The sequence below is a fragment of the Neltuma alba genome, unplaced genomic scaffold, assembly GCF_004799145.2.
Source record: "Neltuma alba isolate B1F8T4 unplaced genomic scaffold, ASM479914v2 tig00010934_pilon, whole genome shotgun sequence".
In the NCBI taxonomy this organism is placed as follows: Eukaryota; Viridiplantae; Streptophyta; class Magnoliopsida; order Fabales; family Fabaceae; genus Neltuma; species Neltuma alba.
The window spans coordinates 10,690-81,190 of NW_021635709.1; the positions used below are offsets into that span (position 1 = coordinate 10,690).

At 33.3% G+C, this 70,501-nt stretch overlaps 9 protein-coding genes across 19 annotated transcripts; 2 read left to right on the forward strand and 7 right to left on the reverse strand.

Moving 5' to 3' along the window:
- Positions 1-26,702: 26,702 nt before the first annotated feature.
- Positions 26,703-35,674, reverse strand: LOC114760127 (putative protein FAR1-RELATED SEQUENCE 10). Of its 5 annotated transcripts, XM_028949387.1 has the most exons (6): positions 35,636-35,674; positions 35,478-35,522; positions 29,817-29,868; positions 28,116-29,147; positions 27,584-28,027; positions 26,703-27,492 (listed from the first exon to the last, which is right to left on the reverse strand). In XM_028949387.1, exons 3-6 carry the CDS (start codon positions 29,856-29,858, stop codon positions 26,890-26,892), a joined length of 2,121 nt encoding a protein of 706 aa, XP_028805220.1. In that variant the 5' UTR covers positions 29,859-29,868; positions 35,478-35,522; positions 35,636-35,674; the 3' UTR covers positions 26,703-26,889. The 5 variants fall into 5 exon arrangements, with proteins under 5 accessions (XP_028805220.1, XP_028805222.1, XP_028805221.1 ...); XM_028949389.1 differs by lacking the exons at positions 35,478-35,522; positions 35,636-35,674 and adding an exon at positions 30,995-31,076; XM_028949388.1 differs by lacking the exons at positions 35,478-35,522; positions 35,636-35,674 and adding an exon at positions 30,972-31,054.
- On the reverse strand, positions 29,645-35,672 carry LOC114760126 (putative pentatricopeptide repeat-containing protein At5g09950). Of its 3 annotated transcripts, none has more exons than XR_003742021.1 (4): positions 35,636-35,672; positions 35,478-35,522; positions 30,995-34,464; positions 29,645-29,868 (listed from the first exon to the last, which is right to left on the reverse strand). XR_003742021.1 is itself a non-coding variant. In XM_028949386.1 (3 exons), exon 3 carries the CDS (start codon positions 34,365-34,367, stop codon positions 31,155-31,157), a length of 3,213 nt encoding a protein of 1,070 aa, XP_028805219.1. In that variant the 5' UTR covers positions 34,368-34,464; positions 35,478-35,522; positions 35,636-35,672; the 3' UTR covers positions 30,643-31,154. The 3 variants fall into 3 exon arrangements, 1 of the variants encoding a protein (XP_028805219.1); XR_003742020.1 differs by having other exon boundaries at positions 30,972-34,464; XM_028949386.1 differs by lacking the exon at positions 29,645-29,868 and having other exon boundaries at positions 30,643-34,464.
- Positions 35,675-37,187: 1,513 nt separating the features above from the next.
- On the forward strand, positions 37,188-38,246 carry LOC114760130 (uncharacterized). The gene is made up of 3 exons (XM_028949396.1): positions 37,188-37,407; positions 37,529-37,598; positions 37,695-38,246. Exons 1-3 carry the CDS (start codon positions 37,257-37,259, stop codon positions 37,837-37,839), a joined length of 366 nt encoding a protein of 121 aa, XP_028805229.1. The 5' UTR covers positions 37,188-37,256; the 3' UTR covers positions 37,840-38,246.
- An 823-nt stretch (positions 38,247-39,069) lies between these two features.
- Positions 39,070-42,079, reverse strand: LOC114760129 (SNF1-related protein kinase regulatory subunit beta-2). Of its 3 annotated transcripts, none has more exons than XM_028949394.1 (5): positions 41,766-42,079; positions 41,350-41,664; positions 40,622-40,686; positions 40,266-40,428; positions 39,070-39,534 (listed from the first exon to the last, which is right to left on the reverse strand). In XM_028949394.1, exons 2-5 carry the CDS (start codon positions 41,524-41,526, stop codon positions 39,205-39,207), a joined length of 735 nt encoding a protein of 244 aa, XP_028805227.1. In that variant the 5' UTR covers positions 41,527-41,664; positions 41,766-42,079; the 3' UTR covers positions 39,070-39,204. The 3 variants fall into 3 exon arrangements, with proteins under 3 accessions (XP_028805227.1, XP_028805226.1, XP_028805228.1); XM_028949393.1 differs by having other exon boundaries at positions 40,514-40,686; positions 41,766-42,077; XM_028949395.1 differs by lacking the exon at positions 41,350-41,664 and having other exon boundaries at positions 40,514-40,686; positions 41,766-42,076.
- Positions 42,080-51,017: 8,938 nt separating this feature from the next.
- LOC114760125 (nuclear transcription factor Y subunit B-3-like) lies at positions 51,018-52,520 on the reverse strand. The gene is given in 2 exon segments (XM_028949385.1): positions 51,018-51,589; positions 51,592-52,520. Coding segments are annotated over 2 exon segments (537 nt in total). The 5' UTR covers positions 51,962-52,520; the 3' UTR covers positions 51,018-51,422.
- Positions 52,521-54,685: 2,165 nt separating this feature from the next.
- On the reverse strand, positions 54,686-56,993 carry LOC114760136 (F-box protein CPR1-like). Its single transcript, XM_028949403.1, has 2 exons — positions 56,837-56,993; positions 54,686-56,231 (listed from the first exon to the last, which is right to left on the reverse strand). The coding sequence occupies exon 2, from the start codon at positions 56,065-56,067 to the stop codon at positions 54,871-54,873; it is 1,197 nt and encodes a 398-aa protein (XP_028805236.1). The 5' UTR covers positions 56,068-56,231; positions 56,837-56,993; the 3' UTR covers positions 54,686-54,870.
- A 2,007-nt stretch (positions 56,994-59,000) lies between these two features.
- Positions 59,001-61,685, reverse strand: LOC114760135 (F-box protein CPR1-like). 3 transcript variants are annotated; one of them, XR_003742022.1, is made up of 2 exons: positions 59,257-61,684; positions 59,001-59,224 (listed from the first exon to the last, which is right to left on the reverse strand). XR_003742022.1 is itself a non-coding variant. In XM_028949402.1 (2 exons), exon 2 carries the CDS (start codon positions 60,541-60,543, stop codon positions 59,347-59,349), a length of 1,197 nt encoding a protein of 398 aa, XP_028805235.1. In that variant the 5' UTR covers positions 60,544-60,714; positions 61,435-61,685; the 3' UTR covers positions 59,001-59,346. The 3 variants fall into 3 exon arrangements, 2 of the variants coding, with proteins under 2 accessions (XP_028805235.1, XP_028805234.1); XM_028949402.1 differs by having other exon boundaries at positions 59,001-60,714; positions 61,435-61,685; XM_028949401.1 differs by having other exon boundaries at positions 59,001-60,717; positions 61,435-61,685.
- On the forward strand, positions 60,705-67,494 carry LOC114760131 (fasciclin-like arabinogalactan protein 2). Its single transcript, XM_028949397.1, has 4 exons — positions 60,705-60,726; positions 61,328-61,374; positions 61,459-61,559; positions 66,007-67,494. Exons 1-4 carry the CDS (start codon positions 60,705-60,707, stop codon positions 67,211-67,213), a joined length of 1,377 nt encoding a protein of 458 aa, XP_028805230.1. The 3' UTR covers positions 67,214-67,494.
- An 847-nt stretch (positions 67,495-68,341) lies between these two features.
- LOC114760138 (nitrile-specifier protein 5-like) lies at positions 68,342-70,152 on the reverse strand. Its single transcript, XM_028949405.1, has 2 exons — positions 70,082-70,152; positions 68,342-69,482 (listed from the first exon to the last, which is right to left on the reverse strand). The coding sequence occupies exons 1-2, from the start codon at positions 70,109-70,111 to the stop codon at positions 68,541-68,543; spliced, it is 972 nt and encodes a 323-aa protein (XP_028805238.1). The 5' UTR covers positions 70,112-70,152; the 3' UTR covers positions 68,342-68,540.
- Positions 70,153-70,501: the final 349 nt, after the last annotated feature.

Below are 70,501 nucleotides of genomic sequence, written 5' to 3' on the forward strand. Positions count from 1 at the left end.
TTTGTGGACTCTTGAGAATTTTGGAGTAATCTTTGTGTGAATATTTGTAAGCTAAAGAGTATCACGTAACTCTGAAAATTCTTTCTTGTACATGTGAATTGTGTATGATTATATTGTGGATTTACTAATTATTATATTACTGAAATATAATATTATGATTTTTTGTAAAATGAATGTTTTGGTATGTTACCTGATTTTATTAAGATTTGTTGCTAGTAATTATGATCAATATTGACATATATTAATAGCTATGAAATTATCATGACTTACTGTTAAATGGTATATGAATTTTATTGTTATCTTATTTTTAATAATATATTTGAGTATATTTATGATGTACCAATATTTGCATATGACATGCATTGTTGGGTTAATGATAGAAGGAGATTGCATGGATATAAATTACCACGTGGTATGCTATCACTCGGTGCACAGTGGATGGCACTTGTCAAGGCCCCTTCTTCCATGTTTTTCTTCGGCCAGGAATTCATTGGAGCTGTGGGTGTGACACCTCCCTATTCACAAAGGAGGGGAGCCATAGTCCGAGCTTGAGCTCTATATCTTTAGCCGGATATATCTCTAGTATCGATGAACTTGAAATAATTCAGTAAAATGGATTAGCTCCTATCAGACTATGTGTTAGCCTATGGCTCCAATAAGCGGTATAAGAGTGGACGGTAATATAAGGAAGGTAGCATATTGCATTATTTTTGGATATATTAAAAAAAATGAAATTGAATTGAATGTATCAAATCCGTGATTTTTAATATATACATGTATACATATATATATAAACAGATTTTTGGGTTATCATATATGGTTTGCTTGTATAGGTTAGAATTTCAGTAGTTACTGAGACGTTTGATCTCACCCCCTATATTAATAATTTTCAGGCGAAGGATCTAGTAGGAATCAAGAGAAGGCACCAATAGAGTGAGTCGTGAAGGCTTTTGTGCTCCTCAAGCACATGCTATGTGATATTTTATTTGTCATGACTATAAGACTTTAAGAGTTTATTTTGTTGTTATGTTAAAAACATTTTGAAATTATAACTTTTTTGGAGTATTAGTAACGTATGGATTTTTATATGAAATATTTTATCAAGTATATGATATAATTATGAGAGGTGTTACATAAACACAAGCCAATACACTCTTGAGTGATGAGTGACATATACATTAACTTTGGTGAGGGATTTCTGATCCAGATTCCCTTTTATCAAGTAAATTGCTATGATCTTTGTTTTCTTGATTCATGATAAGAGTACTTGGATAAGAAAGATATTGAATCATTTGGTTTGCTTTTTGCTTGTGATTGGAACATTTACTTTTGTTTGATTTTCTTTTGCTCTTACTGCTCTTTAGTCTTCATTTGCTTTGCCTAGAAATGCAAAGACTAAGTGTAGGGGATTAATAAAGCCTAATTTTTATATATTTTATCCCACATTAATTCAGGATTTAAATGATAATTTTAAATTTAAATGGATTTTTATGCATTATTGAATTAATTGGTTGATTTTTGGATTTTTTGTAAAAAATGAGATTTTGGATTGAAAATATAAATATTTTGTGATTTCCTATTTTTGACTTGGAATTAATTTTTCTGATTTCTTTACAAACAAGTCTCATATTTTTAGAAAGATTATTTTTAGAAATTTTTCCAATTTTTTGCCTAATTTTTGTGCATATCTAATATTTAATTTTGATATAGATTATATTATTATTTGGATATAATCTACATTAATGGATGCACTTAATTTCTTGCAGGTCAAGAAAGAGCATATAAAAAATCTAATAATGTAAGATTATTTTTTAGAATTTAAATACAATCTAATAACTAATAGTAAGTGGATTAATTAATTACTAATAGATTTTAATTTTGGATCCACAAAAACTTTCTTTTCTCCTTTTAAAATATCCCCTCATTCCATATTGAAGGCACGCCCAATATCCGAAGTTACTGATCACGTTGGGGCTCGCGGTCAAATTTGCTATTCAACTTCTTCATTCGTGGGCAGTGCCACGCACTTGCTCCCTTCACATGTCACGCGACCCATCAGCTATTCAATAACTATTCCCTCTCACATTCTTTTTCTTTTTGTTTTTTTTTTTTGTTGAGGCGATTCAATTCCCATATTCACATTATCATCACCTTCTATCAATTTATAGCCGCGGCATTTAACAACTTTGGGAGAGAGACATTTTGATGGCAGCTTGAGCTTTTTTGAGAGGCAACTCGGGGGAGCATAAAAAAAACTTGAACCTTGAACTAGTACTTGAAGACTATAAGAGAGTGAAATTTTATTTATCTTTTTAATTCAAAGACCTGAGATTATTTAGTTTAAAATAATTTTGAATTGTATTTTTGTGAGACAATTTAGTTTTGGATTGTAATTTTTATTCTTGGATTGGATTGATATTTGGATCTTATTTGTGTTGAGGCACTTGCTAGAATTTATGTTTATGAACATTTGCATTGTTAATTGAATTTATAATTGAGTTTTCATTATGAATTTAATTATCAATGTGGTTTGAATTACAAAATTTGGGTTCTTTTGCCTCTTAATTGTTTAATTAAGTTGGTTAATTGTCTAATTGTTTAATTGGATAATTTCAAACATAATTTTTAGAATTAATTTGAGTTATTTTCATTGTTTTAATAAGCTTAATTAACCAGCCTTATACTATTATGAGTTCTCTAATAGTTTAAGGGTTTTTGAAATTGAGGGTTCTCTTTGTTTCAAATAGGTGATTAAATTTATTAATTCCACTCTCTTATCACTTTCCTTTGATCTAATTAACTGATTTAGGTTATGAAGATTAAATTTATGAGGATCCTAAGTTATCCCCTCTACCGTATCTGAAGAGAAACTTCTCAATTTTATTTGCTTTCTAGTTAATCTTCTTTATTCATCATTTTTATTTTCTCTCTAAAAAAATCCCCCAAAAAATTACATTTGCATTCATTTTGTTTAATTTAATTTTCATATTAATTTTAGCATATTTGCATCTTGTATTTAAAATTAAAATTTTATATTTTAGTTTAAATCTAATTTATTATATTTTTCATCACCCAATTACAATTTTGTTTGTTTTTTCGGCCAACGTACTAGAACGGTGCCAAATCTAGAATCCACAACAGAGATCATCCCTCTGTACAGCGGGGTTATGAGGAACCCCGGTGATTTGCACATTACGGCCCATGCTTTTGATCTTTTGGTCCCCGCGAGGCTTTTGCTTTCCCTTGTGTGGAGAAGGGCCCAATAACATGAAAGCTTCCTGCAAGTGCCAAGCCACAAGTTTAATAATGTATTGACACTACTAACAAGAGTTGATCCAGTTAGTAAGATGTTGACTTATAACTAATAAGGTTGTGAGTTTGAATCTTGCTACTGATGTGAGGACCTTGTTGGTGGGTAATCTGTAATTATTTCTGTAAGCGTTTTCTGAGCCTGAAAGCATACTCTGACTCTAGTGAACTCTCGGGATCCAACTCACAAAAAAAAAAATGTATTGACACTTATGTTTATTTTGTGAAGGACGAGAGATTCAATATCATATGAATTTAAATTGTAGACTTAGAAAGTTCAAATTATTAAAGAAGTTGCAGCTGGTGGTTGCCTTGTGTCGGAAATACCGCTAAGGATGAGGTAAGATTAATGACGTTAAGAAAAACATTAATCAATTGCCCCCCTTTTTTTTCCCTCCTTTTTGTTTGGGGTCAACGCAGAGACACATGAAACGCACTCGAACTCTCACAGTGAACGTTATTTTAAAAAAAAAAGAGTACAAATTAAAACAAAAATACTGACATCGAACGCTTGCTGGAGATATTGATCACATGGCTCTTCCTTGTTTTAATATTCGAGGTCAGCGATCTGAACGTTAATGTCAACTTCTTAATTAGGACTTACAGATCTGAGGAGTGTGTATATTTATACACATATATAACCGATTAATGTCAACCCTCACGTTCCAAACTGAATAACGTTATTTGTATTCGCATTCATACATATAATATTCCATACTAATTAATTAATTGGTGTGGTAGAACCAGAGAGATCAAATAAATATGAAGAACAGACACAAAACAGAAGAAAACGATCCTTGTGTTGTTATGAACACATAATTATATTGCACGATTTTGCGGGATGCTTGAATACGTGAATATAATTACGCGGTTGTAGCTTCCATTAAATAAGCAGACCATACGCTCTACAGTCAATGCCTCGCAGTTAAGTTGACCATTGATTTGTACATAAGGTTTATGCGGGTTGGATCTTGGCTGTTCACCAGAATTATTTGGACATATCTCATACAGTAACTTAGAGAACACTTACAAAATTACAGACAAATTTGAGGTGTTAATATTAAAATAGGCTATGAGAATGAGATGACGGCATGCAGAACTCTGATGCCCAGGTCTGTATTAATAGATTGGCCGAGGGATGAACGTTACAAAGCGGAGAGAATAATCAGCTAACTATAATCTGTTAGCATGATAAACGGAGCGAGATATACGGCAATCACAACTGCACAAGATATACAAAGATATACAATATAATAATAAACCGTAATTTCTAATTATTCTCTAACATTCCCCCTCAAACGAGAGGGTGTAATAACTAGCCCGAGTTTGCGTCTGAAGTGCTGGAACTGAGAACACGACAGTGGTTTTGTTAAGCTGTCTGCAACTTGTAGTGTAGAAGGAATGTAGCGAACACTGATGAGACCAGAAAGTACCATATCCCGAATGAAGTGAACGTCGATCTCAATGTGCTTGCTTCGTGCATGCTGAACTGGGTTAGCTGCTAATGCCTTTGCACTGAGGTTGTCGCACCACATAACCGACGGCTGTTTGAGAAATAGACCAAGCTCAGACAGAAGCGAGTTAAGCCATCTTGCTTTAGCTGCACCATCGGCCAGAGCTCGATATTCAGACTCCGTGCTCGACCTTGCCACAACTCGTTGCTTCCGAGATGACCAAGAAACCAAAGTGCCGCCCAAATACGTACATAGACCAGCCGTGGATTTCTGATCGTCAATGTCCGTGGCCCAGTCAGCATCTGTATAAGTGTGCACCTGAAGTGACTTGACTGGCCGTAGGTGAAGACTGAGTCGATAAGTTCCCTTGAGATATTGCAATATCCGTTTAACGGCTTGAAGATGAGTAGTGCGAGGTTGGGACAGAAACTGACTAAGTTTGTTAACAGCATATGCGATGTCGGGGCGAGTAGTCGTGAGGTACTGTAGAGATCCGATGGCCTGTCTATACACTGTGGGGTTGTGCAAAGGTTCTCCATCATTCTGAGAGAAGTGTTTGCCCGTGACCATGGGAGTGGGAACTGGTGCACAGTCCAGCATGTCGAACCTCTTCAAGATATCAAGGATATACTTCGCTTGACCCAGATAAACACCAGTGCTATCTCTGTAAATTTCGAGGCCGAGGAAATAGTACACTGGACCTAAATCCTTGAGAGAGAACAGAGAGTTCAATCTCCGAATGAATTTTTTCAAGTACAGAGGGTCATTACCAGTGACTAGAATGTCGTCTACATATATTAGGACGAAGGCAACAAGTCCACGAGTCTGGAGCATGAAGAGGGAAACGTCGCTTTTGGAATTTTTGAAACCCCATTGGAGAAGGGTCATTTTTAACCGATCAAACCAGGCCCTCGGAGCCTGCTTCAGCCCATACAGAGCTTTGACCAACTTGCAGACATGAGTGGGTTTCTTTTGATCAACAAAACCTTCTGGCTGACGCATATACACGTTCTCTCGTAGGATACCATTTAGAAAGGCGTTGTTGACATCAAGTTGCCGTATTTCCTAATTTAACGATGCTGCAATGGTGAGTACGACACGGATTGTTGTTGGTTTGATGACTGGACTGAATGTCTCGCCGAAGTCGACACCGGGGGTCTGTTGAAAACCCTTAGCTACCAGTCGAGCCTTTGGTTTGAGAATTGAGCCATCTGGTTTGAACTTGTTTTTAAACACCCAACGACAATCAACAAGCTTTTGTTTAGCATAGGGCACTAGAACCCAGGTGTGGTTGCGGCAAAGAGCTTGAAATTCTTCGTTCATGGCATTTTTCCAATATGGCGAGGCTAGGGCTGCTTGAGTGCTAGTAGGTTCAGCGATAACGGACAATGATTGTGGGTCCTCTGAGTGTAGGAGCCCAATGAATGGATACCGAGGCTTGTGGATCCCATCTTTAGCTCTCGTAATCATGGGGTGTGTGTTCATGTGCACAGGCGCAATGTTAGAAGCCTCAGTGGGCTGCCCTTGTGGATCGGACTCATGTGGGCCGGTGTAACTTGGACTTGCACTGACAGCGATACTGGTGGACTCATTGATTGTAGACCCTACACGTGTTTCTGGACTTAGAGGAGCTGATGTACCTGGGTCACTGTGATGTGCCTCTTCTAAGCGTGTGGTGGACTCACTTGAGGATTGAAACCCAGGCGATATCAGAATTGGAACTGTACTAGTAGCATTATGAGTCCCAGTCCGTCGATTTAAGAAACCTGTAGCAAAGGGAAACACAGATGGGTCAAAAACCACATGCCGAGAGACAAAAATTTTCCAGACGCACTCAGGCATTTGTGTCCTTTTTGGTTGGAGGCTGGACCAATATACACGCATTTTTGACTGTGATACTGGAACTTGTGTTCATTATAGGGCTTGAGACAAGGATAACAGGCACACCCAAATGGCTGTAGCAGTTTGTAATCAGGCTCAGTGTTATACAACCTGAACAAAGGTGTTTGTCCATCAAGCACTGGTGTTGGCAGGCGATTAATCAAATAAACGGCCATGTGAAACGCATCAACCCAGTAGCTAAGGGGCATGTGTGCTTGTGCAAGCAGTGTCAGACCTGTTTCAACAATATGACGGTGCTTCCTTTCAGCTCTCCCATTTTGAGGAGACGTATATGGACAGGTGAAACGAAGTTGTATTCCTTCTTTATACGCCACAGGAATAAACGGTTTGTATTCAGTTCCATTGTCACATTGCACAATCTTGACTTTAGTATTAAACTGGTTCTCAGCAAAGGCGCGAAAATGATTGAACGCAGTGATTGCTTCACCCTTATGTTTTAAAGGATACATCCATGTATAACGACTAAAATCATCAATAAAATGAATGTAATAACGGAACCCATGTGAAGATTGAACCGGGGCTGGGCCCCACAAATATGTATGAACTAGTGCAAGAGGAGAAGAAGCATGGGAAGTTGAATTAGGAAATGGCAATAATTTTGATTTACCATACTGGCAAGCCTCACACACGTGTTTATCATTTATATGAACACTCACACTACACTTATTCAAGATGTCTTTCAAGACTTTATTGCTGGGGTCTCCTAAGGAGTGATGCCACCGAATGAAGTCATCCTCTGCACTAGATGTGTAGTTCGCCATTTGTGCTTGAGGTGTGCGGCCTTTATTTGCCATTGGATAAAGGCCTTGCCTGGGAGCTCCTCGCATCAGTAACTGATCTGTCTTCTTGTCCTTCACAATGCAACCCGAATCAGAAAAATGAACATTAACACCATTGTCTTCAATTAATCTGTTTACACTCATGAGGTTCTTAGTAGCAGAGGGTACAAGCAAAACATTTTTGAGCAAGAGTTTTGACTGAGAACAGGGAACCAAGGCATTACCAATACCAACAACAGGATTTTTCTCACCTGAGCAGGTGACGAGATGTGACGTACCTACTGGAGTGATGTGTTCGAGTTGCTCAGAGTGAGGAGTGACATGATAGTTTGCACCGCTGTCCATATACCAGGAGGGATCCGTTACAGTGTCAGGGGAAGCATAGAAGGTTTGAGGTGGGTACCCAGCAAAACTACGTGCATGACTCGGAGGTTGGAAGGAGCGATCAAAGCGGCGATAGCAATCAGCCACTTTGTGACCATTACGTTTGCATAAGTCACAAAAGGGACGACTACTGTTGCTGTCCCAAGCACGACCTCCTCGGCGACCTCCACGTCCTCGACTACCACGGGAACTTCGACCACCATGAGTGTGGCCACGAGAGTCAGCATTATGGTCAGTATTTTGGTGAGCTGCAACGTTGGCAGATGGTTGAATTGAAAGTGAAGCGAGATGATTGAGCTGATCGAGACGGCCTTCAAAAGCAAGGAGGGACGACTGAGCTTCGACCCATCAGAGGTCATATTGGTCAGACAGCTTAACCACGATCGGGTTGTATTCACCATCTAAGCCATTTAAGGTGTGAAGTATCAAGTCATCTGCAGCAATTGGTGCTCCAGCTAGAGCAAGTTGGTCGGCAATATTCTTCATTTTAGCAAGATAGTCTGCCATTTTCATGTCATTTTTGCGAGTATTATGTAACTCTGTTTTGAATATCATGATGCGTGCCTTGGTCGAGGCACTGGTGAGTTTGCAAGCTCCAGCCCACAGCTCTTCTGCAGTGCGGCAGTGAAGGAGTTGAGCACCAATATCTTGGGCCATTGTGTTTCGTAACCAGCCGACAAGAAGCCGATCGATTGAGTACCAGTCATCATATGCTGGATTTGGCCGAGTTCCTGCTTCATCAGAAACCAGTCGAGGTGGCGGGGTCTGTAAGCCATTGATGTGGGACTCCAACCGATTGCCTTCTATAAGAGGGAGGACCACCGACTCCCATACAAGATAATTATTGCGATCCAACTTGATCGCAGTTGTTTGGGCAGAGGAGCTGAAGAGAGTATAAGTTTTGGTGGGCTGTGACGAGGAACCTGCATCGTGAGTGGAAGAAACAGCCGACATCCTGCCTGGCTCTGATACCAAGACAAATTTGAGGTGTTAATATTAAAATAGGCTATGAGAATGAGATGACGGCATGCAGAACTCTGATGCCCAGGTCTGTATTAATAGATTGGCCGAGGGATGAACGTTACAAAGCGGAGAGAATAATCAGCTAACTATAATCTGTTAGCATGATAAACGGAGCGAGATATACGGCAATCACAACTGCACAAGATATACAAAGATATACAATATAATAATAAACCGTAATTTCTAATTATTCTCTAACAATTACCCATCGGTAAAATCTTCAGATCCGCAATGAAATTAAATTAAAATCCACATTCTTGTGTGATATGGCGGGCATATTCTTTAATAACTATTCTACTACCTCTTGTTCTTAGTATAAGAGGTAATTTGATATTTAATTTGATTTTAAATATAAGACTCTAATTCATTTTATCTTTCAGATTTATTCATGTTTTCCTAAAGTAATCTTTATAAGAGTTGCACATGCTAAAGATTTCATCAAATGATAGTTTTAGCTTATGCATATGATTAGTAAGGGTATTACAAATAATTAATTAAACTAATTTTTTAAAATCTACTTAAATTAGTCAACTAGCTCTTATATTAACAGTTGAAAGTAGTATAAAACAGTTTTTATGACTAATTAGGTTAATATTTGATCAATATATATGATGTCAAGATTATAGACGCATCCAAAATATATAGCTTTAAGTTTCATATGTATTACTTTTGGTCTTAATAAATTATTTATTTGTAAAAAATATGTGTTGGTTTTCCTAAAATACTCTAAAAGATATTTGGATTGAAACTATTCTTTGATACAATCTTTCTCAACACATACAATCAATAGGATTAGTTTGGAAAAATAAGAAAAGAAAATGGATTGATGTTTTATATTTATGACTAAACCTACTAGCTCTTATATTAAGAACAAGAAGTAATATATATTTATAATGAAAATTGAAGATTGTAAAATGATCAATATATTAATCCTTAGGTAATTAATTTACAAAAATTAAAGAAATGAAGGGCGTAATATGTCATATGAAATTTATAAAATGCATTGTACTATATCTCCGATTTTTAATATAAGAACTAAATAACTAATTAAAGAAAAAAATTAATATGTATCTAGTATTCTAAAGTATTTTTTCAGGTGCGCCTAGTGTCATAAAGTATTTTGTAGTGTGTTCACCACCCTAAAGTATTTTGTTCAAGTTCGTATAGCATCCTAAAATATTTTGTGGTGTAATTTTGCTCTTAAAGTATTAATTTATTTAGAAGAAGTCATACTTTTAAAGTATTATTTCATGAACAGTTTTAATTTCGTCATTATCTCCTCAAAATGTCTATTAGATGAACATATATGAAGCAACATAAAGTATTTTTAAATATTTTTTAGGATACTGGATAGAATTAACATTACTTTATGATGCTAGATGCACCACAAAATATTTTAGGGTGCTAGATGCGCACGCATCTGAAAAAATATTTTAGGGTGCTAGGGATACGACAAAATACTTTAGGGTGTTGAACACATTTTAATCCTAAAAAATTAAAAAAATTAGTTAAATTAATTATTTACAATAAATGCGTGTTGATTTTTCTAAACCACCCTATTTATTAACCATGTGTATTGGAAGTTGGAATCATACCTTGGCGAGAATCTCTTATAATCAATAGGGATATTTTGAAAAAGAATGTGAAATAAAATATATCGATGTCTTAATTAGATTTAAAATCAAATTTAATCTCCCAATTAGCTCTTATATGCATTGTTGTCAAACTCACGAGTTGATTCTCCGAGTTTAATATTTTTACGTTTTCAGCTAACAAAATCGTGTCGATTTGCTCTTAAACTCGTGATAACTATAAACTCGATTAAACTTACGAATTTATTTACCGAGTTTACTGTTTTTACATTTTTATTTTATAAAATCATATCAATTCGTTCTTAAACTCGTTCTAAATTTTTGAATTTGATTATATTTAGTGACTCTATATATGAATTTTATAGAAATTTCTTTATTGAATGTGATAAATTATGAACATTGATGGATATAATTTCAATTATTTAAATTTAAAATATATTTAAATGAAATTATTCTATTTTTTATATATTAATTATTTGATTATGTACTTTTAATACCAGTTTATTAACAAAAATAAACCTTTACGTGTTTACGATTTGAGTTTATAATCCGAGTTTATACCATTATCACGAGTTTGTTTAAACTCGCGAGTTTGACAACCTTACTTATATGAAGCATTTATTTATAAGTAACGGATAATATTATAATAGTTCAGTTGATGACCTTCGACTTTGCAATACATGCTAAACCCATGTCTAACTTGTGTAGCTATAATATAAGAAAATATGTATTAAAAAAATTAACTTTCACGATCTTGAAGTAGTAATACTGAATTATTTTTGGCCGAAAACTACGATTCAATCATTTAAGCATTAGCTGGCAGAGAAGAAGTTCACCGTTTTTTGTTTTTTGGTCTGGGATAAAATAAGAGTAGAAGTTTACTAGCTGGTAAACGTAGAAGGTAGCTAATTTTTAGAAGTGGCTACTTGCTAGTTTAAGGCCCAACAAGCTTTTATGCAAATGAAAATGCTTATTCTTCTTCTGATTCAAAATATAAACTAAACTTTATTTATTACGTTTGTTAAGAAACTAATTAAAATCAATTTATAATAATAAATATGTAAAGTATGTATTTGTTTTTTCTAATATACCCTTATTAATGAAGAGAATAAATAAAGATATAATAAATGAATTAGAGAGGAGAGAGAATATATGAGGATAAAATTGGAAAAAAACTCATTAAATGTTTTGACAAAAGTAAATGTTATCTTATAAAAAAATCAATCCTTTTAAGAAAATTTAGCTTATATTTTGAAACGGAGGGAGTAATATATTATTCTACATGAGGACGCGCACATCATTAGCACTTGTATTTAATAAAATTTGAAAGGCTGATTATGGTATTACCAACGACAAACGACTTCGTACTTTATTATCAACAAGCAAATAAGTAAAGCCGACTTTTGTTTTTCAAAAAGAAAATCAACATCAATTAGGTGTAGTTTTTGATGTTGGGAGAAACTGTGATGAAGCTGGGAAGAACCCTCCTCACAGTTGCTCAGCTAATATTTCGAAACAAATGTAAAAACAGAAAAATATTGAGCAGAACATTCATCGAACCTCAGTAATTTTGATATTAACGGCTGGTTTACTTGACATTATCAGAGGCATCATCATTTGTTTAAGACCCAAGTTTCTTGTCTAGAAATCCGCCAGATCCGACGTGTAATATTCCTTCCGGTCCTAATTATATCAGTTAAGTAATTATGAGTTTTGCTTCCAATGTTTGTTAGGTGTAAGATTTAAATCCGTTTTGTTTTCTAAATTACTCCCTCCGGAGACATTTGATACTTATGACATGTTTTTATATATAAGAGACATTTAAAAGTTGTCTTTACTTTTTTGTACTGATTTTCTATTTTATCTATATTTATTTTGTCTCCAACTCACACTTTCTCCCTCCCACTTCTCTTTCTTTTAATAATTTAATTGTTCTCTCTCATACTCTCTCTCCTTATTAATGAGGGTATTTTTGAAAAAAAAATCATACTTTTTACACATTGATTGTTCTTAACTAATTTTAATTGTTTTTTTATCAACGTAATTCGGTTATTCGTTTCTTATAATAAGGGACGGAGGGAGTATAATTTTTCTCTCAATAATTATCTCTATTGAATGCACATATCTGTAGAAATAGTTTCAATATAAATGGTCAAAAGAGTGCTTTGGGAAAAAGGGAAAAAAAAACTTAGGTTAAGTTTTTTTATATCTATTTTGTCAAATTCTTTAATTATACATGGTTATATGTCTTTTTTGGTTTCATATGAATTTATTATTAAATGTTATTATTTTAAAAATAAGGCACAGGGTCACATGTGATTAGAAAACTTGATATAATGAATATGAGGAATTTAACATAAGTATTGCCTTTAAAAAAATTTACAGTATTTTATTATATATATATATATAACTTAACTAATTTTTTTTAACATATGGAAATTAGTTATTTACTTCCTTGATTTAGAAACGGTAAGAGTATTAAATTGAGAAAAATATTATTTATATATTTAAGAACAATTCTAGTTGACTAAAATCGAAGTTTTAAAATAAAAATAGTGTAATATATATAAGACTTGTAGTATTATTCATAAATTTGAAAGGGTGCTACTCAGCGTCAACTACATATAAATGCACAAAGTTTATTCCTTTTTTTTTTCCTCCCCAAGACACTATTTTACAAAGTTCATATTTAATGTAAAAGTTCGAAATCGAATATATTCCAGAGAAATGTAACAAAGAGGAATTTGGAGACCAGCAAAGAATCCATTTGTCTTTTGGCCAGGATTTGTTTACATTTTAATTTAAAAGGCTGTGGTTGTTAGCAAAAAACAAAAAAATCTCATGGCTGGCCAAAAAAAAAATCTCATGACATTTTCCATTCTTTGACCCTAACTATGCTTTTAAAACCCTCTCTCTAACTCTCCATGTGAACAGAGTGACATTATATGCAAGATGGTTGGGGAGGGAACAAGTGATGAATCTAATTCTATACTACCTCCGGTCCTTAATATAAGACTCTGTTTAATTTTTATTTTAGTCCTAAATATAAGATCTTAGTCCACTTTGTCTTTCATATTTATATATTTTTTTTCAAAGTAGTCATTCTAACAATGATAGTTCTAGTCAATACACTTGATTAGTAAAGATATTTTAGAAAAGAAAACACCTATTTAAAACAAATAACTAATTCAACTTACTTGCTTAATCTCCTCAAATTAATCAACTGGCTCTTATAATTAGGACCGGAGGTAGTATTAATGAATTATTTAGAACAACACTAAATGTATGGATTTGATTCACATGTCAAGTTAATTAATGTTTCTTTTTTTTTTTTGGACGTGGCCAAGTGTTTCGTTTAATTATTAAATTAATTTTTTGAATTCGATCCTCTTGCAATTTGTCAGTTCATTTACCTTTAATAATAAAGATTAATTGTAATCACATTAGTTGAATGTAATTAAACTTTCTCTCTGGAATAAACATAATTAATTTATCATTTATATGAAATCCAATAAATCAGTGAATATAGAAAAAAGTCAATAAAGCCACACAAAAAAAATATAGATTAATGAATAGCCAAATTAAGAGCACCAATGTATATATGTTCTCAGCTAAACAAAATATCCATCTACATTATTTTTACATATTATTATATTAATATTGATCATATCAGTGATTTATGATAAAAAAATTAAATTTGAAAATTTTAGATCTCGTCAAGTAGTGACTATAATATCATAAAGGAATCTTGGTCAAAAAAAAAAATATCATAAAGGAATAAAATATCATATATACGCTATCTTGGCTTAAGTTCTAAACCTTACACGGTTTGTGTCCTTCAAGCGTGTTCAGAAATGAGAAAAGTGAGTTGACTCTGACTGAGACTTGGCCTTTCTACATAGTGCACCTTTTCTTATTAAATTCATGTACTCCTTTTTGCCTTTTTCTCTTTTCTATATTATAGCAGATAATAAATTTGCTAGAACAACATATAATTTTTAGTATTATATTATATATATAGTATATTGTATAAGATAATACTACTCGATTTTTAATATAAGACCTTATTTGATTTTTATTTTGATCTTAAATATAAGACCCTAATCCACTTTGTCTCTAATATTTATGTATTTATTTTCAAGGTAGTCATTCTAATAATGGTAGTTCTAAATAACACACTTAATTAGCAAGGATATTTTAGTAAAGATAACATATATTTATTACAAATAATTAATTAACTTATTTCCTTAATCTCCTCAAATTAGTCAACTAGCTCTTATAATTAGGATCGGATGTAGTATTATTTTTATATTTAGTTGTAACATGAGATGAAATAAAGAAAGCATGTTTTAATTAAAAAATAATTAAAATTTTATGTTGTAGAAAATAAAAGTGACAAGGTAAAATTCCAAGAAGTAAGCATTAACTACTAAGGGAGCAAGTAATTAATTTACCATTACCTTATTACGGAGCTGTTTCGAATTTTGACACGTCAAAGGTAGAAGGAGAAGGGCAGTTATGTAAATTGAGTTACAGGCCTTTAGTTTCATTCTCGAATCCTAAGGCGATGGGAACACACTTTTTTGTCTATATAAATGGGACTCAGAGAGCTGTTTCTTCCACACATCTTTTCAGCTCTGCAACACCTCACTTCCTCTTCTTCTTCTTCATCGTCGTCATCAGAGACGCAGATATCATAGAAATGGATCTTTTGTCTGGCAGAATCATCAAAATTCTGCTCTCAGTTTCTCTCTTGTCTCTCCTTTTCTCATCTCTTCCTCTGCTCTTCCAATCTCTCAACCAATTCTCAATCAACAAGTCCTACGTCTTCCTCTTCTGCAATGGCCTCATGGTCTTCATAGCTAGGAACTCTTCTCTCCCTGATGATTCCTCTTCAGCTCAAAGCAAGGATTTGGGTATTGTAGTACCAGTTACTTCCCAAGAACACGATGTGTTAGCTGATTCCCCTGAGCAGGCAAAAGAAGAAGAAGAAGAAAAGAGAATGATAGGGGCGGATTCTCAGGAAGAAGACGCAGTAGCTGACACAGAGAAGGAGGAAGAAGAAGAACAAGAAGAAGAAAAGAGAGTGATAATGGTAGATTCTCAGGAAGAAGACGCAGTAGCTGACACAGAGGAGGAGGAGGAAGAAGACCAAGTTACTGACACTGCAGAGAAAGAATTGGTTGATGAAACAGATATAGAACACGAAGTTGCTAACACAGAGAAGGAAGAAGAAGGACGAAGGAATGGCATTGGGATGACAGAGGAAGAAGAGGATGATGAGGTAGAGGAATTGAACAAGAAATGTGAGGATTTTATCAGAAAGATGAAAGCAGCGTTCTGTTCGGAGCCAGGTCTCACCAGTTATGGCTATAACTCTGATGTTGATCATCAGACAGCCATGGTAACTGTGAGGTGAAAAGGTTTCAAGCCTCAATATACATGTTTATGGCTGTATTATTTACCCAATCATCTCATATCATTAACTAGGCATCCCAGATTTTTGCTTGTAGGGATTGTAGTTCTAGGCCTACATGTTTATTTCTGAGAGTATTGTGTGTTTGAGCACATGCAGTTTGGCGTACAATGTTGTGTTGTAATGAGAATATCAATGTTATTAGAATCCTCGAGTAGTTATGTTTTATATTTGGGTTACTACAATAATCATTTTGGTTTTAATCTCCCAAAATTCAAACTATATATTTTGATTCTCAAAAGACAAAATGATCTAGGTGTTTATTACATTATAAAAATTAATATTCTAGACAAAAAGAAGGTTGAAAACTAAAATTTGTTGTTTAAAATTTAAAAGACTAAAAACCTAAATGAAGACAGATTTAATAACTAAAAATTTTGTTAACTTTTTATATTTTCTTGTATCTTTGTCTCTCAAAGAAAATTGAAATATATTTAATGGGATGAAACGAGAAAGCCAAGACAGGGGGGATCAGAGGATATTCTAAGGATTTATCAATTATCAATGACGTTTTTTTTTTCGGCCAGAGACTTATCAATGATGCGAAAAATGGAGATTTTGATAATTTGAACAAATTTTAAGAACGGCTTCTCGATTTATTTCCAAAACAATCAAAGAAAATTGAAATATATTTGTCACACACAGATTTTGTTTTGTTTTTTTTAATTTTATAAAATATATTTTTAATCTTTTAATCACAATATTGTTAGTTTTATTAATAAAAAATTGTCAACATTAAAAGTTTATATATTGATAAAACATTCCATGAACATATTAAGTTTAATTAGCATAAAAAATCACCATTTATGACGAACATATCAAGGCTAGAGAAGTAAGAAATTACTTTACAGAAATTAAAAATAAATTAAAATTTTTGTATAACATTAAAGAATTAAATAACCACTTTTATCAAAATATAAAAGTTGATACTTTTAGACTAGAACTGAAAAGCTTACGTTTCAAATATGAGCGTTGGGTCTCAAAAATTGACCCTACTTTTTGAAAAAGTTAAACGCGCTGCTAACAGTACCTCCTTTTTTTTTTTTTTGACCGGAGCTAACAGTACCTCCTTGAAAAAGCTTTAAACCGCTTTGGACAGTTTTCTAAGCACAAAAAATTAAAAAAAAAAACCTTGCTTTCCTCCTTTATGGAGAATAATCAACTCTTTCATTGAGTAATGTTGTGAATGAAAAAATTTACATGGGAAAGCTATCTTCAAATGGCCTGTCAGATTTTTTTTTTCAAAATTAGAGAGCTAGACACTAATAATCTAAAGGTTAGGAGTAGGATGGAATCCGACAATATATTTATAAAAGATCTTTCATGCCACTTAATATTCTTCCGATCTTTACTATGAGATTCATTTAACTAATTTAATTAGATTAAGAAGTTAGGTAAGTTAGTTAATAATAAAAAATATGACATGTTTTTCCTAAAATATCATAATTTTTTTTTTTAATATCCTCTCTCCCTCTTCTACTTGATTATGATTGAGGGAATATCTATATAGGTAATTTAGAAAAAATTGATAAATATGTCTTATATTTAGAATCAAAATTAATTTAATAATTAAATCTTATATTAAGAATCGGAAGAATAACATGTTAGATATGGACTATCATAAATAAAGTAGAGGGACATGAAGTGCCTATACTAAATCTATTCAGATGGAATATCATCGATAAAATAATTATACAACTTAGAAATTAAAGGGCAGTGACGTGGGTGGTGTGGAATAAAAATGTAGGGGACCACCAAGAAGAATTGACGGGAAAAGAGAAATGAAGCATGACGTGAGAGAAGGGCCCGAGTAGCTTCCTTTCTCTGCGTAGCAACAGAGCCATGTGGGTGGGATCTCTCTTTGATTATATATATAAGCACTATCTTATTTTATTTTATTTAAAAATATTATTCTGTAAAATTCAGGAATAAAAAGTATTGTAAAATAATGTTTGTATGCATAACTAAATAATGGTTGAATTAAAAAGGTATTTGGGTGAAAATCAAGTTATAATTTTAAAAATTATTTTACAGTATACGAAATAAATATATAGAAGAATTTATCTCAATTTATTAAAGTATTTTTTGGGTTAGCCAAGCTACCGTAAACAGGAAGCAGTCAATAGTGTCGGCGATTTCAACATTAGCCTGCCAATGCATAAATAATTATTGCCCAAACAGCTTAGTTTTGGCGCATAGAGGACTGCACACGGAATGACATTGAAGAGGCTATGGTAAAATAAGAATAACAATAAAATTATGTTAGCCCTGATCTTTAATATAAGACCTAGTTAACTAATTTAAAAGGATTAAAAAAATTAGTTAAATTAACTAGTTGTAATAAATGAGTATTATCTTTTTTAGAATACTCTTACTAATTATGTGTATTAGTTAAAATTACTATTTGATGAAACATTTATCGTGTACAACTAATCTAAAGGGTTTTTTTTAAAAAAACTAAATAAATATGAAAAATAACGTGGATTAGAATCTTATATTTATGATCAAATAAAAAATCAAACTAACTCTTATATTAGGGATAAAAGTAATAATATATATATTCTTATAGGTAATGATTGGGAGAAGCAAAGGGAGGACCATGGCCAGAAAAATCACAGTAACTTTCGTAGTAAATTCCAAAGAACACGCCCAGAACTGATTGACTTTGGGTCAATGACTTTTTTTCGGAAAGAGACGGGGAAGGTGTCTTCCGCTATTATAATAATAATAATAATAATTTATTGTGTGGAATTTCCAGGGAATGGACCCAGGAGGCTCAGCATACTTAGTACCCATTGACTCTTCTTATCTTCGCAATAGAATGCCACGCGGGAAGGCAACCATCAAAAGTTTTCATGATTAACGGCCAAATTAATCTAAATAACACATCTCTAACATAGAAGTTGCTTAATTAATACGGGTAGATTAAAAATACTAAATAAATAATCTAATCCTGACAAATGTGACATAGTCTTATTGAAATTCTCCTATTATCCAATGTAATACTATCTCCTGTATTTAATATAACATCCTGTTTAATTTTTATTTTGGTCTTAAATATAAAACTCTAATTCACTTTATCTCTCATATTTATATATTTTTTTTCTAAAATAGCCCTTCTAACAATGATAGTTCTTGTCAATACACTTGATTAGCGAGGATATTTTAGGAAAGACAACATTTATTTAAGACAAATAACTAATTCAAATTACTTCCTTAATCTTTTCAAATTAGTCAACTGACTCTTATAATTAGGACCGGAGGTAGTATCATATTATATATCAATTTGTAAGTTAAATAATTAGTTAATTTAAGAGAAAAGAATATGAAAAAAATAAAATAGATTAATGTCTTTACATTTAACATAAAAATCAACTATTTAATTACTAATTAGCTTTTATATTTAGGATATGATGAGTGTTTATTAACTTTTCTAGACATGTACTAAAAATATGCATATTCTATTCTCAATTACAAAAGATAGTAATCAGATTCAATAAGTTAATTAAAAAAAAACTACAATTTGCAAATTAACGAAATAAAAAATAACAGTTCAATGAGAGTACGCATATTCTATTTTCAATTACAAAAGATAGTAATCAGATTCAACAAGTTAATTATATTTTACTTCTCATAAATAACCACTTTTTAATTTCGTTAATTTGCAAATTATAGTTTAATTTTTTTCTTTTCTTTACGTTTTTTTAAAAGTCTGAATCTTCTCTTTATTCTTTCTCTCTTTTCCTTTTATTATCCTTTCTCTACCTAAAATAAATAAATAAATTTAAATTATTAAAATTTGGTCCGCAATTTTATAATGAAGAATATTATTGACATTTTGCTCTATTTTCAAGCTTTCTAAATTAAATTTTAACAATTTAAATTAGTTGTATATAATATTATTATAATAATAATTTATAAGATATCAAAACTCAACTGTTTCAATTTTTAATCCAAAAGTGGGAATGGTTGAAAACAAGAAAAGTTTTTTAAAAAAATGATAGTAAAAAAGAATGAGAGGACGATCTAAATCCTGCCTTCGAATTTACGCACGCAATATTTGAATGAGTTGATCAATAAACATAATAAGTAGATTATTGTAAAAATGGGGCATAAAAACAGTGAGAGGTAAACCAATAACATAGAAGCCAAAAATTCGTTCAGTGTGAGAGTAATAAATTTTGGATGAAAATCTAAGATACTGTTTGATATGGAGGAAATGAAAAGGAGAGGAGGAAAAAGAAAATTTTAATGAGCTCTATTCAAAAAATTAGTGAAATGGGGTTTTGAAATTTTAATAAAGAGAAGAAATAATATAAAAAAGTAATAAAAATTAATTAAAAATTTTTAACCCCACTTTTTTAATTTTTTAAATTGAGCTTATTAAAAAATTTTCTTCCATTTCCTCCCTCCTCTCATTTTTTCCTCGTACCAAAGGGATCCAAAAAGAAAATGGTTTAAACATTTCAATGATTTGTGGAAGAAATTATTGAACTTGAAGTGTACTAAAATGGACATTTTCAATGATGTGGGTTATTTATTAATCTAATTATTAAAAGTCCCACTTTTTATGCAAGATTTTATCAATAATTGTTCTGTTAATAACTCAAGAATAGTTTAACTTCTTAATTTATTTTATACTATCTTCAGTCTTTAATATAAAAATTAATTAGAAATTCAATTTAGTTCTAAATATAATATCTCAATCCACTTTAATTTGTCTCTCATATTTATTTATTTATTTTCAAAATAGTCCTTATGATAACTGCATATATATGTCAAAGAGTTATCATAAAAAAAGTAGTTCAAATACTCATAATTAATAAGGGTATTTTAAGAAAGATAATATTTATTTATAACAAATAGCAAATTTAATTAATTTTCTTATTATTTACAAAATTAGTTATCTAATTATTATATTAAAGTTCAGAGGCTGTATGTTATATTGACTGTGTTGAAAATTTTGGTTATCCATCAAACAAGCCAAGACAACTCCTCTCACATATTTACGCAGTATATCCTCAAATCACTTTTAAAAAGTAATCCAAACACTTAAATCATAAAATTGATAGTAATGAAATTCATAATATTAAATGGTTTTCATATCAATTCAGAGAAATTTAAAAAAAGAAGAAGAAGAAGACAAAATGCAATAAGAGTAACTAAAATCAAAGCCAGAACTCAGAAGCATAACAAAATTCCAAGCGTTGATATTGCACAGATTCAAATTTCATCTAAGACTATGATCCCTATTTATAAATTGTAGATTTAATTTGTGATATTAAATTATATTCCAACAATAAGTGCATAAAAATTTTCTCTAATCTACTATTCCTTTTAGTTTTATTTATTCGCATTGCCGGGCCAAAGAATCTATTTTTCCAATAATCTGAGACATGGGAAAGTGACGCTCGGATTGATTGTATTTGGTGAATACTTTTTCCAGACGCGTCGGGACAACAAACACCAGTCACAATCAAATCTTCTTATTTAAAATTAAACTTTAATTAATTGGAGGATAAAATCAATTAAATATTTAAAGTGGGTCGGGCTTATAGTATTGTTCATCGATGAAACTCAGTCATTTCAAAACTTTCATCACAGTCCATTCGACTGCATGCAATATGATGCATAAATCAATATATAATTTTTTAAAACCTTGAATCTAAAATAATTTTTTTTGGCCAGGAATCTTAAATAATTAAAATTAGCTAACTCAAGTTTGCCTAAGTGAAGACAAGCAATTGAGTGTTCAAATCGCTTTTTGAAATTTGAATTTATGATCTTTTTACTATATAATCTTTATGATCTTTTGTGGTGCCCTTTTCAGACCTCACCATATATATCACAACCAACAGCTCGTTTTATTAAATTTAGCTTTGAAAAAACAAAGTATGAACAGTGGATATAGTTATACGTGATTATCAATCATATAAGTTAGTAGGCGACGTGATTAGGTTTAGTGACTTAAAAATAAGAAGGAAAAATCGTATGATGAAAAGGCAAGCTTATTTAAAGTTTAAAGATGAGGTAAGAACTTCACACTTGAGGCGGTCCCCCGGGAGCCTAACACTAGTACTCCTCCGGTCCTAATTATAAGACCCAATTAACTTATTTGAGGAGATTAAGGAAGTAAGTTAAGTTGGTTATTTATAATAAATAAGTGTTGTTATTCCTAAAATATCTTTGCTAATTAAGTATATTGGCTAAAACTATCATTATTAGAAGAATTATCTTGGAAAAAAATACATAAATATAAGAGAGAAAATGGATTGGATCTTATAATTAGGACCAAATAAAAAGTCAAATTGGGTTTTATAATAAGGACCGGAAGAGTATAAGCATATCAAAGTCAAGAGTCTTGAAGACGAGGAGACAAGATCATTAACTACGCCCCTAACCCCTTCCACATTATGGACCCCACACAATGTTGATTCTTCTACAATCTGATACCTCCTCTGTTCATTAAGCAATGACTGCCAATTCATTCTTATCTTCAAATATAAATAATAGATTTTCTATTTTACTTTTATTAATTACTTAGTTTAACATCTAATATACTCTTTTAATCTTATTTATAAGGCACTTTTAACGTGTTTTATACAGATTAAGAAAAATCTTAAAGTGTATTAACTCTTCATTAAAATATAACAACTTTCCAATTTTATTCATATTTAATATATATACCTTTTAAAAAAATAACTATCTATACTATAATAGATAAAAGACAATATGGTATATTTATGGTAAAAATTTAATGAAGTGACTTATAAATAGGATCAAAAAAAGTTCTCTCTCTGTCTCATAAATAGGATCAGAGGAGTATTTATTATCTTATTTCTCAAACCATCATCTCTCCATCACACATTTTCTTTCTTTCATAATTTTTTTTTGTTATAATAATTTTCTTATTCTCTCTCTTATACTCTTCTCCCTATAAATAAGAATATTTTAGAGAAAAAAAATTTAATTTCTACATATTTATCATCTTTAACAAAATTTAGTTAATATTTTGATTTGCATGATGAGTTTCAATATTAATTATAAAAAAAGAGGGAGGGAGTAATATGTATGGAGAGAGGTATACATATCAAAATGAAAACATGCTCTAATATTAATTAATACGAACAACACATGCATGCATTTTGTTGGGAGAAAACTTAAGAGACCAGTCATTCGATCGATCCAACTTTTTGGGTTAGGTATCAAACAGATGGGTGAGAATGAAAGGAATTAATATGAGATTGGGAGATTCGTGTTAATCACAAACGAGTCTTCTCTCTATTGGATTTTCGCGGATCAAAGTTTAAAGAGCACGTGAAGATGCAGACCTGTTTCTTTCACACTGACCACTTTTCAATAAATTTGAAGATAAGACAATAAAATATGAATGCTTGGAAGAAATAGTCCCCATTTAAGTTTCGGTAGTTACGTACGCTAAAGGATAATTTTGGTTTCTCCACTAACAAGGACGTCTTCTTCTAAATATCTTCATTTATTTTCTCTTGTACAGACCAATCAATTTTCGAAATTTGTGATTCATTTCGTTTTTATGAGTTCGTGTTTTCGAAAAAGAAAATGATATGCATAAATAACGACTCTCCACTATCCTTATTATAAAGAGATAACAACAACTTTATATGAGGGGTTAATATAATTTTAGTCCCTTAAACTTACATGAATTTTGATTTTAATCTCTCAAATTTCAAATCATGAGTTTTGATCATTTAAAGAGGTAAAATGATCCTACTCTTTATTAAATTATGAGTACCAATGTTTTAGACAATGAAAATAATTTAAAGAACCAAAACTTATAATTTGAAATTTAACGGACTACAATGAAAATGAGAGAGAACTTTAGGGACAAAAAATTATACTAATCTCTTCTATAAATTAATAAAGTCATTTAAAATTAGTTTTTTTCTTTTGTAAATTATCAAAATTACCCTCAATAAAAGTGATTAGTTACAGGACTTTGGTTAATTAGTTAGAAAATTTTACAATTAGTAAGGGATAATTGGTGGTTGTTACATTATAAAGCATATGTCGGATGTTTTTATGATAACAGTCGGAGGGAGTATAATGAATAATAAGCCAACCTTAATTCAATATTGTATTGGATTCCACGAGAGTTTGGGAGGGAAAATCTAATACTCCTCCAGTTCTTAATGCAAGATATAATTATTAAGTTAATCTTGATCTAAATATAAGACTTATTTATCATATTTATCAGTTATTCTCAATATGAGAGAGAGAGGATATTAAAAAAGATGAAACACATGTTATATTTTTTTATAATTAACTAACTTATTTAATTTTATTAACGTAATCAAATTAGTTAACTAAATATCTATTTGGCACCACATTTATAAGTATTTATAAGCATGTTTTATAAAAGTCGAGATAAAACTCTCCTCATATACACACCTTGTATTTCGTAAATTATTATTAAAAAGCTGTTTATAAGCTATTTTAAACGAGTTTTAAGTGTTATATTAAGGGTAAGAGGAGTATTAGCAGTCTTGATTTGTGTTCCGTCTTTGTATATCTTCATATTATGATATCAATTTACCCTGTGGCCATCCTGCACTTTAATAATTAAATTATCCTTTCTACAGCCCGTATGGTTTCATCAACTTTTTCGAACGGAACACCTTTGAATAATAATAAAAATATCCTTCCCCGATATGAGACTCATTCCTCTCAACATATGGAGGAAACATAATAGAGTACTCATATTAACATATGATGAGTAGCCAGTAGTCCTGTACCTTCGTAGTATGAATGCTCTCCTGCGCAGAAGTTTGATCCTGTATACAGCATCGTACGGTTAGTTAGTGTCAGTCCTTCTAATTCAAAAGGTTAAAAACATATGATCAGTAAATTACATTTTATGGACATGGCCTTATCTGCATCTTGTGTACTATTCCTAAATTTTTGACGCTTGAACAAAATGTGTTGATGACGTAATTGATGATACTCCTCCGTCTTTTATTATAAGATCTAATTTTTTGAATGAGTCTGTCCCTTTTTATAAGATCGTCTTTAAATTTGTCTAAATATTTAATGCATTATTACCTATTTTACTCTTAATTTAATGTATTTAATACATTTTCTTTCTTTACTCATCTCACTATTACTTTATCACATTTATCCATTTATATAGGGATGTATTTGGAAAAAAATTACATTTGCTACATATTAATTGCTTTTAACTAACTTTAATTGTTTTTTTAAATCGTGTAACTTAGTAAAAAAAAATCTTATAATAAGGGACGGAGGAGGATTCTAGAGTTGTGTATTAATTGGATCTAGACGTATGAAGAGAACGGGTGTAGATGGAGACATGCATGCTTATTAAATACATATGAAGATAAGATCATGAAGTATGAACGCTTGGAATTTATCCCCAGCAACTTTTCCTTGTCTTGTAGTCTTTGGTCTATCAATTACCTTAATTAAATCACTCCATATCTCTAGGATAAAATCAATATTTTTTGAAATTTGCAATTCGTTCCACGCATTTTGAAGGAATTTTTACATTCCTCGTCGAAGATGGGGTTTAGTCCCTCTGTTGATTAGGAGAAACATATGGATGAATAGATCAACAAAAGTTGATCAAGTTGGTAAGGAGCTGACTGATAATCTTTAAGATTGTGACTTCAAATCCTACTATTAATGTAAAAACCTTGTTAATGAGCGATTTATTAGTACCTCTAGTAATTATATAGTACAGATGGCAGTTAAAGCACGATTTGCGGGCATAACTTATCCAATCCTACTTAAATCGAACAAGACAATACTTTAATTGCATTTAGGATGGGTTTATAAAAGGATCTAATTTTGATGATTTAGGTTCGAAACAAGATCTGATGAGATAATTTTCAACTGTGGACCTTGTTCATCTATCCTGGATTTGGATTCTCTCCACTACCCTTCCCATCCTCTTCTCCTTCACTACTTTCTTTTCTCTTCACAATCATTGGATCAAAATTCCAATAGTCTAGATTTAACATCTTATAAAAATAATGTTATTAAATAAATGAATGAATAAATTTAAACTGTTAAAATCTGGTCTGAACAGTTCATAACTGTAATAAAAAATTGAAAAAAAATTGCTCTATACTAACAATCTGTAGTTATGAACTATTTAGATTAGATTTTAACAGTTTAAATTTATTTATTCATTTTTTATAATAATATTTAAATATTAAATCTAGATCATTGGAGTTTTGATCCAATAGTTGTGAACTGTTAAAAAAAGGGTAGTGAAATGGAAAAGGATGGAAAACACAGTGAAGAGAATCCAAATCCATCCAAATCCATCTACCCAGGGCTTCTATTTTCCATAACCTTCGATTCCAATGCTGGTAGTTGAATAAGGCCAGGCCCCGGGGTACGCAGAGAATGGATAAAGGAATTGTGCGGGCAACGTCATTAATCAAATTATTCAAATGAAAAAATATGGAGGGGTTTGTCTTCTAACAAGAATATTGAACTATGGATCTTCGTTTCAATATTAACAATATATGATGATGAACTGATTTAAAAGAAGCTTTATTAATATGTCAAGAAAATGGCCCTTTCAAGGATGGGCTGACAAGGCAATAGAAAATTTACAAATTCGTGTATGGGAAAATAACTTGCTATCCCAACTGTTAACTGAAAATTTGAAATAGAAAGGAACAAGTAGGGTAATCAATTATCATTTATAGCTTACATGGTCCATCGAATTTTTAAACACCACATAAAGCGGTAAAACTCATTCCAAAGCAGCAGAAAGTTTGAAGGGGTTTCAAGAGAGAGAGAATTTTCTTATTGACTATATACAAGAAGGCAAGCATACTAACATCACTAATTACATTTTATGCTTCACACATCGCCTTATTTGTATCTTCTGTACTACTAAATTTTGAAGGAATAGGATCCAAGTTCCTCCCACAATAATAAAAGCATACTTTAACAAAAATCTAGGGTTCACTAACATTATTAGCTGCCACATTGACAGCAAGTTCGTCCACAGCTTCCATATTCTTAACACGTTCAAGAATCCCAGTGAGTTCTCTATGAACATAATTAAACCGTTCCTTGGAGATTAATGATTCTGTCAGCAGAGTGGCAGCCAAAGAATGAAAGGCTTCAGCACACTCATCACTGTTCTGAAGATTTTGTTCATCAAAAGGAGCCAAATAACTTTCTCGTCGCCACCGAGGGAGAAAATATTTCATAGGTAATTGGAAGTAGTTCTTCACTGCAAGTACACGAATCGAATGCCGGCACAGTATTCCAGAATGTTCAAATTCCTTGCAGGAACATTGAATTTGTTCGTCAGCTTGTGCCCAAATCACAAGGCGCTCTTCATCCATTTTCTTGTAGTGCTGAACAAGGTAGGATCCATTGGTCAGTTCTGTAGTGGCATATTGTGTTGACAGCACAATTTCATTTTGGAACACATTGAAAGCGTAAGGTGTAAGAGTACTCCTTGCATGTTCTTCAATAGGGATGCATGTCTTTACGCACATGTACTGCATCCCTTCTCTTGCCAACATTGATGAGGTAGCAACAATACCTACCTGCAAATTTCCCAGGAAAAAAAAAATGTATATCCATAATCTTTAGAACGGTTATAATTTAGGGAGCCTTCTATAGAAGTGATCAATCTACCTGCTCAAAAAATCCTTGTAGACATGTTTGTGAATCTAAAATTCTTTTCATGGTTGAATCCAAAGATTGTGAAAACTCAGCAGTCAATGAACGAGCAACGAAATAACTCTTAACGTAGCAGAGTGGCCAAGATGCTCGAAGTGAGAATAACAAAGCTATATGCTTGTCAGAAACAAGTCCAAATCGAGCTACAAAAAGATCCCACTGATGTTCAAAATTTTCTATGCTCTCTAGGTGACATAATATATTGAACTCTAACCTAAAATCTGCATACTGTACTCCCAGCGGTACGGAGAACCAATTTGATAGTTTTGATAGAATATGCCAAGTGCATATGACATGTTTAGTTTCAGACAACTCCTTAGAAATAGCGTCACCCAGAGTTGGATCTATGTCAGTTATAATTGTTTGTGGATGTCTCCCTCTCATAAATCGTACAAATGTCTGTTCAAAAGCCCCCAAAAAACAAAAAAGTCAGGAAAGAATTATTTGAAATTCAAGCAACTGAAGAATAAGAATTGTATCTACATACCCGTAAAGCCCATGCAAATGAATAAGAACTTTCGTCTTGTAACAACACAAGCCCAAATATTATCGCATTTCCATTATTATCAATGCCAAACCACACCCCAAGGAGTAATCCATACGTAACAGAACGGTATGTAGTGTCCAGGGTAACTACATCACCAAAAACAGAATATGCCCGAATAGATTCACCATATGACCAAGCTATATTTTCCACTTTACCATTTTCATCGGCAGTATAATCAAATATAAAATCGGGATCTTTATCTGTCATTGCCTTACAGGTCTCCACAAGTTCATGCACATCATTCTCTCTTTTTTCATTCAGGAAAGCATCATTTTCTTGAACTGCTTTCTTGCAAGTCCGAACAAAATTCCTAACATCCTTTTCTATGAAAGGCAGTTGTCCAGGCTGAACTCCTTTTTCAAGCTCTAACACCTTCACAATACGGTTCACAGGGAATCCAGCTTTGGATAGTAGAAGAATGCGTTCCTGATCAGCCTCTTGTATTTTACGATATGCTGGTAGAAGTCGTACTTGGTCATCTTCCAACAACTCATGGTTATGAACATTACTAAATTGGGACACATACCATTGAGCAACACCATCAACAATTTCCTTAGTCAAGTATAATTTTGCATCACATCCACATCGTACAGATTTTCGCTCTCTGTGATGCTCCACATTGGCCTTTTTTCTTGGTTGATTGAAGCCAGATCTGTAACAAACAAAATCCCTTCTATATATTCCTAAATGTTGGCTTTCTGTTGAGCGAGCTTTTCTGATTGAAAATCCATTCTTCCGGGCAAAATTGCTATAGTATTCAAATGCATCATCATCGCTTTTGAAAATTTGACCTACATAAGGAGTGAAGACAGCTTCTGATGATGACGATGAAGGCACTGTATCAGTCTTTGTGGCCTGAGATCTTACTGACATCTGATCATCTCCATCATACTTCATAAAACACTTCCAATCTCCACATGGACATTGTTGGCGTCGAATCCATACGTTATTTGATGGTTTCATTCTTATTTTCTAGATAAACAAGAAACAGTACTAACTCACAAGTTACAAACTATTATCCTCTACTTTACTGCACAAGAAACCAGATAAAAGGAAAAAGCCAATTAAAACAGAAGTCAAAGGAAAGAAAAAGGCTCAAGATTTATTTTAAGGATGGAACACAAGCAAATATCAACAATCGTTCAGTTTCTCTTGAAAAGTCGTTCTAATTTATTGGGTGAATCACAGTTTGCTCTCCTTTGGTTTGGCTCAAAAAATTTTCTTGCTGTGCTTGAAGTATAAACCCCCATGATTTATTTATTAACCGTAGATACCGGCAGTATTTTTCATCTGATAAAAGATGATCATGTGAAAGTTTCCTGAAATAAATCAGTCTCCTATCATGGTAAATCTGTCATTCAAGCTCTCCTGTGATTTTATATCAATCACTCAACCCCCTTAGATCACTAAATAATTCACCATAAACAGTAGGAAATAAGAAAAGTTAAAAAAAAAAAAAAAACTGTATGTGTAAAAATAATAATAATTACTTAAACCATTACTTTACAAGGCATGTATATAAAGACACTGTTCACATTTGAATAATAGCTAATATTTGAGGCATTCGTGGATTGAAGTATGCATAGAGCAGAGTATACCAGAGATGTGTTGCATGCCAGAAAGCAAAATGATCAAACTCACTTCAGCATATCTCTCCCTTCTGCACTCAAAGCACGCTTCCATCTGTTTATCTCTGTAAATAGAGTAGATCACGGTCATGCCACGCATCAATGGATTGTACTATTACAGAAACTAGTAGCCAATCTAATCCTTACATGTTCAACACTAGAAAAAGTAGATAAAATGTAGCTTGAGGAATTATCCGTTACTTTCATTAAAGAGCATGCAAACTACGCTTGAGGTATTATGTATGAAACCAAATGCTGAATGTCTGTAGTTGCAAACCCATGTACAGGTTAAAAACATCACAGATGATTTCTCAAAGAAATAGTTCTATTTTGCAGTTCATCAATCCGCCAAGGAACAAGATTGGACTGGTCAGGATAGTCTGCGATAAAAAAACCCCAGACCAACAAATAAATGCAATTGCCTATGTTAGACAACTTAAGCAATAAGACCCAGTATTTCAACTTTCTTTTACTAAAGGGAATAACACGATACATTTATCATATCCTTCATCTTTTCATTGTCATCCCTCTAGATATTGCAAGTGTTATTTTTTAAAACACGTGACTTTTGCAAAGTAATCATCTCAATTATTGAAAAGAAAAACAATAAGATGGTCCGGAATTCAACAGCTATAAAAACCTACACCAGAGGACACAAATCAAAAGGTCGCGGAATGTAGTCACACGCTGATGGAATTGGCAAAAATACTCTAGCATCTTATTCACTAGTACAATAAATGCATTATCTCTGGATGATTTATAATTATTATATAATTTTAAATAAGTGGGAAATATTGATACTTTTCCAAAACAATGCAAACTACAATACTAGGTGAATGAGAATGTTTTTGAACATCTTATCAGAAAGATCAGCAGTATCTCCAAGCTTTGATGCATATTCGCATGACAGCCTAAAGACGGGCTTCAATTCAAACCACATTGCATGACTATGTCAAATTAACATATGGTATAGACACTATCTTACATGTTTAACCATTACATTCTTTAGATCAGAAGTTAAGGACTAAAAAATACTAATATAACCCCATTTATTCTACCTAAGAAGTCAAACCAACCAAACTGCAGAACAAAACATTCATATGAATGACAAACACAAAACTGATTTATCTGCTCATATGCCCAAAATATACGGCCCATCTTCACTCACAACGTCTCACTTTCTTTCTCTACCTTGTTTCTCTTTTTCCAGCTGGTCAAAGCAAATTAACATCAACTACTTATATAAGTTGAGCACGCTGACCAAGTCCCCTCAATGCCACTTGAAATAAGAGTCTTGGGCAATATTTCTGTATGTGTAACATGAAGGTCTCCACAATATTTGTAGAACCATTCACCAATAATCCCGGCAAGAACAGATGCCACCCTCAAAATGGTGAAATCTGTTTGAATCTCGTAAAATTATCTGTCGATTAACAATCTTTGATATGTACTTGAAAGCAGCGTGGCAGTCACCACAAACACGAAGATTTTTCATTATCCTAATTGGCAGTTCAGATTTCCGGGTAAGAACAAAAGCAATTGCCAATTTTTCACTATGATAGCTCAACATTTCTTCTTTGCTTTCAAGGTCAAGATCAAACAGCGCATATTTGGTTTCAGGAACATAACCAGCATCCCTCATTTTCCTAGTTAGTTCCTGGAGTTTTTCATAAATTTTTTCTCTCTCTGGGTGTTTTTGATCTCCAGCTACGAATACATGAACACCGTCCTTCATGGTGACCCAACTACACCCTGCTTCTTTCTTCACTGATGCCTTTCGCATTGCCATCCTAGCATCTGCCATAGCTTCCCACTTCCCACCTGCAGCATGCATGTTAGAAAGAAGCACATAGTTCACAGCATTATGTGGCTCCATCTCCATAAGCATCTTGGCGGCTCTCTGACCTAGCTCTGTATTGCGGCCATGATTTCGACAACATGCCCCTAAAACTGTTCTCCAAATGAGGACATTAGGATCCATTGGCATGGTGTTGATCAAGTTCTCTATTTTATTAACATCACCAGCTCGCCCAAGGAGATCAACCATACAAGAGAAATGCTCAATTCGAGGAGCTAGTCCATACTCTTCACTCATTGATTTGAAGTGCTCAAAGCCTTCATCAACTAAACCAACATGACTACAAGCTGATAAGACCCCAACAAAGGTAACGTGATCTGGTGATTGGCCATGCTCTTTCATTCTTGAAAAAAGCTTCAAAGCTTTTGCTCCAAGTCCATGGCGTGCATAGCCTGATATCATTGAGTTCCAAGTATATACGTTCCTCAAAGGCATCAATTCAAAGAATCTTGAAGCATAATCTATCTTTCCGCATTTGGCATACATGTCAACTAGTGCACTCCCAACAACAACGTCAAATTCTAAACAAGCTCTTATGGCACATGCATGAACTTCCATTCCCCGCTCTAAAGTTGCAACTGAGGCACAAGCACTAAGAACAGTGGCAAGAGTGAAACCATCCAACCTTTGGCCCCTCTGCATCATAAACCATACCAAATCCATGGCCTTGTCCAGGATGTCATTGTGTATATATCCAGAAATCATGGAATTCCAACTGACGTCATCTCTTCTATCTGACATTCTACAAAAGATCTTCTCACAGTCATCCATCTGACCAGACTTCCCATAGCAAGCTAGAAGAGCATTCTCAATGGCATTGTCATTAGCGACAGAGTATTTTAAGATCAAAGCATGAATTTGAAGGCTCAGTTCAAGCAGTGAAAGAGAAGAAACTGCTGCTAAGACACTCATAAACGTCACTCTATTGAGCCTCCACCCAGTTTGCATCATCTCCTGGAAACATTTTATAGCTTGTAAAATTGTTGTCTCTGAGTTTGCTAGCGCTCCAATCAAAGTATTCCAAGAAACTTCATCATAATCTGGCATCAGACAGAAAATTTTCTCACAGGCCTTGAGATTACCAGTTTCACCATATAATGCAAGAAGTGCATTTGAAACTGAAACATCTGAATCAAGCCCCCATTTGAGCCCTTCACCATGTATTTGTTGTCCTAACATGATCCAACCCAAGCTTGCACATGAGCTCAAAGTACTAATAACTGAGAAATTTGAGGGCATCAGTCCGCTTCTTCTCATTGCATGGAAACTGGAAACTGCTTCTTCAAATCGCTCATTTTGGTCTAGGCCAGAGATAATAGAATTCCATGAGACAACATCTTTATCAGCTATGAGATGGAAAACAGAGCAAGCATAACCGATAGCACCACATTTTGCATACATATTGACAAGAGCATTTCCAATTGAAACATTGTCATCAACTAACGCACTTCGAATCAGGTAAGCATGAAGCTCTTTACCCTTTATCTTCCCTTCCTTCAAATTAGAAAATTCAGGAAAAGCACTTAAAAGAACAACAAAAGAAAGATTGTTTATTTCAACTAAATCTTTCATCTCCCTGAATACCTCAGCTGCTTCTTCACCCTGGTTTTGCTTCACCAATCCAACCATCAACCCATTCATGGACACTGCATTTCTCTCAGACATCTGCTTAAAAATCATTTTGGCATAACCTATTAACCCAAACCTTGCATACCCACTGACCAGTGCACTACCAACATACAAATCTTGTAAGAATCCAGATTTCTCTATCCTGGCTAATATCTGTGCAAGCAAACTTAATCCACAGTCAACAAGAGAGTATGCAGCAGTTACTAAGCTACCAAAAGTATATTCATTAGGCCTCAGTGTGATAGCTTCCCTCTGCATGCTTGAAAAGAGTTCAAAGGCAGAAACTACATCCCCCTTATAACAATATACTGAAATGATAGAATTCCACGCTACAGAATTTTTAATTTGTATTTCATCAAAAACACAACGAGCATCATCAATTGAACCCAAACAATGTGCATACATGGACATCAGCACATTAGACAGAAACATATCTGATGCATATCGTGATTTGGAAATTAACCCATGAATCTGCATTCCAAGTAGAAGCTTACTTGGACCACATTTCTGGCAAGCTCGAAGAACACTACCAATGGCGTAGTGGTTTGGAAACTGGTTTGCACAAAGCATACCTTTGAATAGTCTACATGCCTCATCAGGTTTGCCATTTTGAGTATAGCCTGAAATTAAGCAAGCCCAAGAAACATGGTTCTTTTGTGGCATTTCATTAAACAGCTTCTGTGCATAAACTAATTTACCAATTCTAACATAAATGTTCATAAGGGTGTTGGACAGGAAAACGTCATTGGTGAACCCAGTTTTGTAGATCAGCAGATGAAGTTGATAGGCATCTTTGAAGCAACAAGAATTTCTGTAATGATGGACAAGTAACTCATAGTTATCCAAATTTAAAGGAGAAATACAAGATGAGGCAGGTGACAGTTGAAGCTGGTTCTGTGATAACTGAGGAGGTGGTATGATATGATCGTAGCATGGGTCCTGATGATTGAAGGGAAGAGGGTTATCTGACGGAAGGATAGGCAATACAGCAGGTGCATGCAGAGGCAGAGCATGCCTTGATTTGTGGAAGAGTCGTCTGCAGCAGAGGGGATACAGGGGACCAGCAAAACATACCATGGTTAGAACCTTGGCTCATGCTTTTAGCATTTCTACAGTAGTATGATCATCTTCATATTCAACTAGCACCATATGGTCACTATTGGCCATATTAAATCTGTGAACAAGATTGTGCCAGCGAAAAGATGCATTAGGATAGCTATGATAACAGCCAATCACAAGGTGCACATTTGGGAAGGAACCCGTCATGATTATAGTTTCCATCAGGCTGATTGGTCCCTCCGTCTGAACTTTATAAAGATGTGACTTGTGCATGTAAGCAAACAAAAGAAATTGAAACAACGACAGTTATGCCCAGTGGCAAAGGGAGGCGGGCCTCAATCATATAGGTATTATACACCTCCACCCCAGCTCCACAAAAAATTATACAAACTTCCTCATGACTAAATCCTAGGTACGACCTTGGTTATGCCTACAGGATTCTACATTGTATCATGTAATATTTTAAACAATTTTTCCCTGTCTAGATATATTTGGAAACGTAAGTCATGTATCCTTAATTAAAAATACTGAAATTTAATCAAGCATATAATTACTATGTCACAAATGAATATCAAGAAAAATCACGGCGGAAAAGGAAAACTTAGTAATGAAATAGCTGTCAAATAAAATCCATTTAAGTATCTGCTAGAACCAAACGTTCGGACATCTAAAAAAAAAAAAAGATAACACACATGGATTTGCATAAACTGATGTCCCAGGGTCCTTTTGAAAATTAATAGAACGTCAAACTATTGATGCGCACGAAATCATGAATTACCGAAACAATTCATAAACACACAAAATATTGAAACTCCCAAAAGCAGTAATACGTTATTGACACATCTTTTGGGGTGGGGGCAATCACAGTTCTACATGAAACATGGCACAAGGTAACTGCATATATTACTAATGCAACTGAACGACAAATAAAAACCGATCTGGGCCAATCCTCAACAATGATGAAGCTGCAATATCTTATCTTAATAGCGCGTGAATGTTGAACCGCACGTAAAATAAATTAATAGAAGAAGAAAATAATTGCTAGGCAGCACGGGAACAGAAGACAAAATATAAAATTTGAAATGCAACAAGGAAGTATCGGAACAATAACGTCATAAACACACATACTGGCTCTGTTTCTCCGTCTTTCAACAATGTTGTAATTCACAGAACCTGCAAGCGTGGCAGGCAGTATAGCTCAGTAAAATGAAAATCAGCAAAAAAGAATTAAAATCCAAGAATCAAAGAAAGGGCATTCCCCAGAATCACTAAAGCTAAAAACTTACACAAATACTGAATCGTCTTGAGACCCATAGCGAGATAGGAATGGCTCATTGAAGGGAGAGGCGACTGTAAATAACAGGAGACAAATGAATTCTCATGACTAACATAGTTTATTGGTTGTTAGGAGCAGAAGCAGCACACCAAAAGAGGATTCAGATTCTACTCAGAAGCTCAGAGCCCTGAAATGATACTGCATACTTGAAGATTGGTGAGCACAATTACGTGCGCGAATGGGAGGGTTTCAAAGGAACAATAAAAAGAGAAAGAAATCCTGTGAATAGAGAAAGTTAAAGGTAGAAGATGGCGTTAATAGGCCTTTCAAGCTGAAACCAGGGACAAAGCAGTAGAGACCGCTAGCAGCGGGAGAAACTGTTCTGGTTCCTCAATCGGGGAAGGGAAAGACGACGGAAACAAACTAGAGACTTGGAGCAGTTAAGCTCAGGCCCAAATGAGGAAAAGGCACTGAAACCGAACGAGATGAAGGCCCAAACATGACGGTAACACCAACATGTTTATTTCTAGGGCTAATAGCTTTTGATTTGTTACGCTCAGATTACTGCATGTTTAATTGTTTATGATTTTGCTATCAATTACTACATGTTTATATATAAATTAGAGGATCCTCTCCTGAATTATGAACAGTTTTATGAAGAAACAGTACCATCTCCATAAAAATCATACTCCCTGCATCCTTAATTATGAGAGAAAATTTTGAAGGTTATGATGGCCCCTTTAATTTACATTAAACATTTTACAAAATTTTAAGAGTAATTGGTAATAGTAATTTTTTTTATAAAATGTTTCCAAAGGATAAATAGAAAAGACTTGATCCCCATGATGAACAAATGAGAAAGCTTTCCTTGAAAAAAAAAAAAAACCAAATGGTTAAAAGATGAAAATGGTGAATATTAATTCAGGCTTTAGGTATAAACTGTTTTTAGCTGTTTTCTTTTAAACCTTAAACCCATGTATGCGAGTTGGGTAATTTTCTTATAGGTAGGGATTGAGATTTGAGAGGGTATTTATTAAATTATTTTTAAATTAAATGGACAATAGATGAATACTAATTATTTGAGATTTATGGTGAGATTGAAACCCAATCTTCCTTTTATTTTTAATTTTTTTATCAAAATATACCATCAATCATGAGCCGTTTGTTTCTTATTAAAAAAAAAACTTCAATAGGGGCATATGAATTTGGAAAAAAATCCCATAAAAAGAACATGAAAATCTTAAATTAAAATTGTTTTTTTAACATTTTAATAAGTTTTTTTTTGCGAATTATATTTTAATAAGTTTTGATTTAATAATTTTTTGTGGAAATTCCTGATTTATGGTTTAATAATTTTCAGACTCTTTTTGTGAGGTTTTTCCTATCATTTTTCATATAAAAAAAATTAAGATAACCATAATAAACTTTTAAAAATGAAATAAATGGCTGAATTCTTTCAGATGAAACGATTAAAAGTTTACAAAGCGCCACGTGGGGCCACTGATGATTTTCGATAAGGCTAGCATCCGAAAACAAAATCTCAGTGGCCGTACCAGGGCGATATCCAAACCGAGCTCATATGTGATAGACTGAGAGGTGATGGCTCAGTGGAGCACAAAAACTCACAAGAAATGGCAGCCAAAGTAGCTCTCTCTTGTTCCCTTTCTTTCAAGTCTTCCTTTTTACTAAGCCTTTGTTCTTCTTCTCCTTCTTCTCTGTTCAACCCCTTCCTCACTCTTCCCAGAACAAGGCCTCTTCGCTTCAAACTTCATGCCAGACTCGGTATCTTCTCCTTGACTTTCTATCTGTTTCTATTTTAATTCCCGTTCCGTTCTGTTGAATCCATCCGGGACCAACATAGTTATGCTACCTTAAGAATCTGCTCTTCTTCTGTTGCTCTTAGGTGGTGAGGATTCAGAAACTAAGAAGGGTGGAAAGAAGAAATTTATTACCCGAGACGAAGAACCGCAGCAGTAAGAATTCCCCGTTTCTGGGTTAATTTTCAGGTTACGAAGGACATAGAATTCTGAGGCGTCGAAGCTGATGCATTTTATTTGCTCTTGTGACAGATACTGGCAAACAGCTGGTGAAAGGGAAGGAGAGAATCCGATGAAGACCCCTCTTCCTTACATTATCATATTTGGTATGTCAACTCCTTTTGTAATCTTAGCCATTGCTTTTGCTAATGGTTGGATCAAGGTCCCTGTTCGATGAAAGCTGAGACAATACTGCTTCTTGCTCTAAGGTTCTGCAGAAAATAAGTATTTAGTCTCTTTCTTCTGTACGGATAATCTGTTATGTATCAATTTGATAAACAGAGTTTTCTGTCCAGCCATTATCAATATTCATTCGAGAATGCTATTACTACAGAGCAGCAGTTTGTCCATTTTACAGATATATTTTGAAGAACACAGGAAAATCATGAATTGCTCTCTGTACATTCAACCTTGGATTTCTTTATTGTATTATAGTGTGCATTCTAATCTAACAAAGGAACAATTATACATAAGCACTTGCTTTCTTTTCACACTTAAGGGCCTAAACGGCATAACCACACTTTCCAACTACTTGCTCTGTTTTCAAGTGTGAAAAATCAAGCCCTATGCATAAGCGCTTGTTTATATTTGGTGGGATGTGCATCACGTACACATCTTCTGGGGCAAATATAGATGTGACTTTGACGTTTCAAATTTTATTATTTTTTTCTTTTTTACATTTTTAGATCTACATCGTTTTTATAAAAAACAAATTGCCAGTTAGGATATTGCTTTTATTTTGCATCCCTCTTCTTTGCAATGAAATAGTGAAGTTGAATGGATTAATAATAAGATCTAAGCCATACAAATCAAATCTTGACAATTCAGAGAATCTGCACCCCAAATATGGTTCCCTGTGTGAGTTATATTTTGATTCGGTTGTAATCAAACCAAACCAAATCAAGTCAAACCAGTAACCAAATTGCTTAAATGGATTTTGATGGAATTGTTTTTAGTATTTTTAAGTTTTAGTTGGTTTTGTTCAACTTAGTCGGTTCAATTAGTTTGGTTTAGTTATGAAAACTTCTCATACCATAACGGTGGTCACTCATGGGGTACTTAAAATAAGAACTGGTCATGTAACCCTTTTCTATTAACTATTTGTTAATGGGCTTCACTTAACCACAATATTAAAGAAAATATTTTGGAGGATTGAAATAAGGTGTTCAAGCAGGGGGGAAAAAAAAATATATCTTTCAAAGACCGTAACAACAATGCTCCACCAAAATCTTAGGCTGCATCAGAAAAAGCATGATTAAAACCAAAATGCATTACTAGTAGCTAATAGATGCTACAGAATTCCCAAGTGAATCTGTATCAGAGCTGTATGGATAAGTGTAATTGGTTGGCAGCCAGATTGAGTAATATATTACTTTGTTTCTCCAGAAACCCTGACAGATGTTTGACATGGCAGGAAATCTCATATTTACTTGTTCCAACCTTACTTTCTGCAGAACAAATTCATAAGCTTAACAAATATTATCAACATCACTTTAAACCAGACAAGTCCTACCAATAACAGGTGAAAACAATGCAAGTTTGATCATCTTTCTCTTGTCAGGGACCTGTACAGTAGTGTAGTGACATATTTGAGTTGAAACCTAGAAGTTGATCTCAGTGCAACAAATGGTTCCCCTTCAGTTTTGTGAATGTAGAGATGATTCAATTCAAGATGAGTAGGTCTCGGGAATCTCTGATGAATATCAGTGGATGATGAAGGCTCATCTCTTACAGTCACTGGCATTTGTGGTGGTAATTCTGGTGGAGGCTTGTCAAATTCTTCATCATTTAGCAATATGTTGTCGTAGCTCCATGGTGGTGATGGAGGAGATTCGAAATCTGGTAATTTTGCATGACTTTCTGGAATATAGTCCTGTAAAATATGGTTTTGTCATGAGCTAAGTCAGAATACTATTCTGCTGAAAGAAAAGAAAAGGATGTTCAAATGCTAATTCCTGCATCAGGCTATTGAGAAAGGGCATTACAAATGCAAAAAAATGAAATCTTTCTGGGGATATTGGTCCTGAATTCTGTGAAAGCTTGCGCTATAGGGAGAAAAATAACCGATATGGAAACCCCATTCAATCAAGATAATTGGTTGGGAATCCTCATTTAACAACTGGGATCTACTAATCAAGTAAATAGAAGCAAGTGATGCGCTATCGAGACGTAATGCCATAAAGTCAGAGAATAAAAATTATCTGTTAGTTTAGTATCTGTCCAAAGGCTTCTGATACATTCTGCATAAAACTAAGAAACAACGCAGGTGATGAAATCCTTATTATGTCCAGTAATTTTATATTAAAGAATGCCAATTATGCTTTGCATGGAGAAGAAGAAAAGAATGTAGAATACAGACCATGATTTTACTTTAATTGCAGAAATATTGGAAAGTCTTGTTTCTGGGTATACTTGTTTAAAGTCGATTCCTCATGCAAAATCAAAGCTTATCATACTTCCTTCAAGTGATAAATAATATCAAAATAAACTACTGCTATCAGTAATCTATTCTGCATCGAGAAGCAAGAAAGCAAGACTGAATGGGAAGGAATGGTTTTGGAGAATCAAATTAAAAATCTATATTTTCTGAAGCAGATAATTTACCTGCAAATCCAAAATATTGTAAGCATAGCCAGAATCATCAAAGGCCCAAGGGAATTCTGGAGCATACGTGAAAAAGCCATCAACAATGAAGCGGTAATGATAGATACCAACTGGGAGTGTTTTTACAGCAACAAAAATCTGCCCCACTCTCTGCAAAACCTCCCTGACAAGAAAAAGACAGAAGAATTTCTGATATCAAAATATGATTTTAAAATCAAATAACTGGAAAAGGTGTGGATAATAATTACGTGGTTTCCCAGTTATCCCATGATCCTGCAATAGCCACATTATTCCCAGGATGATTCCATGAGAACTTCACTCTTCTCAACTGTTCATGAACCATTGATTCTATATACCTATTTTGCAGTAGCCGAGTTGGAGCTGGCAGTCCAGGAGATGTTGGAACTGTCATTGTAGAAACCTTGATATTGGAAAATAGACACTTAAGATTTCAGCTTTTCTACATTCGAGTTCATGGACAATTGAGAAGCTTGAATGCTGACAAGTAAAGGGGACACAGGCACAAGTGGTGAACGTGATCATACAGTCACAGTTCTTTGTCCGAAATATTTGTGTTTCATAGATTGACTCAACGTCTTCATTAAATTGAAAAACATCAAAACCTCGAACATGACTACTTATAAATTTTCACGCAATCTGGAAATGAGCAGTTATACATTCTGATCAATGATCAGAAAAGAGAGTCTCGGAAAGTCTAGAGAAATTTGTGTACTCTTGAAGTCAGACAAAGTCTAAAATAACCTTAACTGTAATAGCCAAAAAAATTCCCAAAGAAGGTCAAAAACAGTTCAGAGAGAAAATACTTAGAAAATTTAAACGCTGTCCCACTTTCATGGGAAAGATCAGTTGATTGTCACAAGTCAAAGTAAAAACAGAGTTTTCGGCCTCGAGTTCAAAGCTGAACCCCATGCGATACATACACCCTAAGAGAACAACATACAGTCTTGTTTCAGAGCTTGCTTCAATAGAATTTCTTAGTCATTCTTCTAGGACACAAGAGAACAACCATATAATACAGAAAAGAAAAGGAACCATAATTTTCTTAAAGAAAAATTCATCTGACCGGTGGGGCGACCATAGGAGCAGGGAACGGCTCAGATGCTGTAGCAACACCTGGAGAATCCTGACCCATTAGATCTGAAAGCCCATTACTCAGTTCATGTTCAAACCCGTCGTCAAGCTTCTTAACTCCAGAAGTGCCTTCACCACCATCTCTAATTTCTTTATTGTTACTACCCATTACTTAAGAGAAGAAGAAAATGGAGGAAAACCCAGATTTTAATCCAATCACTCAGTATAAATCACCCTCAGAGTCCAAAAACCATGAAAAATTTTCCCCACAAGAAGCTAGGTAGATTTCCAAGTTCATGTAAAGAAGCTGTGAGAAGTGAGAACAGAGAAGGAAAAACAAAATCAGAAGTTTGACATAATCTGGTTTCTTCTGGGACACCCATGTCTGTAAATAAATAAAACACAAACCTTTCCAGGAATTCGATGAAAGCTGCACAGTGGCATTATTTGTTGTCGTAGAATTTTCTTCCTTCCCAATTTTTTCCCTCTTTGTTTCGTATTTGACGTATAATGATTCTCTCTTTTTTTTTCTTGTCGCAAGTAACTGAACGATGTCCAGAGTTTTATTCTCCAGTGAGTTCGGAAGATTCTCTGGGTGGACTAATAATTGTGACTCCAGTTTGGGAGAGAATGTTCCCTTAATATACGGAACAGCCAAACACTGTCTAATTTGCTGTGCAAACTTTTTCTTGATTCTTTCTCTGATGCTGTTTTGATAAAGGCATGGTCTCTGTCTGTACAAGGAAAAAGGAAAACCGCCCCCACAATACTGAATGATTACACCAGCTAAATAAACTTGTTCTTCATGGGGTTGAATTGGTGGATTGCATTAAAAAAAAAAAAAAGGGAATATATTAATATAAATAGAAAAGAAAAAGGGAAAAGATTCAAAAGGAACTTATTCAGAAACAAATGACATTGTGGTTACAGCCCATACAGGGAGGCATGAGTTGTTAATTGGAAGGGACATGTCTAGTTTGTCTTCTTATACCTTGTTTTTTAGTTGGTAGTTTACTTTATCAAGGTTAAATCACTTACTTTGTTCTAGGTTAATAATAATTCATTTATATAAGACTTTATGTTTAATCAATTTAAATAGTTTATTTTTCTTCCAAAAAAAATTATTGCTAGCATTGCTAGTTTAAGAAAGATTTATTAAAAAAAAAAAGAAGTGTTTGGTGTTACTCAACTGGAGTTGCAAGATCCAACTATTACTTTTCTCTTTCTAGACATACGTATAATCTTATTAGAATTAATTATATTTGAGACACTATCGTGACTAAATATAAGTCCTGCTCTTAACAGGGTTGATTCGCCAGGAACCACCATCTTCTCCTAAAACTAAACCTTGTTAGTCCAACTATTACTAGGACATTTGAATCACACCAAGTAACTAAATGGTATATCCTCAAGATGCTTACTTTTTCTTACCTGAGAGATAAAATTAAAAGGATTGATTGATAGAAAATCAAAATCAATATATAAATATTAGAATTTAAAAAAATTCAAACCAAAATTATTTCATTTTTATATATTTAACTTTTATTAAAGAATTGCTTAAAAATTATAACTTTTCCAGAATCTCGTAATATTTTTTTTAAAAAAAATCCTATAGTAATTTCCTATTATTGAAATAATTATAACTTTAAAAATCTTTTAAGAAGACCATTTTAAAAGCTGGGCCCTTCACTATAATTTTCCCCTAGCTTGGTGGTAGTGCAACCTTTTCTTTTTCTTTAGGTATATATAAGACAAAGTAAGAGCAAGTTGAATGTGACATTGTGTGCAATTGGGGAATAAAGAAATAGCAACCTATAGCAACAAGAAAGAAATAAATTTAATTAAAGAATAGATTAATGCTTAAATGTACTTCATTTCATTGCTTTGTGATATCAGATGACTCTTAATTTCCCATTAATTTCCTGTTGTGTGCATGAGAGGCAAAGCATGGCACTGTCAAGTGATGATGTGGCAGCAATTTTTTTCAATTTAAAATATTATTAAATAAATGTCTATCTCTAATTACAAGTAGCCTCGTCTCACTTCTCACTTTGATCCTTTGACAAATTCATAGAATCCATGTTTATATTGATTATAGTTTTAAGTTAGAGTTAAAACATTGTTATTGTCATATTAAGAATGTTAAAAAAATCTCATCTTTTATTGTAACATATTAATAAAAAAATGAAGAAATTCGAAATTGATTAAAATTTGTGTTTTTTAAACTTTGAATTAAATGATAATTGTGAATAATTATACCATCTCTTTCACAAGTCTGCTCACCAATCTAGTGATGAAAACAAAGGTAGGATTGTGCCAAGAAGATGCCAACACAAATGGGAAAAAAGAAAAAAAAAAGAGAGAGAACAAAACTAAAATCATTTTTATATAACTATATGATTAAATTAGATTTCAATATTATCGGATTCAATTGGAGGTATCCTTTTTCTATATTCGCACGGTTTTGAATTCGAGACTTTTTTTGTTTAAATAACTAAAATTCTTTTCACTATAACCAATATCAGTTAGTAAAAAAAAATTATTTTAATAGGGCCATTGTTTTTAATTTTATTTTTTTATTTAAATCAAAGATCATACATATACTTCCCTGATCCTATTTATAAGGAGTATCTAACGTATTTCACACAAATCAAGAAAAACTTTAAACTGCATTAATTCTCCATTAAAATATAGCAACTTTTCAACTTTATCCATATTTAATATATACATCTTTCAAAAAAATAAATATCTACACTATAATAAATAAAAGACAATATAGTACATTTATGATAAAAATTTAATGAAGTAACTTATAAATAGGATCAAGAAATTTTTTTTTCCCTCTACCCTTTAAATAGGACCAGAGGAGTAAACAACAATGAAGACATATAATATAGTATAATAATGATATAATAATTAATAGAATAGAAAAGGTGACAGTATTATCGAATGTAACGATGATCTCATCCCTTTTCTTATACGTTTGCTCCCTTGAAACCAACCACAAGTTGTGCCTTCTCATGTGGTGACAAAAACCTCCCTCTTTACTATTCTTCAATAATCACAAATCTTACAATTATTTATTCACTTAATTTTTCATATGATCATTAAATACATTGCTAAATTTAAGATTTTATGAAAATTAAAATGAAATTCTAAAAAAACTTTTCGCATTACATATTTTCCTGCATTACAATTTGTAGCGTGTTGTGAAATTTTTTGGCGACCAGAACTTCATAGAATTGTACTACTTTTGGTCTTAATTATAAGAGTTAGTTGACTAATTTGAGGAGATTAAAGAAAAAAATTAAATTTGTTATTTGTAATAAATAGATATTGTTTTTTCTAAAATATCCTTGCTAATCAAGTATATTGGTTGGAATTACTATTATTAAAAGGACTACATTAAGAAAAATGCATAAATATGAGAGACAAAGTGAATTGAGGTATTATATTTAAGATAAAAATAAAAGTTAAACAAAATCTTATATTAAGGACCGGAGGTAGTAATAATAAATTATACAGAACATGATCTGGGAATGATAGAATTAATCCCAAATATTATTTTTGATAGGATCATTGGAAAGGATCGTAATGTTGCAAAACTCTCCTAATGAATATTTAAGGCAGCTACACGTTTTATTTTAATACTTCATGCGTGATGGGTTTTTTTTTTTACTTCTTATTAAAATTATAATAAATAAACAATTCAATAATAATATAAGATGGACAAAAATTAAGTAAAGAATCCTATAACTACTTGGAAAAATTATATATGATTTTGTACCTTTATTGAAAGTCATATACATAGTGCATGTAGATATTTTGGGAATATATACTCCTTTTAAAAATAACGAGTCTCTCAATAATGGTGGATATGCCTAATGTTGATTTCGTAGGTGCGGCCCACCAAACTGAATAAATTCGACCGTAACCAAAAGCAGAGATGGCCATGATTCTGTTCCAAACTTCCAATAGTACGATTCTAGCTCAAGTAGTTAAAATAAAAACTGACTAACTAATTAATTTAAATAGATTAAAAAAACTAATCAAGTTAGATATTTATAATAAATAGATGTTGTTTTTTTTTAAAATATCCTTACTAATATAGTGTATTGGCTAAAATTACTATTGTTATAAGAACTATTTTAAAAAAAGATAAATATGAGAGATAAAATGATTTAAGATCTTATATTTAAGATTAAAATAAAAAAATGAGTTATTTTATTAAGCACCCGAGATAGTAAGACAAACGAGGTTTTCAAAATATAAGATCAAGTGCTCCCCTTAATGCTTCATTATATATAGCTTTTATGCCAACGAAACACGAGTTTTTAATGTCTAATGTGAGAAGAGACAAAGATTGAGAATGCATCGTACTCCTTTCGATATTTATTATATGTCTAGATGCTTCATTAAATTTTTTTTTTAAAAAAAGTGGGTAAGTCATTAACTTTACAAAATAGAGAAGAAAAAAAAATCAAATTTGCCCATATTTAGTACCATGAATATCCAAAAAAAAATCATACAAGTTGTAATTAATGAAATTTTTAATAGGGCAAAAAGGGTAATCTCTGAACAATATCATTAATATCTCATTGGATAACTTATACTCCTCTTGTTCTTAATATAAGACATATTTAACTAATTTGATTAGATTAAGAAAATTAGACAAGTTAGTTAATTATAAGAAATATAATATGTTTTTTTCTAAAAATATCATAATCGTCTTCTTCAATATTTTTCTTCAATTTCTAACTTGATTATAGTTGAGAGAATATTGGTATAAGTAATTTAAAAGAAATTAATAAATATAATAAATAAGTCTTATATTTAAAATTAAGATTAACTCAACAATTAGGTATTATATTAAGGATCGAAAGAGTAATAAAAATAACATACTTCTTCTTAAAAAAATGTCTACTAATAAACATTAAAGGAAATATCTTTTAGCCTTTCTTTTCTGGCATTGTGAATTATGAATTTAGATACAGTTGCAATTAGTATTGAAACTTGATCAATGATTTTCTTTGATCTATGAGAGTAGTTAATAGGCCTTATAAAAATGACAAAAAGAATCAAAGAAGTATAAGATATCTTTGTAATAAAAGGGATTCATTAATATATATATTTATATATATAACATGAAGTATCTATGTCTTCCCATGTGTTTTTTCTTCTTCGCGAGAGAAATTATTTTTCTTTTGGAATATTATTTGTTCTTACACATGATTTAAAATAAAACAATATTTTATTAAGTAATGATTCAAATTCAACTCATTGAAAGACTAATAATATTTTTATATAATATGTTTTAGTTTAATCATAGATAATGATGACAATCATAATGAACATAAATTGATTAAAATATTTATTATAATAAAGCATGCTTCTAGTAATAAAATACATAACATGGAGCCTTTAAGGCCATAATTTTCATGAATTGACAAATTAAAATTAAGACTCAGAAAGAATCAAATAATAAAACACATAACATGGTGGGGATGCACTTGTCACGGACTTGAAAAATGTACACAACATTAAAAGAGAAGCACGCAAGGGGCTTAACCCAATAAAGTGTTAGACCAATTTAAGAAGGAAAAGGAAGTGGGAATCTCCTTTTGTGTATCCAATCAACTACTTATTTTAAAAAGTAATGCAGCCCCCCCCCCCCCCCAAGAAAAAAAAAAAAAAAAACCACATAACGAATATTAATGTCCTCCTCTTGCTTGAGGTGAATTTAATTTTATCAATGGTGATGATTGATTTTCATCGGAAGAGGTAGAAGTAAGGAAAAATTACAAATAAAAACTTCTCAATACATGAAATTATGATTTGATGCCCTCAATTTAGAAAATAATAGATAAAAACCCAATCCCATATTACAAATATGAAATCTTGATAAAATATTTGAATGCCTCTCAATCAAATTGTGATTTGATCTACTGAAGTTGTCATTCGCTAAAGTAAACTTGTCATTTCCTATAGTCAACTTATCATTTAGCATACCTTTAACTAAATTATAATTTGGTCTACTGAAATTGTCATTTGCTAAAGTGAACTTGTCATTTCTTTTAGTCAACTTATCATTTGCCTGAGAGGCATTTCAGACATTTTACTAAGATTTCATATTTACAATATGAGACCGAATCTTTATCTGCTATTTTTCAAATTGAGAGTTCTAAATTGCAATTTCACATATTAAGGAGTCTTTATTTGTAATTTTTTTCTAGAAGTAATCACAATCACATTTAATGTCCAACTATGTCTCAAACAAAATTATTTTTAATAGAAGCTTATACAGGAACAATAAAAAAAATGGTGATAATTGCATGGAGTGAAAGGACTTAATTTTCTCTAAACAAAGTCAAATGTTTAAATTTTTTGAATAAAAAATTATGTTAAATTTTTTTTAAACTAAATTCAACAATACTCAAACTAAATGAATGATAGATAGTCATATTAGAAAAAATTAAAATATTTCTTGAAAAAAAATTAATTTAAGGAAAATTACCATTAAACAATAGTTTAGGTCACTTTGACAGCAATTTTTTCAAATTTAATGATAGACACTAAAAATTTAATGATGAATTAAAAGCATGACAACAAAAGATCCCTACGGCACTAAACCAAAAAGATTAACATTTTTTCTTATAGTTTTGTGTTACCTGGCTACTTGAATATTAATTATTTATCATTTAATTAACTTTAAAAAAATGATAATGGCATCACTATGTTGCCATAAAGGTTATTAACCTTATGGACGGAGTCAATGAGGGTATTTCCATTTGTATGGCTTTCCTCTCATATTTTTCAAAGTGAATTTTATATCTTATAATAATTAAAAAATGCGAGAGTGTGACATCAATGAGTGAATATATGTGCCTGTTTGGCATCACTTATTTTGAGCTTATAAGTAGCTTATAAGCTCTATAAGCTCGATTGACACAACTGGATCTGTTTGGATTAGCTTTTTTACAATTGGACTTTTGTCTAAAAAGCTACAACAAGCTATAAGCTAAAATTAATAGCTTATGACTTATAGCTTAGGCTTATGGCTTTTGAAATATGGAGAGAGAAAAAGTTAAGACATTTATTACCTCTTTTGGTTCTTATTATAAGCCTCAAATAACTAATTTGTAGATAATAAAAAATCAGTTAAAATTAGTTGAAAGTAATGAATAAGTTAGAAATATATTTTTATTTTTAAATATGCTCCTAAAAATATACTTTTATTTTTTCATGTTTCACTTTATATTTAAAATATTTTTTATGACTTCTTCATATTAAATTATTTTAATTTCATTGTATTATGTGAAATTATTTTTTTAATCATGTTTCATTATTTATTAAAACTTATATCTATTTTGGTCATTTTACAACCAAACTTACTTTTACTCAATCATAATCCAAACAACCTTTTACCAATCTCACTTTTGCAATCTAGCTTTTCTAAACTCTAATCCAAACACAATTCAGCTTATCCAATTTAGTTTTTATCCAATTTTACTTTTCTATAAGTTACTTTTTTAATAAGCTACTTTTCTAATCGCTGATCCAAACGGACTCTTATAACGTTGCAACGTGAAGAGTGTAAAATGAAAGAATCACATTGATTTGACGGCCGCAAAAAAAATAAACAACACATCAATCAATAAACAGGATGCACGTACAACTGCTAATGCAAAATAAATAAATAAATCTGAGCCGTAGTTTTTTTTAATTGTTATTGATAATTTTTTAAATTAAACTTTTGAATTGCATGTTTTCCAAGGAATCGACTACGGTTTATACTAATGGTTGCAAAATTTATATTTAAAAACTATGGGCTAATCATGACTAGATAAACTGTGATTAGACGACAATTTGATCATGACATTTAAAGTATTATAAGATTTTTATTCTATTTAATATGATTATTTTAATCGTCCCTTAGTTACCTCTCAAAATTGTAAAGTGCCCAGATTTGGTGATAATTGAATTAAAAATATGGAATAAAAATATACAAATCACTAAAAACTATAGCTGCTTTCATTTTCCAGTCTCTTCTTAACATTTTCGGTCTCATTTATTTCTGTCATCTTGTGTCTTGTGTTATAAGCCTGTGTGAGAAGAGTCTAATGAGCAATATAGTCCAATTCCCATGCATGCTGGTCCAAATAAAAATAATAATAATAATAATAAAGAAAAGCTATTTTGCAGATACATAATTACATATACTTACTTTCTTTAATTTTCAATTTAATACATATGATGTTTGCTCTTTTTATTAAATTTTTTAATCTTGCTTTAATAGTACAGCTAGTCCTAAATTTTTTACTCTGCTAGCAGCGTTAACAAGGGAAGGATGCCGACAAAGCAAAATTAAAAGATTTAATAAAAGTTATAAAAAAAACCCTAATTTGGTATTCCTCCGGTCCTTAATATAAGACTTATTTAACTAATTTGATTAGATTAAGAAAATTAGGTAAGTTAGTTCATTATAAGAAAAGTGACGCATTTTTCCTAAAACACCATAATCATCTTTTTTAATACCCCATCTTTCTCTTCTACTTGATTATGGTTGAGAGAATATCCATGGGGATAATTTAGAGAAAATTAATAAATCTGAAAAATTGGTCTTATATTTAGAACCAAACCCAATTTAAGAATTAGGTCCTATATTAAAGACCGGAGGAGTATTAATCTTCTTCTAGGATCCTTAAATGTCATCCTCTCAATCCTATGCAATATATAGATATAAATGTCTGAACAATATCTGACTGAGATATAATTTGTTGCTTACCTGCCTCTTAATCTTGACCATGCAACCAAATCAAAACCAGCAGTCCAGCACCTTAAAATCCTCTTCTTCTACTAAGGAAGAAGCTTGAGTCGATCAAACATGAACATGATTCAAATCAAATAAACATGTTCTCTGAACTTTTGAAGTTCAAAAACGAGAGTGGTCCATGCACACATTTTGTCATGATACTTCTTATGTCCATAACTGGACAGGATTTTACCCTACCAACCGGTGACAAATGCAGCTCTTGTACATCAACACTAGAGAGATTCACCATAAGACTTGCACGGAAATTCTAGGACCACATACGCACATAACAATCATCAACACCAAAAAGGGACAAAAATGTAGAGAAGCCCACTATAGAAACTCATGTACTACGAAAGGTGGCTAGTTGAGCGGGAGAGCAAATAAGAATAGGTTTCTGACAACGGTTAAAATTGAAATGGTCATAGTAATAGGAAAGATAGCATGTAATGTAACCTACAAATAATGGTAGTCAATATGTTAAATTCCAGTTCTAATTATGCTATGAATCACTGAAATAAGAAGTGTCTCCTAGTGACCCCGAAAAAGTACTGGGAGACTTACCCGACATGGCAAGTACTTTTTAGAGCCTAGATGAGAGCACTAATGGAAATATAGACAGATAGAACAGCTCAACAACAATTACCCTTCTTCGCCAAATGGCTGAACCAAGAAGCATGATGATGAACCTTTGTTCCTCAAATGGTTAAAATTCCAACAACATTCTCCAATGTCAGAAAACAAAAGACGAAAACTGGTCAACTTAGTATGTCTACCTCAAGGTTTCAAAACCCCACATGATGATGACAAGCCATTAAGAAGCTAAGAAAACCATTAAAAAACAAACATGCACAACACCAACAAACTATGATCCATTTCATTAAACCTCTAGGAGAAATTAAAGGGAGTAAAGTACATGTTGATGTCTCCTCTCCCACGCTTTGATACAACTAACATTTTATCATAAGAAGGTCACAATTGTACCAAGATCCTATAATCTCTATCTCATTTCCCATATTACACTATAAATGCTGCAAAATCACTCCTCTGAACTCTATATCTCATTTTGTCTTCCCCATAACTTCTTCACAGCCATCCCTGCCTTTAGATAATTTACTAGGGGGAAAAAAAAGGTTAATTGTAACATATTAAGATAGCACATCATAGTACTTCACAAGTTATTTGACTCTAACTTGAATTCTCCATCCAGCGAAAACAGTTCATTGGTTCGATCTTGAAAACTATGACTAAAGCTACCTGGATCTCATGTTGGATCCTCCACCACCACCGTTTCCTTGGTTAAACCCACCAGAACCATACATCTGTCCCTGATGATGCCCTACTGTCATCCCACCGTACATACCCTCTGCGCCATTAAAACCAACAACCCCGCTTCCACCGGAGCCACCGTCCTTCTCGCGTGTTTCCCAAGGGAAGTCTTCTCTCCTTCCATCTCCCGGTACTTCTGTAGGTAAATCTTCAAGGGCTCCACATAATCCTCGAACCCTAAAGTGGTCATGGCCCACAGTAAATCGTCGCCGTTGATCGTCTTCCTCTTCTCTCTCTGGCACTTGTCCGACGCCTCCCCCGTCACGAAGCTTATGAACTCCGATACGCACTCCTGCACAGTCTCCTTCGCGTCCTTTGAGATCTTCGCGTTCCCCGGCAACGCCTTTTTCATTATCCTGCTCACGTTCGCTATCGGCAAGAACCTATCCTGTTCCTTCGTTGACAAATCGCAGTTCGCGTTGCCGCCGTTCCCCCCACCCGACTCGTTATCCGAATCCGCCATCAGATTCCAATCGCGGCCGATCCGGATCGCACTGTACTCCGATCGTCGGCGATGAGAACGCAGGAAAACGAAGAGCGAGAGGATGATGAAGGGATATGGGAAAAAGACCAAGGGTAAAACGGAGATTTCAGTGGGTGGCGGCGAATTAGGAGAATGCAACGGGGAAAGAGAGTGGACGGTGTTGCAGAGAACAGGAAGCAGGGGGAGGTATTGAGTCCGTTGGATCGTCGGGGTAATAATGAAGGGGGTTGGACGCGTGGCAGAATGTGAACCGCTAGTTTTTCCAGTGGGATGAGATCGCGTGGTGGAAGATAGACCGTTGGATTAAGCAGGACAGGCAGGATCTAGAGGGTCGGAAACGATACACGTGGTAGACATGGGGTGGTGTCGAGCATTTTTTGATTCTGTTCGTGGATTCTAGTGCTGGCTGCTTCGGCATTTAGCGGAGACATGTGCTGCAAAAGGTTGAATTACTTCGCTTTGTGTTTTGGGCCTTAGATCGTGGACATAAAATAGGAAAATTATTGTCGGAGATATTTATATTAAAAAATCAATTCTTAAAAGAGTTGAATTTCCTTAAATTTATTACGTCATATTACTTCCAATTTTTAATATAAGATCCTCTTTGATTTTTATTTTGATTCTGAATATAAGACCCCAATCTATTTTTTTTTATATTTATACATTTTTTTCAAAGTAGTCATTCTAACAATAATAGTTCTAGTCAATACACTTGATTAGTAAAGATGTTTTAAAAAAGACAACACCTATTTAAGACAAATAACTAACTCAACTTACCTTTTTAATCTCTTCAAATTAGTCAAATGGCTCTTATAATTAGGACCGGAGGTAGTATTTCCTAATAACACATGACTATGTGTCTTTTTTTAATATTTTATTTAATTATAAATTCACATAAAAAAACAGAATTTATATGATTGAAAAACTTGACATAATAAATATAAATAATTTTATATAATTATTTTTCTTACATTTAAGTAATAAAATTCTCATGACACAATATTAGTAATTTAGTAAATAGATTTTAAAATTTAAATTATTTCACACTAAGGGAGTGTTTAGATGAAACCAAACCATGGTTTGGAGAATAGTTTCTGGAGAATAGATTCTGGAAAAAATAGATTTTGTGAAAAAGTGATTCTAAAAATGAGAGTGTTTGGATAGTTGTTATCAGAAGAACTTTTTTTATATACAAATTTTACTAAAAAAGCATAAGTTAATATGATAATTACATAAAGAATAGATTTTATAATATATTTTAATTTGAAAAGATAAAATTGTTAATAATATATTTTTTACCAACATAATTAATAATATAAAATAATATAATTAATATGTATATATATTTATAAAATATAAGATTAAATATGTTTATAAAAAAATAATTGAGAAATATTAAAATCATATTATCGTTGAGATCCACTCTATAGGCACAATTATACTCTCCCATTTGAGCCAGAAGTAGAATAAATTCACTTCTTCTGAAGCCATGGTTTTGACCCAAAACCATGGTTTCTGTTTTTTTCTGGGTGTTTGGTAAGTCTGGGACTCAAACCATAGTTTTCTATGCTATCTAAACAGGCTCTAAGATTTAAGTAACAAAGTGATAGCATGGCCACCAATGAGAGTTAGTGTCATGAATATAATGCTGTGTGGATGCCTGTACATTTTTTTTTACCAGATCAGCAGGCTCTCCGACTTTACTCGAGTCGAGGAGAGAAATAAGAAAAAATTGTAATTAGGTTCTATGTAAAAAATTAAATACAAAAAAATCTCTTAAAATTATTAAATTATTTTGAAATCTCAAAAGACTTTATTATAATAAATTTTAATTTTTTAATTACTATTTTTTTTTTAAATTTGTATCGACAACTGAAAGAGTAGGTCGCGATAGTTGTCAATCATTATATTTTAAGTTGTCAACCACTACTCTTTTAGTTGTCAATGTAAACTTAAAAAAACATAATAAATCAATTTGATAATAAAAAATAAAATTTATTACAAAAAAAATTTCTTAAGATTTCAAAATAATTTTATAATTTTAAGAAGATCTTTTTTTATTTAATTTCCTTAAATACGACCTAATTGTAATTTTCTTGACAAATAAACAGCCTAACAAAAGGGAGACCCACGTACTAAACGTGGAGCCTACTCCTTCACCCCAAAAAAAAAAGGGGTGGAGCCCACTAATATGTTTGGAATATTTGACTAGAAATTAAATTATGATTTTAAAAACAATTTTATAATATGTAAAATAAATATATATATGAAAATTTTTGTCTTAATTTATATACAAATATTTTTTACAAGTATTTTTTGGTCTAATCAAACACGCCATAAGATCTAACTTCGATCTCATTCTCCATTTTTTTTTCCCCAAAAAAAAAACAACACTTGAAAGCCTCCCACCTCAAATTATTCGTACTCATGCTCTAATCGGAATAAACAACCCGAAGGTCAAAGTGGAAGAAAAACACACAGGGTACACAATATTTCCCTGGCCAGTTGTCAGTTTGAATTTTTAACGAAAGTATAATATCCATTGATTCTATGTTGACGTTGACAGAGAAAAAAAAAAGGAATTTGGGAATTACTAAATTCCAAATCAGCTACGTTCCTTACGTTTTAACAAGTTTTGACTACATTGATTTAAAAATGATAACACATTTTTATAGAAATTTCTTATTTAGAATTATATAATTTTTATCTTTTTTTTCTGTCATTCTTCCAAAACAAATTGTACAGAGTATTGACAATTGGAGAATTCAACAAGACTAAAGTTCTGGTAAAAAAAAAAAAAAAACACGAGGCTGAACGAAGCAAGCAAGCAACAATGAGAATCCATCTTAACTACACAGCAACAAACAGCATCGAGGAAAAGATTACTCTCATCCTGGATTGCCCTCAAAGAGAGGGTCGGGAATCATACCAAAGAAAGACGCTCCTGCTTGCGGGTTTTCATTATCTCTTCGCACTGATATTAGGCTCTCCATGTACACAACAGCCTGCAAAGAATCTTCCTCACCGTGAAATCCAGTATGTATGATTTCTTCAGTTTGGAGATCATAAATCATCATCCTACCATCGTTATCTTCCACAAGAAATAGGTTCTTTTCTTCCAAGAATCCCAGTGGCCGTCTAGCTCCTACAATGGGTCCAATGTTGGCGTGCTTAGTCCAAGACCCTTTATTGCCATAATCTTTCATCATCCACAAATCAAAGCCCTTCTCTGTTCCCCTTCTAGGATATACAATCACGGTCAGAGATTCCCTAAACTTAGCAACAGTTCCAGCATACTCCCGGGTAGAAAAACGTGCGTTTGGCACCCTGAATGTTTGGAATGTTTCATTCACCATGTCAAATGCAAGAATTAAATCACCAGCGGCATCATAAGCCCACCAGTGAAATGCTCCGCGAACAAAAGCATCAATCCAAGAACAATTCCTAATAGAAAGAGGTGGTAGAGGGCAATCAACATTCCTCCAAGAATGAGAATTCAGAGAGTACATCTCTACGCGCCAGGGCAATTGTTCATCTGTTTCATTACGCCAAGTGTCCATGATCGTCACCACCTTGTAATCATTGGTTTCGGGATCAAATCCAAACCCAACATGTTCCATCTTGGAGTGAGTGTCAGGTGGGGCTGGTGTATCTGGAAGAATTCTGAATTCCCTCATTGACGGGTTGACAATCATGCTAGTACTGCTAAAGAGACAATATAAGCCATTGCAAGGACCTAAAATTTCAATATGGTTAACTTCATCATGGTTATAGATTAAATCCAGCAAATTGAGAACGGCACTGCTGTTCGCTCGGTTAAAAGACAGAAGAGAAACAGAAGCTTCTCGGTCATCGCCATAAGGACCAAAAGGGGCACGCCTAGTTCGCTTGACAAGAAGATTAATAGGATCTGTCGACTTCATGTGGTTGTTGAAGGTGTGAAGGTGTTTGGAAATAAAATCAGGGCTTTTGATTAGGCGGTACCAGGATTTATTAATGCATGCCAATCGCCTTAAAGATTTCACCGGCAACCTTGAAAGAATGTCAGGCATCACATCTTTCAAACGATCTACGTTTTGTGCCATTATTGTAGTTCCTTTTCCTTTTTTAGCAAACCTAAAAGTCTTCTTATCAACAAGTTTTGTCTTACTGATATTAAAGCTGTCTTCTAAGACAGAACCAATCCAAGTTCTCAATCTGGGCTCAAATCAACCAAAGCCAGAATCTTCTTTATCTAGAGACGCGACTTCTGCAGCAGGTAATATTCGTGGAAGTTACAACAAAGTACTTGAAACTGATTTAATCATTATGCTGGAGCTCAAAACAAGAGAAAACAAGGCAGTACAGAGAAGTGAACCACAACAACAAATTAGTTTTCTTAAAAAGTAAATATAAAATCGTCAGTCACTCTTGCAGATGAGGGGATTAAAATGTTGATCCAAAAGGCACTACACGTTTGCAATTAACAAGTTAGCAGGCAATAAAAAAATAGTTTTTTGTGTGTTAGCGCGTGCTCCAATGCATGAAAACTTCATCTAGTAGGTCTCAACAGCACTGTTTAATAGTTTTGCACTGTTTGTCACTTGTGAAAAGGCCGATGAATGTTGTTTATATAAATTTGCAGCAGTGATTTATGACAGTTGAATACCTAGTACCAATCCAGGAGCCTTTTTTTTCAGAGGAAAAAAAAAATTATCGAACTTAAGTCCCAACACATGAAATTAAAGATGATCTGATTCCCTATCAGGGTCGAATTCTAATTTGACTGTACCAAAAGCATTGAAAGGTTAATCGGTAAAATCAACACTGAAACATCACAAATTTTGGTCTCCACAATAAGATGAAGTTGAATACCTGTAAAGTTAACAGATGGAGTAGTGGGACGAAGGCAAGCGAGAGCGGGAAGTTCGCTTCAGAGCCGAGAATGACAGAAAGGATAACAGCAAATTGTGTGAGAGCGGAACTGTGGTTGAAAGGTGAGCCTACTGATAAATGGGGCCCAGCCGAGCGCATCGCAATAAGCAGGAAGAGGAGAAAATGCTGTAAATACCCAGACAACCCCTAAGAGTTTCTTGCGTATGTGTCCTATTTTTAATATATTATTATTTAATTATAATTATAAATATACATAAAAAAAATAGAACATATAATCTAGGTGATTGGATAACTTAAAGCATTTACTTTTCTGGTTAGAGACCAACATCCAGTAAGCTGATATAAGAAGAATAGTGACAATTAGTATATAGATTTAAAAATGATTTTAAAATTTAAATTATTTCACACTAATATCTTTAGATTAAGAGTATCTTTAATTATATTTATATAACATATTTTAGCTAGTAATCACAGATTTCATTAATAATTTATAAATCATAAGGGTATTTCCAAGGGGATCACTAAATATGTTCAATCAATCTTTCAATTTTCAATGGACTTACTAAAATATTAATACTACCTCCGGTCTTTAATATAAGACTTCATTTAACTTTTATTTTGGTCCTAAATATAAGACATCAATCCATTTTGTCTCTCATATTTATATATTTGTCTCTCATATTTATATATTTTTTTAAGATAACAATTCTAATGGTTGTAGTCCTAGTCAATACACTTAATTAGTAAGAATATTTTAGAAAAGACAACATCTATTTATGATAAATAACTAATTTAACTTATTTTCTTAACCTTCTCAAATTAGTCAACTAGCTGTTATAATTATAATCAGAGTTAGTATTTAAGCAACAAAGTGACAACATGGCCAACAATGAAACGAGTTGAGAAGAGGAGTGTCATGCATATAATGCTGTGTGGATGTCTGTGCATTTTTTTAACTGATCAGCCGGGTTCTCTGACTTTGCGTGAGTTGGGGAGGGAAATAAACACAAGGATGGATCCCAAAAAAAAAAAAAAACAAGACCCACATATTCTTCAATTTTCATCTTTCTTACCAACCCGGTTGGGTTTAGGAACCAATCCCTCACGACATGATGAACTAAGGTTCGAATCCCTAATAAGAGAGGTGTCTATATTTAGTGTCTAACAATATCTTGAATAGGATTGTATCTAATAGGAGGATACCTATGTTTTAACAAAAAAATATTTTCTTTTTTCTTTTTTTCTTTTTTTTTTTGGAAAAAACCACTTGGAATCCTCACACCTCAAAAGTTCAAATTGTTCATATTTCATGCTCTAATCGGAATAACAACCCCAAGGTCAAAGTGGAAGAAAAACACACACACAAAAAAGAGGAAAAAAATATCAAAGAAAAGAAGAACGTAGAGAGCGTGGCATATTTTCCCCAGCAACTTGTCAGTTCGCGTTAAGTAATGAGATTGCAAAAACTATAAAGTGTGGTTCTTGATAAATGAAGTACAAGAATCCTTTTAAAATTAGTCAAATTCCTCCCTTAAGAGATTAACTAACAACCCAAAAGCTTTTGAGATTAAAGAGGGAGATCCAAATTATCCTCTTTCTCATTAATGAGGATAACATTTCCTACAGACTCTAAACACATCATACCAAACCTTTTATATAGGCTTATCTCACTTAGCTAATGACTCAATTATCCTCTCTAGAACATATGGAATTTTTAAAGAAAGTAAATATCCATTAATCATACTACCTCTTGTGTTTAATATAAAAATTAAATAACTAATTTATAAATATTAAAAAAATTAATTACTTATAATAAATAGGTATTATTATTTTTAAATATCTTTATTAATAATATGTATTAGAATTTTGGCCAAAAAAGGACTAATTTGTAGGCCAAAAAACCTACGGAAACTACTTTGAGAAAAATATTAATAATATGCATTAAAATTTTGGCCAAAAAACCTATAAAAACTATTTTGAGAAAAATAAATAAATATAAAAGACATATTAAATTGAGATATTATATTTAAGAGTAAATTGAATTTTTAACTAATTTTTATATTTAAGATGGGCAAATGCTAGCAAATTTAACCACAAAAAAAAGAAAACGCAAGCAGCAAGGAGAGTCAATCTCAACCATCCATTTATAATTAACTTATTTCTGTCACCTATCACTTTATTTTGTTCACAGACACCCATTTTCACTTTTTGTGAGGGCATACAATAATTAAATGTATATATAACAAGCTTCATATGCAATTAAAAATACATAAGCCCCTGAAAAATCGATGGATTTAAGTCCTTCTATGAAAATCTTCCTTAAATACAGGCATATGGGGGGCTAGTTATATCAAGAAGTCAGAAGTACACTCTCTCCTGGTCAAACAAAAAAAAAAGGTTCACTCTTTCACTTGCATTACATAGTACATAACTTAATGCTTACTAGAAAGAGCACAAAGCAACAAACAACATGGAGGAAAACATTACTCTCATCCTGAATTGCCCTCAAAGAGAGGGTCGGGAATCATACCAAAGAAAGACGCTCCTGCTTGCGGGTTTTCATTATCTCCTCGCACCGATATTAGGCTCTCCATGTACACAACAGCCTGTAAAGAATCTTCCTCACCATGAAATCCAGTATGCATGATTTCTTCAGTTTGGAGATCATAGAACACCATCCTACCATTGTTATCTTCCAAAAGAAATAGGTTCTTTTCTTCCAAGAATCCCAGTGGCCGTCCAGCTCCTACAATGGGTCCAATAATGGAGTGCTTAGTCCAAGACCCTTCATTGCCATAATCCTCCATCACCCACAAATCAAAGCACTTCTCTGTTCCCCTTCTAGGATATACAATCACGGCCAGAGAATCCCTAAACTTAGCAACAGTTCCAACATACTCCCGGCTAGAAGGACGTGCATTTGGCACCCTGAATGTTTGGAATGTTTCATTCACCATGTCAAATGCAAGAACTAAATCACCAGCAGCATCATAAGCCCACCAGTGAAATGCTCCGTGAACAAAAGCATCAATCCAAGAACAATTCCAGATAGAAACAGGAGGTAGAAGGCAATCAACATTCCTCCAACAATGAGAATTCAGAGAGTATATCTCTATGCGCCAGGGCAATTGTTCATCTGTTTCGTTAAGCCATGTGTCCATGATCACAACCACCTTGTAATCATTGGTTTTGGGATCAAATCCAAACCCATTATGACGTTGCAAGGAGTAAGTGTCAGGTGGGGCTGGACTATCTGGAAGAATTCTGAATTCTCTCATTGACGGGTTGACAATCATAATAGGAATGCTATAGAGACAATATAAGCCATTGCAAGGACCTAAAATTTCAATATGGTTAACTTCATCATGGTTATAGATTAAATCCAGCAAATTGAGAATGGTACTGCTGTTCGCTCGGTTAAAAGACAGAAGAGAAACAAAAGCTTTTCGGTCAACGCCAGAAGGACCAAAAGTGGCGCGCCTAGTTCGCTTGACAAGAAGATTAATAGGATCTGTCAACTTCATGTGGTTGTTGAAGGTATGAAGGTGTTTGGAAATAAAATCAGGGCTTTTGATAAGGCGGTACCAAGATTTATTAACGCATGCCAATCGCCTTAAAGATTTCACTGGCAACCTTGAAAGGATGTCAGGCACCACATCTTTCAAACGATCTAGGTTTTGTGCCATTATTGTAGTTTCTTTCCCCTTTCTAGCAAATTTAAAAGTCTTCTTATCAACAAGATCTGACTTGCTGATAATTAAAGCTTTCTTCTAAGACAGAGCCAATCCAAGTTCACAATCTGAGCTCAAATCAACCAAGGCCAGGATCTTCTTTATCTAGAGACGCGATGGAAAAAGCTGCTGCAGCAGGTAATATTCGTGGAAGTGACAACAAAGTACTTGAAAACTGATTTAATCATTATGCTGGAGCTCAAAACAAGAGAAAACAAGGCAATACGGAGAAGTGCGTAACAAACACGAACTGGTATATAGAATTCGCCATTTCAGAAAGTTTTATCCATGAATAACCATCTCATCAATTCCAATTGAATAGACATGAACAGCCGACAAAACTAGTAATTAACCATAACAACAAATTAATTTTCTTAAAAACTAAATATAAAATCGTCAGTCACTAGGGGATTAAAATGTCGATCCAAAAGGCACTACAAGTTTGCAATTAACAAAATAGCATGCAATTAAAAAATATATTATTAGATCTTGATTAACAATTGTGTGCGCGCGCTCCTGTGCAGGAGTGCAGGAAAACTTCATCTAATAGTTCTCCACTGCACTGTTTATGACTTGTGAGAAGGCCAAGGAATGTTGTTTATATAAACTTGCAGTAGTGATTTATGAAAGTTGAATACCTATTACCAACTCAGAAGCTTTTTTTTTTTTTGAGAGAAAAAAATTATCGAACTCAAGTATGAACGCATCTGAACTTACAGGTGATCTGATTCCCTATCAGAGTCTAATGCTAATTCCACTGTATCAAAAGCATCGAAAGGTTCATCGGTAAAATCAACACTGAAACATCACAAATTTTGATCTGCACAATAAGATGAAGTTGAATACCTGTAAAGTTAATTGGTGGGGTAGTGGGACGAAGGCAGGCGAGAGCGAGAAGTTCCCTTCAGAGCCGAGAATGGCAGAAAGGATCGAACGGCAAATAAGCGTGAGAGTGGAAGGGAGGTTGGAAGGTGAGCAAACTGACAACACGGTCTCGGATTCCCTCCAACTGATTTATGAGTCCGAGTCGAGAGCATAGCAGGAAGCAGCGAGAAGGAAGAAGAGAGGATTTGTGTGTCTTTTCATTTTTGTTTCCCTCAGTCTCTCTCTCCAGATCCAGTTCCGGATCAGATGTGCGACGACCCGGCTATGCCACGTATGGACGTTTGATTTGATGATGCAAAAAACTGCAAAACTGAAATTGTTACTCCGTCACACAGATAAAAAAAAATTTAAATTTTATTAACTTTTATTTAAAATTTAATAACTTTTTAATTTTATTTTTATTAAATATACATTATACCCTATATAAACAAAATCAACACAATAATAAATTATGAATCAAATTATACATTCATACAAAAAATTTCTCTCAATACCTTATAAATAAGACTAAAAAATATCTTCTCTCTTTGTCCTATAAATAGAGTCAGAAGAGTATATGCAAAGATTCATTCAGAGTTTATCCTCAGCTATTTTTTAGGTGTGACCCAAAGGGAATTCAATTTAGCAAAGAAAAGTACTCAGGATTACCTCAACATAAGAATATATATGTTTATAAAAAAAAAATATTTTTCAGATGTATTTAATATTTTAAAATATTTTATAATTTACCATGTATAATAGGGGTGTGCATGGACTAGACTGGACCGGGTTTGTTATTAACCCGAAGTCTGGTCTAGTAAAGACCTCGGGCTGAAAAAAACAGCCCGAGGTCTGGTCCAGTCCAGTGCCAACCCGAGGTCGGGTTGGACTGGACTTGGTCCTCTGGACTGCCTGGACCAGTCCAGGCAGTCCAGAGCTAATTTTAATTTTTTTTTAAAATTTTTTTCTTCAATAGGAGGCAAGATTGTAACTTACTATATAAAATTTTACACATATTTTAATTCAAAATTTATCAAATTTGATCATTCCTTTTCAATTTCCCAATGAAGTCATGTTTTATTAATTAATTCTCATCAATATAGATCTTAAATTGTAGAAAAATATATATGCATGCTCATTACTTTGAAAGTTAATAGATAAATCTTAATTATTTGAATAGATAAAAAATTTATATAGAAAAATTAAATCAAATTAAAATTATATAAATAATAATTTAAAAAAATCGGGCTAGACTGGACTGGACCAACTGGTCTGAGGGGTCAGTCCCTAGTCCAGTCCAGCCCGATGAGACCAGTCCGGTCCAGTCTGGTCCAGTCTTGTTTCGGGCCAATTTTTTTTGGACCGGACTGGACCGGGTTTGTTCGGGTTGGACCGGACCATATCGGACCACCGGGTTTTTGCATAGCCCTAATGTATAATGTATTATACAATATTTTGTGATGCAATTTTATTTTTAAAATATTAATTTCTAAGTATTAATTTTACCCCTAAAGCACCACATAATATCTTTTAGTATGTTGTAAAGTGTTATAAGTATCTGAAAAAAATATTTTAAAGTTGTGGATGAACCCCGATATATTTTATAGTGCTGGAAGTATATGAAAAAAATTTTTCAATATATTGAATTAACTTTATATTTAATTGTAACTTATATGTACATATTTAATTATGTTGACATTAGTGTAGAATTTATAATCGGCATTTATCATCAAATTGTAACATGTCATTATTTTTTTCTCTGGTTTTCTTTGATTTTGTTTTCTGGGACCAATGAGGATGGTTCCTCAATTGACAGGAACGTCCAATTTTCACACCAAAAGTCCAAAACAATCCTCACCTAAGGAACGTTCATGCGATCGTGCATCTCGTGGTCGTCCTTCATGGCGTGATGCGCGTGGCTATTTTTAATTATTATTGTTATTATATTTTTGGAACATTTGGAATAGAAAAAATTACAAAAAAGAGACCTTAAAAATTGTAAGATCGCAAATCAAGACCCATTACAAGACTTGTATAGGTTTGGGCAAGAATCCAATAGTGAATGATAACAGATTTTTAACAAAATACCTTATCTGTAATTTTATAATTTTCATGATTTTTTTTGCGAATGAATTAAAAAAAAATCCCACTTCTTGAAATATTGGGCCTAAAATAGGATCTTTTCAGCCCAAAGTTTGGACCACCTTAGAACAGTTTCATTTCGTTGGGCCCAAAGAGACATCAAATAAGTAAGAAGGCTATAATCAATTATATTATTTAATATTATTTTTGCATTTTTTCTTTAAAAATTCATTAAAAATACACACACACATATAGATATATATGACCAGATTTAAAACATAATTTGATTATTAATGATATATTAATAAATACTTTTTCGGTACTTAATATAAGACCTATTTAACTAATTTGATTAGGTGTAAAAAGTTAGGTAAGTTAATTAATTATAATAAATACAATATATTTTTTCTAAAATACCATAATCATCTTTCTTAATATCTTCCTTCTTATTTGATTATGGTTGAGGGAGTATTAATAAGAATAATTTAGAAAAAACTGATAAATATGAGAAATATGTTTTATATTTAGGCCTATGATCAACTTAATAATTAAGTCCTATATTAAAGATTGGAAAAGTATCATTTATTATATTTTGATTTAAAAGAATTCACTAAAAAGTACATATAAAAGATAAGTTTATAAATAAATAGCAGTTTTTTGGGGAATACAAAGGAAGGCTAGAAGCCCAACAATTAAACAATTGGGTCAAATACCACTAGATCCATTGTGTGTAAGAAACCCAATTAACATTTTTGAGTTTTGCAAATAACAAAATCTCACTTTCAGAGTTTATTTTTTAAAATTGATGATTTGACACAACTTAAATCGAGATTAATAGCTATTCTCAATAAAAAGATAATTCTATGTAGACTCAAATGAGGAAAAAAAATTGTTTTGGCTACATGTCGTCTAAATACAACACTTGTTATTAATAAAATGGGATTAAGTTTAAAAGATAAAACAAATAAAGGAACTCTGTTGCCCACAAGTGAATAATGCCCAAGCCGTTAGTTGTCTTGTTGGCTTGTTCCAAACATTCAGAACTTTATCAAATCTTCTCTTTTAAACTGAACTCAATTTCTAACTTTTGACCATTTTTCCTTAAACCCATGACAAAGAAAAGAATCAACTCACCTTTCTTTTAAAAAGCATTACATTTAAGAAATAAAATTTAGATAAAAATTATGTAAAAGCTGCAACTATTTTTATGACAAGAAAACCACTATTAAGAAAAAATTACTTTTAAAGCAAGTTTAGCAATAAGTTCTTAACACTAATAATAACAAAGTCTTTAGCCAATGGCCTTGTAGTTTAGTGGTATGTAAGCTTCTCTCGTAAGTGGAAGATCGCGAGTTCAATCCTGTTGTAACTTCAGGACGTTAGTGCCTGTTCCTTTAATTTAAAATTAAAAAAAGTAACAATTTTCTTATAACTTAATACTAATAATTTTATAATAATTTGGAGTAATTAGAATTTTAAAGATATCTTAATACAACTTTTGTGATGTTTAAACTTTTAGATGTAATTTTTGCTTTAGTGTAAGACACACTTGACATGTACGTATCAGTTTTCACTTTTCACATGATCATTTTAGTTTGCTCTTCAGTACTGTTCTGTAGCCTGTAGGACCAGCCCTCTGTCATTTCATGTACTTTATTCCAAGTTGGTTCTAATTTGATGGCTCCTTCCTATGAACATTTGTCCCACAATTTAATTATATTCTTATCCAAACAATGAAGGCAATATTTAAATGTTCCCACAAATATTTAGAGTAAAAGATATTATATAAAAAGAGAATTACAACTAAGTCTCACAAAGAAAATAATTACCAAAAGTCCCAATAATAACCTCAATAACTTATAATAACAAGTTCTATAATGAGAATGACAATTTTTGGAACGTGTTTTTTTAATTTTTTTTCTTACTGAGACTTCATTATATTTTCTCTTATATAAAACCAAAATAATATTTTAAAACATAAAGTGGGCAATAAAACCGTCGGTGGGCAGAACTCAAAACTGAAACTGAAATTCTTAATTATAAATTCCATGTCATGGTTAGTGGCCAGCTAGCAAATTTTGTTTTGTACTCAAAATCTAACTGCTCTAACTTCTCTCTCTCTATATATAGATTAATATAATCTTTACTCTTTTAAATTTATCCTTATTTTGGTTTTAGTCATTGAAGTTTCAAATCATAAGTTTTAGTTATTTAAGAGGCAAAATACTTCAAATTTTTATTGGATTATTGGGACCAATATTTTAAATAAAATGAAACTTGAAGAACCAAAATATATAGTTTGAAACTTGAAGGATCAAAACCAAAATAACAACAAATTTAAAAGACAAAAAATTATATTAATCCTATTTTTTAAATTAAAAAAAAGGCCATAACCAAACCTCAATTATAATCCCACACTTATTATAAACACACTAATCTCTCCTTCTTCCCTTCACGCATTCCACCATGAAGCTTTTCACTACCACTTTCTCTGGTTTTTTCCTTCACCCTCTTCCTCCTCCTTCTACTTCCCTCCACTTCTCGTGCCCACAACATCACCACCATCCTGGCCAAACACCCTGAATTCTCCACCTTCAACCACTACCTCTCTGCCACCCACCTTGCCGCTGAGATCAACCGTCGCCAGACCATCACCGTCCTGGCCCTCGACAATGCCGCCATGTCATCCCTCCTTGAGAAACACCTATCCATCTCCACTCTCAAAAACGTCCTCTCCCTCCATGTCTTGGTCGATTACTTTGGCGCCAAGAAACTCCACCAGATCACTAATGGCACCACTTTAGCTTCCTCCATGTTCCAGGCCACCGGTGCGGCTGCCGGAACTTCCGGTTACGTCAACATCACTAACCTCAAAGGTGGGAAAGTGGGTTTTGGAGCTGATAACACAGACGGCGGCGCTCTTCATTCGTTTTATGTGAAATCTGTGGATGAATTGCCGTACAACATCTCTATTTTGCAGATAAGCCAAGGTCTCTCTTCTGCTGATGCCGAAGCTCCAACCGCTGCGCCGAGCCAGGTCAATCTAACCTCAACCATGGCTAAACAAGGCTGCAAAGCATTCGCTGATCTGTTGAAGGCTTCCAAGGCGCTTTCTACTTTCGAGGAAAACATTGATGGTGGTTTGACTGTGTTTTGTCCAACCGACAACGTTGTCAAAGGTTTCTTACCAAAGTACAGGAATCTAACAGATGCAGATAAAGTGGCATTGCTGTTGTATCATGGGATTCCTGTGTATGAATCCTTACAGATGTTGAAATCCAATAATGGGATTGTCAACACTTTGGCCACCGGAGGAGCAAACAAGTATGATTTCACAGTGCAGGATGATGGTGAGGTTGTGAGGTTGGAAACAAAAGTTGTGACGGCAAAAATAGTAGGGACATTGATAGACCAAGATCCTTTGGTTGTGTATAAGATTAACAAGGTATTGTTGCCCAGAGAGCTGTTTAAGGAAACTCTCGCACCTGCAGAATCACCTGAGCCAGCAAAGAAGAAGAAGAAGGGAGATGCGTCGGCTGACTCGCCGGATGCCGATGCGCCGGAGGATGATGTGGAATCAGATAAGGCTGATGATAGTAACGGGGCAAGTGGGTTACGTGAAGGGGTCAAATTCTTCATGGTTTTGTTGTGTTTGGCTATGGGGGTTTTGTCTCTGTGATTGCATATTGAAAAGGCAGATGCTTCTCAGCTCTAAGGTCATATGCGTGATTTGATTTAATTTGTGAATTAAAAAAAAAAAAACAACGAAACCCACATGATGGATTGGATTATTATTGGAGATCAAAGGTGGTCTGTCTTTTTCTTTCTATTTTTTTAATGGTTTTTCATTTGTTGATATATTCATTTGTAGCTTATCAGATTTGTCATTTTCGTTGCGGATGGATAGAATCCAGGTTGTAACTTCAATTTGACAGATATTAATGGTTGCTTTTTCTCAAACGATCCATGAGATTCTGCATTATTTGATGCCAATATTTAAATGATTTGTTATGATATGCTTATATGTAATGCAATTATTACAAGGTAATGGATTAAATAATCTTGATTGATTCCCCAACAAGTTTAATCTCAAAGGTTTCAAACGTACTTCAATGCATCGATTCCACTCAATCTACGCGATCTACGGGATAAATAGTTTTCATATTAATAAGCTTTAATGCTTCAATTTATTATGATGTAAGCAAGCCCATTTATGTCACAAAAAATCAAAGAGGAGAACAGGTCTGCTTCTACCGAATGAACCAGTGAGTGAGTGAGGCTTGAGGCTTCTTCAATGAAGAGGCTTTTAGCTGTTTAACGAGACAATAACCAGAACATGATCAAGGGGGTATTTGGCGTTTGAGAAAAACACTTTTAAAAAGTATTTTTTCACAAATCAAGTGAACTCCTCTGCATATTCACTTCGTATACCTTCGCTTTTTAATACAAAAACTAATTAGAAATTTAATTTTATTCTAAATGTAAGATTTTAATTTACTATATCACTAATATTTTTTCATTTTGCTCTCAAGTAATTCCTATCTTGATTGCACATATTGAGGAGTTTCCATAAGAGGCATTTTTATCCCGCATTATCAATAAAATATTTTAAAAAGGCAATATGTTCAGACAAGATATATTTATTATAAATATAACTAATTTACCTTTTTTTTTTAATAATCCGCATATTAGTTTTCTAATTCTTATATAATACTATTTTTGGTCCTAATTATAAGACTTTATTTATAGTCTGCAAACGAGGTCTTATAATTAGAATTAGATGTGGTAAAATTTAAGGAAAATGTGGGAGTCCGATATCAAGCATAAACTTTCAACTTCAAGTCATTGTGGCAACTTCATTTCAACACACAAGCACTATCCAAAGTGGACTAATATGTCACACCACACACCAAACTTTCCTAGCTAAGATCACATCCCAATTACCATTATGCTGCCACCACGACCCTATACATTCACAACACGACGCAATTTTACACACATGAAACTCAGAGAGGAGTGAAAAAGAAAATGTCATCAAGACGATCATTACTCGGCGAATTCCCTCCATACACCAACAATCCCTCTTTGCCATCCCTCCGACCACCGGCAAATGCACACCACCCCCGAGGTCCTGGATGGCCACCGGAATCCGGCTTATCGTCCAATCGTTTCCATGCCAATGTACTTGTGTCCAAGGCATAAACCTGGCCGGAAAACTTGCCGGCGCCCAAGTGACCCTGGTCACTAGGATCTATCTCACCGCCATATATGAATATGTGTTCCCCAACGGCAACACTAGAGAAGACGCTGCGAGCAGTGGGCTTCTCACCAGTTGTTTCCACCTGGGCCCAGCTCTTTTGGGCCAGATCAAAACAATGCACATCATCGGCTTCGTCCCCCGTAAACCCATAAACAACCCATATTTTTCCTTGGGCCTCAGCAAGCCCAGGCCCACCTCTCCCCTTGCAATTTTCCCCAGCTGAGGGAAGTTGTGCCCACTTGTCCTCAACAACATCAAATGCCCACAGATCATTGAGCCTGCCGGAGACACCACAGCCACCGAAGATATAAACATGCCGGTCATCGGCGGTGATTGAGTGGTAACTCCGGTGAGGTGGTCCGGCGTCTCCGCTCGAAATTAAGGCCCACTTGTTAGTCTTCGTATCAAAAGAATACAGCTCATTCAGCTCTTTGTGCTCAGCATCCCTACCGCCAAACACATAGATTGTATCTCCGATCGCGGCCATTGTAACGCCGACGCGCGGCGGTGGGATGTCGCCGGAAACTTCAGCCACAGTCCATGTCAGAGTTTCAAGATCGAAGACGTGGAGCTTGTTATCCACAGGAACACGAGGCGTGAATTCACCCCCAAATGCATACACCTTCTGTCCTACTATGGCAATTGCATGTGAGCTTCTTGCCCCAGGCCCTGTTCCATTCTGCTCTAGCTGGTGGAAAATACCCAAGAAAAAAATTATGCAACATAAATTCTGAAGTAATTTCTTTTTTCCCCTCAAAATTCTGACGACATGATATAAGTTCATACTTGAACAGGTACTATGCAGAACAGAGCAAAGGGATAGCTTGAAATTGTTGATGATAGGGACAAATATCAGGAAAATTTTCATATTAGAAATGAAGTTAACAGTGAAACTATCAATAGAGGGCTTTTCATTAAAAGTAAGAATACCTGATTTTCACATGAAATCCCTGTCCTATCTTCTACTCTCAATTACTTAGAATGATGGATTGATTGTGCCATGAAAAAGATGCAGGAAATCGTAAATTTGCAAGAACAAGTGCCAGTTAAATAGAGAGTGAAATTTTAAAGCGAAATTTACAGTGTCGGGTGAATATTGAATAAGAACAGAAAAGATGATCCTGCTAATTCACAGAGAACCAAGTAGGTGGTTGAGATTCCCTAAGATTAACAAATTGAAGTGAGAATGAAAAAAAGACAATTCGGCAGAAATGAAGATCGTAAATCGCAATCGTACACAGTGGAGAATAACATGGCGATGCAGAAGAAGAAGGATTAGAGAGAGACCTTAACCCAGTTGCCTTCTGCCACAGCCATCTCCGAGGACAGGAGACTTCTGATGATGGATCCTCTAAATGCTTTGCGAGTGGAACTGATTGGTACGTATGCCTTTATAGGCGTTTGGGTTTGGACCCGGGATCATAATTTTAAAAATAATTAAATCTTTTTGGATAAACCAGTGGATGGGACCTGAGAGTTGCAGAAAAATAAGAAATGAATATTAGATGCTACCTTCGGTCTTTAATATAAGACCTTGTTTGATTTTTATTTTAGTTTTAAATATAAAACCTCAATCCACTTTGTCTCTTATATTTATGTATTTTTTTCAAGATAGTTCTTCTAATAATTATAGTCTTAGCCAATATAGTTGAATAGTAAGGATATTTTAGAAAAGGCAATACCTATTTATTACAAATAACTAACTTA

Excerpts from the sequence above, each read along its gene's own strand:
- LOC114760135 (XM_028949402.1), bottom strand. The coding sequence starts at position 60,543 with ATGGCACAAAACCTAGATCGTTTGAAAGATGTGGTGCCTGACATCCTT.
- LOC114760129 (XM_028949393.1), bottom strand. The coding sequence starts at position 41,526 with ATGGGTAGTAACAATAAAGAAATTAGAGATGGTGGTGAAGGCACTTCT. Across the intron at positions 40,687-41,349 it reads CTCCTATGGTCGCCCCACCG|GTTTCTACAATGACAGTTCC; the intron begins GTCAGATGAATT and ends TCCAATATCAAG. Across the intron at positions 39,535-40,265 it reads ACAATATTTTGGATTTGCAG|GACTATATTCCAGAAAGTCA; the intron begins GTAAATTATCTG and ends CATATTTTACAG.
- LOC114760130 (XM_028949396.1), top strand. The coding sequence starts at position 37,257 with ATGGCAGCCAAAGTAGCTCTCTCTTGTTCCCTTTCTTTCAAGTCTTCC. Across the intron at positions 37,408-37,528 it reads CAAACTTCATGCCAGACTCG|GTGGTGAGGATTCAGAAACT; the intron begins GTATCTTCTCCT and ends TGTTGCTCTTAG. Across the intron at positions 37,599-37,694 it reads CGAGACGAAGAACCGCAGCA|ATACTGGCAAACAGCTGGTG; the intron begins GTAAGAATTCCC and ends CTCTTGTGACAG.
- LOC114760131 (XM_028949397.1), top strand. The coding sequence starts at position 60,705 with ATGGAAAAAGCTGCTGCAGCAG. Across the intron at positions 60,727-61,327 it reads GGAAAAAGCTGCTGCAGCAG|AGTCTAATGCTAATTCCACT; the intron begins GTAATATTCGTG and ends ATTCCCTATCAG. Across the intron at positions 61,375-61,458 it reads AAGCATCGAAAGGTTCATCG|TGGGACGAAGGCAGGCGAGA; the intron begins GTAAAATCAACA and ends TTGGTGGGGTAG.
- LOC114760127 (XM_028949387.1), bottom strand. The coding sequence starts at position 29,858 with ATGGAAGCGTGCTTTGAGTGCAGAAGGGAGAGATATGCTGAA. Across the intron at positions 28,028-28,115 it reads CATTTGCATGGGCTTTACGG|ACATTTGTACGATTTATGAG; the intron begins GTATGTAGATAC and ends GCTTTTGAACAG. Across the intron at positions 27,493-27,583 it reads TACAAGGATTTTTTGAGCAG|GTAGGTATTGTTGCTACCTC; the intron begins GTAGATTGATCA and ends GGAAATTTGCAG.
- LOC114760136 (XM_028949403.1), bottom strand. The coding sequence starts at position 56,067 with ATGGCACAAAACGTAGATCGTTTGAAAGATGTGATGCCTGACATTCTT.
- LOC114760126 (XM_028949386.1), bottom strand. The coding sequence starts at position 34,367 with ATGGTATGTTTTGCTGGTCCCCTGTATCCCCTCTGCTGCAGACGACTC.
- LOC114760138 (XM_028949405.1), bottom strand. The coding sequence starts at position 70,111 with ATGGCTGTGGCAGAAGGCAACTGGGTTAAG. Across the intron at positions 69,483-70,081 it reads CAGAAGGCAACTGGGTTAAG|CTAGAGCAGAATGGAACAGG; the intron begins GTCTCTCTCTAA and ends ATTTTCCACCAG.